Here is a 72089-nt window from a genome sequence, read left to right on the forward strand (position 1 = left end):
CTTCCATTCATGTCATGACCTTTTCTAGAACTTGAGTGGATTTGCATGGAATCTAATTACTAGACTTTTTGAGACTGAAGCTAAAGTGTGGGAACCTTTAATATAGGTTAGTTATATTTATTTTGATATCATGAAATGATTTTAAGAACAATTTAGTATATTTTATTGGTATTTTGTTGTAATAATAATACTGTTGACTATTATATTCCTATAGGCAAACCCAAATACTAAAAAATGGAATTAAAAAAAAAAACTTAAATTCAACATTATGAGAAGCTGTTTGGTTTGTTTTCTAATGACTGGGCAAATGGTGAAAGTTGTATAAATGCAAAAGAGAAAGTCTGTCGATGAGAAAGGAAAGAAAGGACAGTATAAATTTGGAAGAAAATGTTGATGGCTTTGATGGGTTTAGCATGACAAATGTTGAATCATATTCTCCAATGATCTTTCATTTCTACTCATGTGAAACATCATCCAAAAGGGTGAAGAAACACACAAATGGTTGAAATGCTTGAAAAGCAAAAGGACATTTTTCAATCTGGGGTTAATAATGTGGCAGCAAGAATAAGGCAATGAATTGAGATTGTTAAAGAGGGGATTGTTATTATGATGCAAGGACATGAGATTGCTAGGGAGAGACTTGCTATCAAGGAGAGAGGATGTCCCCATAGTTACTTTGAGGAGAAAATATTTTTAGAATTAGTGAATATAGGAATACTTTTGGACATACAACTTGATGCTATGCTATTCTTAATTAAGGATCCATCCAAAATGAGAGCATTATTTTGGTGTTCTAACTAGTGAGTTATGCCAACAAATATTATTGAAGATGATGTATGTTAAGGAACCTTAAAGGATGGATAATTGTAAATTGACTTTAGGTACAAGGCTAATAGATGAAGTGGCGTGTGAAGTGATGTTTGGTAGTAGCTAAGTTGCATTAACATTTTATGGACTTTTGATTTGCTGACTTTTAATGGATTAAATGTAGTATATTACGGAATTAGTAATATTTAATGACTTTGTATTTTGGTTAAGACAAGAGAAGATAATGTAATATTTTGACTTGCACAATGCTATAGATTAATATAATTAATATCATTTTATGTTCAACATGATTGCTTTGGCCACTTTTGGAAGAATGTATATATATAGTTTCTTTTCTCTAAGAAATAGGTGAGTAGTTTGTTGATACATATATTTTGATATTGGTTGTAACTGTGCTTTGTCCCATGTTTTTGAAATAGGGTGAAAAATGTATTTGTTGAATAGTGTGTTTTGTTGCCCAGGTTAAGAAAGTATTAAAATATAATTGAATAGTATTTTGTTGCCCACGTTTTTTTTGTCCAATTTTTTTCTTTTTCCTCCCAGCAATACACACACACACACATATATGGGTTGGGTTTAAGTTATACCTGGTGTAACTTTAATTAATATTACATCACATAATAACTTGTTATTGAATTCATATTTTGAAAATCTAACTATTGAATTACATTTTCTATATGTTCTTAAAATGCATGCCAATCGGATATAATTTACCATTCGATCCATAAACTTATCTTTTATGTATTATTTAAACTACAAAAACTTGAATTTAAACAATTGATTGATGACATGACTATTAATCCTTAATCATCTTTAAATTTTATAAGCATGGAGAATATACAAAGATAATATAATCTAACGGTGGATTTATTAAAATTCACATCTAATTAAAAAATATTGGGTAGTATAATATTATTTTAAGTTACATTAGGTCTAACTTGAACCCAACCCTATATATATATATAATAACTAAAAAAAAAATATCTCTCTCTCTCTCTCTATATATATATATATATATATATTTATGTAAGTATACTTTGTATTTATAACTTAACATCATCTCTGAAGATTATAAGTTTGTCTTCCCTACTTAAAGCATTTTTAATTATCCTCGAGTCAAAGGCATTCTCTTCCCATCTAGGTAAAACTTATGTAAATCACATGTCAAAATCACATGCTACCAATACATTTTAAGTTGTGTACTCTTTCCTCCCTCGATATCTAGATACATATTTTGATGACACTTTTACACGAATATGTGTCCCGTCAATTGCCCTTACATAATCCTGTAATTAAAGCAATCTATTAAATCAATAATATTTTACTCATATTGGAAAAAAATTCCCATATAATTACTTGAAATTATGTTTACCTTAAAGTATGGGTAAGATTTATGACTATTTCAAATCTATGAGGGAACCTTTGCCCCATTAGGTTGTAGAAAAAATTGATCTTCAAAGCAGGGGCAGCTCTAGAATTTTTTTTTTTCAAAATGGTCATTAAAAGACTTAAATTAAACAATATTTAATAAAAATAAAACTTAAATATTTTGTCTTCACAAAAAAGGAAAAAAAAAAAAACATAAATACATATAGTTCAGGATTAAATTGATGTAATACTCCGTTAATATCTTTTTTAGGGAAATTATGGCCTAAAGGTTTAAAAAAACCTCTTTGTAAATATACTATTTTTATTTCATCTTGATCATTAAGATGAAAAGACGAGACATTTTTTCATAGTTTAGGATCTAAAAGAAGATTATTCAAGTCAATAACAATTTGCTTAGAAGATGAATCTTGCAATATAAATGATTTCCTTATAAGAAATTTGTTCATAGTGCTAGCAAAGGAATAAATGATCAACTATTAGTCAAAATTAAACATTTGATATGGGCTTTTAGGCTAATTTGTTTGTTTAGGCAATTTTTGGTAAGTGCTATGTCCATAACATTTTTGCAACATTTTTACAACAAAGTCAAAATAGCAAGTTGTTTGGTTCTAATTTGACCCTACTACTGATTTTTTTTTTTTTTTTCCATTAGTAACAATCTACCACTTAGAATTTGTTGTGAAATTGATGTGAAAAAGTTATTAAAGTATTGTGAAAATGTTGTAACTATAGGATTTCTTGCAATGTTTTGGTTCAACCTTCCATGGAACAAAATTTTGGACAAGCCAAATTTTTCTTTAGGGTGTTCATGTTTTTTTTTTTTTTTTTTTTTTTAGGGTGGTCAACACCCATTTTAATTTTAAATTCAATTTTTTAAACGTGTATATATAATTCATCTGAGGGTGGTCACTTTGACCACCCTCAATAACACATAGCACCAGCTTTACTTCCAAGTAGATGACTACTCTCAACACATTGTGAAAATGATGGCTTACAGTCTCATTGAAATGATAGAAGAAAAAGGAAATTATATGAATTCTCTCATTATGTGTTAAAATGTAAAGAAGTTTGGTTACTTGCTCTTCAATAGAAGAATTCCTAATGTCTTGAAGAGGACCAATTCCTTGAAGAATTTCACACAACTTAGCAAAGGCATAAGACCCCATTCGAATTATGTCCTGACATTTCTCACTACATCTAAGTTGACTCATTAGTTCTTCCCAAATGTTTTCTCTTTCCCACTATTTTGGGTAATTACCCTATCCACATAACGTTGATTATAGTATATACCCATCATTCATATTACATGCACCATATGTGCAAGAAGTTGCAAAATTGTTACATCGCTTGTCTTCTCTGCGAACCAGTCAAAAGCCTCAAACCAAATTGGTTCATTTCATGAATAGTTCTTAATTGATCTTAACAATTTTCCTCTCAACTCTGACTTAAATCTTCCGGTAGACTACTATCTCAATTAGTTGGTTTATCCATCTACTAAAGGAAGGAGAATGATGAGTGATGAGAGCTTTGTGGGAAGTAGTGGGAAGCAGCTAGAGGTAGGTGAGAGCATTAAAAAGCTGGGGACACTTTTGTCTTTCCCTAGCAACATGCATTTTCACCCTTGTTTTCTCTCCAATTTAGAGAGATGGTTTTTTTTGTGGGCCTGGGTGGAAAATGCTAGGCCCACCAAAATTTTCTTCTCCTTCTCTCCTTACCAAACAACACCCATTTTTTTTTTCATCCACCCTATTTCACTTCTAACCAAACATACCCTTAATGAGTTTAATTCTCTTAAAGAATGCATACTACAATTCAAGATGAAATACTTATATTTTGTATTATTATTGATTTTATACTTATCTAGTAAGAGATAGGTTGAAGATGTCATTTGACACAAATTTGTCGAGTATACTAGATATAGTCTTCGTAACCCAAATATTAGACTATAAATATTTCATTTGCATTGTGAATTGTATTTATAGTATTTATTTTTATTCTAAAATATCTAATAGGAAGATGATATAAAATAAAAATAAAAACTTAATCATCACATTATCTATTTAGCTCCTCCAACCGCATATTCTTGGCTCTACCACTTGTGCTGATTGTTTTGACTAAACAAGAATGTGCTAAAGATGAATGTGTACCGTGTACGGTTTTCTTTAGGTTACTCTAATATGAGCTATTTTCATTTGGAACATGATCTTCCCTGTTTCTTTTTTATTTTTTGTTAGATAATGAAAATTTTATTGAAATAGAAGAACATAGTGTTCACTATGATGAATACTCTAAATTTGAACCAAATCCATATAACTCAAGAACTAAAGCTAACATATTGTAGAAAATCAGAAATGGAGATACACAACGTAAATCCCCGTACACTAGCCCATTGAAACAAAGTCTCAAATAGAAAAGACTTTAAGAGACCTAAAGACTAAAGGACTCTTATTATCTTTAAAGGTTTGGGTATTGTGTTCCTCCCCAATTCATTGAAATTGAGTTCATTGTATAGTTAAAATTTATTTCTTAGATCTAATTGTGTATATAATATTACACCATTTAAAAGTTTAGATGATTTGACAATAGATATACTTTTAGATTTATACTAATATTTATTTAAAATCATTAATGTAGCTTCTAATTAAAAGAAAAAAAAGGAAAAAAAAACTTTTTTTTAATGGAATTCAAAAAAAAAAAAAAAAAAAAACTACGAAAAACGAACTCTGAATCCGTTGCCAATATTACATTTGGTGTCATTCCATGGACTTATTCCAATTTCCAATGCTCGTGTGGTTTTTATGAGTATCGAAATAAGTTCGATACCCAATTGGTTTAAAAAAAGCCAAGCCTATATGAAAGATGGGCGATTCTGGGCCTATCTAACCCAATTCAGTTAGACAAAGGAGTAATGACCTGGGCTTTGCTATACACATGGGCTTTTGAGTTTTGGTCTGATGATCCACCATATTGAACAAAGGGGTCTACTCACGGTCTCAATAACATGACATGAAATATTAGACCATTTGCATTAAAAAATAGATTAAAAAAAGTGTTCAATTTTACAAGTTAAGTCCCAAAATCACCCTCATCAATCAAGCTAAATATGAGTAAATTTGCAAAATTTCTACAATAACAGTGTAAATATACACAGTTACTGTAACTTCATATATTATTATTTTAACATTTTTTCTCTCTCCTCTTGTCTCACCAAATTCTCTCGCTCTCTCTCTCTTTATATGAAGACAGTAATAAATAAAGAATGAGACCTGAAGTGATCGAATCAGTTCTAAACTTCTGGGTTGGGCACAAACCTGACCAGCATCTACTCATGGACAGCCCTAGTTGCCAGGTCGGTTCAACTCAACTGGTGGGTCAGGCTATGCGGTCTATGGACAGCCCTAAGTCATGGGCAGCACTAGCCATAGCCTAGAGGGTTCAAATGAACCCCCTGACTTGGCATATATATAATATAAATTTTTATTTGTTTTGATCCTCTAAAATAAAATTTTGAACACTCTGATCCTAATTTTTTAAAGCACAACTAAAATAACCTTAAATATAATCCTCTTACCAATATCTTGGCATTAAAAAAAAAAAAAAAAAAAAAAAAGCCCAACAACAAGCCAATTTAATCTAAAATCTTGAAAATGAAAATTAGTTGTTGAATTTGAAGTGATTTTAATTTGTTATTTGTTGAGTGAGAACCAGGCGCATGGACAAGCCAAGTATTATTGAGTGAAGACAAAAGCAAATGTAAACACAACAAAAATTTTCTTAGTATCTATTTGGGAATAATTTATTTAACTTTTTGCTAAAAGAATAAAATAAGTAGGAACTCATATGAGACCCACAAATAGTAGGAAAAGTTAGCTTACAATCAAGACCTAAACACACTTAATACAATTACAAAGAACAATAGTTGTCAAAGTGGAGTTGAATTGTTAAATACAAGGATTGTAAAGAGTTAAAACAAACTAATAAATAAAAGAATTTTGAGCAATAATAATTAAGTTCACTTAGCGATAATAATTAATATGTTTATTGCATTTGAAAATAATAGATGATTTCCAAGATTTCATCTTAGCAATAATGATTAGTATGTTCATTGTATTATGAAACTATATGCCAAATGAACATATAGTTTATATTTTATATTCTTGCTAATATTATGAACAAATTTGTAATAAAGAAACATCATAAACCACAAGATTTTTTTTTTTTTTTATCTAAGATTTATCTTCTTATTAACCCCTTTAGAAAAAAAAATCCTAGAGTCGCCACTGCCCTAAGTCTCACATTCTTTTCAGCCAACAAAATCATTCATAATTGATGCAGGAAATTGGAAATTAAACTTCCAGAACAGCTTATTAGAATAATATAATTCTTCGTTGTCTCTTTGGATGACATTGATATAAACATTGCTGCATCTCGCCTGCAAAAGTGTACATTCTCTTGCAATATATATGTTTAGGCGTCTCTGAGTTCTGTACAGGTACAACCGACTTGGTGCTGGCAGCTCTAGCAGAAACCTTTACGTAACAAATTCGCAAGTGGGGTCATGTAAAAAATAGCTTGGGGATAGTTGATGTTAATGTTAATTTATTCTCTTTTGTATTATTGCAGGTCGCTTTGCGAGCCAGCCAACTAGCATTGATACTAAATGAGTGTGTTTGACATAATTAATTTTGTCAACTTATTTTACTATTTAGTTTATTTTTGTTATTATTTATAAGTTTTATTGCACTTTTTATAGGTTCTACTGCACTTTTTAGTGCTATTTATGAGTCCCACTATACTATTTCACCTAATTTTTATAATATTTTCACAACAAATTATAAGTAGTTAATTATTATTAGTTCAAATTTGAACATAACACTAAGATTACTTTTTTGTCATAACAATAACAACCAGTAATAACCTGCCATTTATAATTTATTGTGAAAATATTGTAGACATATCATTTCTCTTAATTACAATATTTTTAGCAAAATAAGCGGATTCTAAACAAATCTTACAAATACTTCTATCACATTTTCTCATTGCTCATTAGGAACAATGTTATTGTGACGAATTCGGAAGATGTAGAGACGACCGTTAATTAAACAGCCTTAACAAGTTTAAAGTTTTCTTCAGCACTTCATTCCCTGAGTGAGACTGAGAGGGAATATATGGGCATTTCCATGTACTAGCTATCGGTGCTACACCATAGTTTTATTCACAACTAAGAATTTTAAGAAATTTCCTAACATTATTTAACTTAGTAAAAGTTACATAACTAATTATAAAATGATAAATATAAAGAGCTCTCTTCAAAAAAAAAAAAAAAAATGATAAATATAAAGAGCTCACTTCAAATATTAAAAGTGGTTTTCGGTTCATTTAATGATAAAGTTTTTTGTCGGTTGAATTAGAGTTTTAAAATTCAAACGCGGTTTACACACAAAAAAACCAACTAATGTTTGACTTTTTGTAAATTTTACAAAATCTATTTATGACTGGTCGTCCAGCGAGATCCTCTGAAGTGTCAAACTACTCACCTAGTTTTGGGTTTCTCACTGGTGGATAAAGTATTGCCACCTCAGGTTTGGATGACTTTCCCACTCTTTTCTTTAAAGATTTTAGGAGTAATCGAAACTCAGCATGTCAACCTAAAAAAGTTTGCATGCCATGACCTTAAAGAAGTAGATTTTATGTTCAGTTCAGTTAACTTGACCCATCAATAGTTTCTAAGTTACTTTGTCAAAGGCTATAGTCTATGCTGTGATAGGCTCATAGGCTTACAGATTTACCTTGACTGTATAAACAAAACAGTTTACCTAATTTCAGCTGAGAGAGCCTTTTTTATTTTGGAGGTAGTGCTTTTCTTAAACTATTTTTTTTTTCTTATTATTTAAATTAAAATAAAAAACTCATACACACACTCTTGATCAAATCGGGTCGAATGAATCATGAAGTACTAAAGTGTAATCAACTTTTCAGTTGAGCTTGGTGTTCACTTCTCAAAAGTAATCATTTAAAAAAAAAAAGTGCTTGGTGTATGAATTTCTTTAATACTACATACATGCATATTAGAAGATCTCCTGTTTATCAAAAAAGCATATTAGAAGATCTCCTTTATATTTTTTTTTTGCTGTAGTGAGGGTATAAATTAAGATTGGTGACCAGCTAACAATCTCTTTTCTTTCCACTTCAGAAGCTTGATGATGAACCCACTGTACTAGGGTCCTTGAACTTGCCCATATAATTCACTTGTCCTGTTCACCAGCTCCACCTAATATGTGACTCTCAATCTAAATTGGAAATATGACACTATCCATTTAGTTACTATGGGACCCTTTTGAGTCCTCTTCCCCTTACTTGTTCATGCATACTCCAAGAGAGAAGCAAAGACTTAGTCAAAAGGGGGTCAAAGAAATAAGATTGAGTGGGGAGGAGAAACAAAAGTGGCTTGAAAGGTTCACAAATCTCTTATCATTTAGTGAAGTTGAAGAACCCACACTGCCCATTCTCTTCGGGGCATGCTATGGCCCATTCAGTCTGTTCTCCTCTCCCTCCCAATTTCATGGATGCAATGCATCTACCTATTCTCTTTCAATTTATATATAAAATTAAATAAATAAATAAAAAAAACCAACCTAATTTCTTCCCTCCAATCATTCAGTTCATGAATTGGCAACATCCATGAGATTTTATGTATTCATCTATTTTGTGGGATCCATATGCTTTTTGTTCACTTGGATTCGCCAAAGTGACTTGTCATAGTATAAAAACTTGTTGCCCCTTGATGTGAGTCTTTAAGAGTATCCCTATCTAGTCTCATGGGTCATGCACATTTTATGATATTAGTGCCAAAATGGATTAGCATTTGCCGACAAAGTGTTATTTTATACAAAGTTGTGGCAATAATTTTGCATAGCCATAGGCCCTAACCTACACGACATGGGATACTAAACAACTAGTGATGGCAGCAGCTTGTTGTGGTATCAATGGTAGGTAGCAATTGGAATCTACGCCCATTCTAATTACACTTTGAAAGATTGTCTTCTAGATTTGCCTCAAGTGAAGTGAAAATTCTTGTTCCTTAAATGGATAAGAATGAATAAATGATGTATGGTATTGAATCAATCCCCATCAAGATTCATGACATAAATAATCATTTTATGAACTTGCCCCTTGTCCAAGTTATATCAATAACAGAATCTTTTACATAAACAAGTGTATATTTGAAGTTTAAAGACTCAAAATACAAAAATGACAAATAAATTTTTCTTGTATTCATTTGATATTGACAGAATTTATTTTACTATTAATATTTTATTTCTTATATCTAATGGTATACAATGTGTCACGTTATTTAATAATTTAAATGAGATGAAATGAATATACGTATAGATTTGTAATATTTAGATGAAACATATTCATTTCAAAGTTAAAATTTTCTAAAAAGTTAAAATTTTGAACCATGAAGAATTCATGAATAATAACTAAGGTAGTGGGAAACAGCCTATGCAATGTTTTGGTTTTAGGTTTGTTACTCGTAAGTTGTAAGTGAGGCATCTTGTTCTTTTTTTTTTTTTATTGGATGCAAGTGAGGCATCTTCTAAATTAGTCTTATCAGGCTCAAATACAAGTTGTGCTCAAAGCTCTTGTCAGCAATATAAATAAAGCATCCTCAATTTTTTAAAGTCAATTCACTTTGGTTCTCTTGCAATCAATGTGTAAATATGAGCACAAACACAACACACCACACCACATTCAAGTCCAATCAAGTTGATTAATGACTAATAGTGCTTTGGATCATATGGCACTACAGACATAATTATTTTTGGATTGGCAATGATGCTCAACATACTTTCAAACTGAAGGAATTCAACAATAGTTTAGGATAAAAATAAAAATTATAAGCCTTATATTAATCTGAGTTGAATTTCCCAATGTGTGAGGACTTGTACAAGTATGAATATAAACTTCTGCTTGTATAGCATGAAGTGGGAACAAATATATTTTCATATAGAGGAAACAATTGGGAAATGGAGCATCTTAATGTTGCATGACAAGGGGTAACATCCAATTCTGAAGTCAAAGCGGTGACCAATTTGAGTGAAATGAATCTAGTCCTCCATAGCCTTCTCTCATCAATCTCTCCGACTCTTTTGCTTCATTTGCCTTGGTCCTCTGTAACAAAAAAAAAATCATTCATATCACTCATCAATCACATACCCAATTCTAACATACAAACTACAATTAAAAATAGTACACAAACTACATGCAGTTAAGCATTTGGGCATGTCAAATATAGCTAGATTTTATGCGTATGTCACTTAATATTCTTCACCAGATAGTTTATTTTAACCATACAAAGTAAACAAAGGCTAGATGAAGCAGTCAATTTGCCATTTAGAAATTGAAAGCAGAAAATGAGCTATACAATTTTAGAGGAAGCACCTGCATTGTTTCTAAAGCATCTGTCTCTGAGTTGAAGTCGTAAAATAAGCTCGCTGCTGTAAGCTTCATAGAAAGGAACTGCACTCAAATCCAAAGAAATGTAAATGTTAGTGTTTAAAAAATTATTTTGTTACTCAAAAAAATAAAAGGTGGCGTAGTATAAATTTGGCTCATCACCTCGACTTGGTTTTGTAAGGACTGAACATAATTAATTATCTCGTCCAGCATTACTGCCATTCCCATGCTCTGTAATTTCATAATCCATTTTAGAATATAGATAGTCCAATTTTATTTTTAACCCAAAGAGAAATTTTAATTATTCTTTTTTTTTTTTAATAACAAAAAAAAAAAAAAAGTCTTTTAAAAGAAAATTTTCTTACCTTATAGCATCCGGGGACAATGTCTTGCAAGCATTTGAGTCTTTCATTGATCTTTCCTCTTCTAACCTGATTGAAATAACATATACATCAACCTCATAATACCAGTAATATATAGTTTAGAAAAAATACAGTTTAACTAAATTGGTTTTGTAGAGAACATCTTTGTGATCAAGAGCTTAATTATTTTGGGTTGAAGTAGGTTTTTGGAATTACCCTTTCTGCTAGACTGTGACTATCAGTAGCTTGGCCTCTTCTGGCTCTAACATGGACCACTTCCTTTGGATTCTCTAGTTCCTTCTCATTGCTTTTCACTCTCTTCCCTCTTCCTGAATTCTACAAACATACAAAAACAAATAATTCATGAAGCCAAAGACCAATTCAAAACTTATTAACATAAATATATCTTCTTCCAAGTCTAAGAATATAACAAGGAAGCATTATTCTTACTTTCTTCTTCTTAATCACATCCTCTGAAACTAGGGGACTTGAGGTTCCAGAGCTGCTCTCAGACATGTCCATTGCTTTTCTCTTCTGACTTTCATGGGATTCATTTCCAGCAGCTGTAACATTTATGTGCTGAGCAGCAGGCATCACATTCTGATTAAACTCATGGAAAGTTGCTGGAATAGTTTCTGCTAAGTTTGCTGTGAATTCTGGCGCTTGGTGGCTAAAGACATTACCATTGGAGAAAGGATTGTAGCATTGGAAATCCAAGTTTGAAGTCTCCAGGACACTTGGGTTTAGCCCTGCATATTGGTTTATTATATCCATGTTTTGATCAATGTCTAAGACAGGAAATGAGGGTCTAAAGCCTTGCATATCTGCTGTGAATTCGGCCATGGAATTTTGAAAGACAGGGTTTCTTTTTTTTTTTTTTTTTCTCAAGACAGGGTTTCTTAAGAGGCTTAACTTGGTTTTTAGATAATGAAGCTCGTGTGAGACAGCTACTTATAGTGTGGGATTAAGATTCAGGTATGTGTGAAACCTCAATTTTTTGCTTTCACATAAAAGAATGAAAAAGAGATGCATTTTAGGGAGAACATGCGGCAATTTAGAGTCTATTTGGTACGTGTGTTTAAATATATGTTTTCAGTTTTTTTTTTTTTTTTTTATAAAATACGTGTGAGTAAAAAAGNTTTTTTTTTTTTTTAAATTTTTATTGCATCAATTCTTTAGGTTGATGAATTTTTGTGTTAAATAGAATTCTACTTTTGGGTTGATGCAATTTAGTTTTGTGTTTTAAGTTGTTATCTTTTATATTTTCTTTGATTAAATATTATTCTACTGCATTATACATATAGTATATAATAATATAATGTTATTATATTATATAGAATGACTAGGATAATTTGATGTTTATTGTTATATATTTTATTTTTACTCTTTTTTCTTCTTATCTTATTTTATTCAACATTTAAATCCAGTCTCATCCTCCATATTATTAAATTATGTAGCACAAATCAAGAAAATTGCTAGACACAAACCTGCCTTCCTTTACCACACATTGGGGGAATCAAAATAGTTGTGTAATAAAGGATCATATAATTTATAATTTAGATAGTATTCTTTGAATGTGTTTAGGCCTATAGATTGAGCAATTTGTAGACTTAAAGGCTATTGAGAATGAACTTTTTGAATCAAGACTAAAAAAATATGAACTACCATATATCATTTAGATAAAAACTTTTATATTATGCAAACTTAATTATTTTATATTATGTGTTAGTATCGTCTCTGCTTCTTCTTCTTCTTCTCAAAAATATTATGTATCATCTTTAAAGGATGCCAACAAAATTGATCTTAAGGGAAAAGTTACATAAAATATTGAGAAAAAAACGTTTTATATTACAATCTACTAAAAATGCTTTTTAAATATTTAAAATTTTCTATTTTTCATATCATTGAAGTGTTCTACAACTACCATATGTGTTAACTTAAGTCTTAATATTCTTAAGTTGTTTCAACAAAAAGATAAAAAAAATAATAAAAAAAGTTGTCACAAAAGAGGAGTACATGTAAAGTTTTTTGCAAAATGAAATATCTATTTTGTAAGACCACCAGATTTGATAATTTGCAAATGATGAAACCACTCACAACAATATTTACATAGTTATATAGTTCCAGCTAAATCAATCGAGTGTACTTTTAGTCTTCAAAAAACACATATCTACCAGTGGTTAAACGTTCATCTTGAGTAGTTTTAACTTTTCATATAATTTTACCTATACATATTCATCTATTTTAATTTATATTTTTTTTTTCAGGAAAAAAAAAACTTTAGTTTAGATATTTATAAGTAAACAATGAAATAATGATTCATAAAAAATAATAAAAAATATATTATTTATGCATATTTATCTTGTGCGATTGTAACTTTACATATAATTTTGCATTTATATATTCATCTACTTTAATTTAGATGTTTATAATTTAATAATGAAATCTATAAATAAGTTAATTAAAAAAAAATCATATTTCTACAATTCAAAAAGTCACAATTTATTTTTTTCCAAAAAAAGGCCTTTTACATTTCCTTGGAATTATTTAAAAAATTTCTCTTATAAAGACTTTGACATACCACTAACCTAACCACTTAATACAGTAAAAAAAATTAAGGCTCATTATTACTTCCGTAAATATATAATGGATATCTTAATTGATTGAGATCAAACTAGAAAAATGCCTTTCATATTTATTTGAAAATTCAAAAGAAAAAAAAAAAACTTTGACATGCCACCAACGTAACTACATCTATACCTATTGAAGCCATCCATGATATCTATTTCTTATTGATAACCATAAAATTTACAGTTGGCAAGGGAACATACAAAGTAATAAAGAATAAATGAAGAAAGAAAAAAAGAAATAAAATCAAACATCAATTAATAACCATTATTTGGAAAATAAAAAGGTGGTCAAAGGAGTAAGAAATAAAATAGAGATTGCTATACAATAAACATTGAAAACTTTATAGTGTAATAAAATCAACCATTACATTGACTTAATTAAATCAATAATCAACAATTAAATAATAATACAAAATTTAAACTTAAAACTTATCAAACCCTAACTAGGAAAATTATATTTCCTATCATAACTAAAAATGAGATGTTCTTCAGTAATTTAGAAAGTATATTAGAAATAAAGTTGGAAAATTTTATAATCTCATTTTTTAACATTTCATTTAACCTTATATATATAATCATAATATTCATACACCATGACTTAAAAAAATCTAATGAATAGTTCTTCCTCTTATTTAATGTCTATTTTATGCATATCATCAACCAATAAGTATATAATAATGGTAAAAAACATTATAGACAAGATTATGAAAAATATGATAAAACTATTTTATATATATATATAATAAATAAATAAAACTCTTTATAAAATTTAGAAATTAAAATAGTATTTTACCTAAAAAATTATCACGCGCAATACGTGAGTCTCATAAATCTAGCTCCCTCTCCCACTATTTTCTTCCAACATTTTCTATTTCCTACTTTTTCCTTCCTAACAACCACTAGGAGCCACAAGCTTATCTTTATTTTATTTTAGTTTGGTCAAGTGCCAGCAGCTTACCAGTTAGCATGGTCCATTTTATTATTGGACATATTTAAGGTGGTACCCACAGAAAAACACAACCATAGGAGCTAAGGGGTTGTTGGTATATAATTTTAAACATATATTTTCAGTTTTTAAATAATATTACACACATTTTTATACACTTTTTTACTCACACGTATTTTATAAAAAAAAAAAAAAAAAACTGAAAACATATATTTAAACACACGTACCAAATAGACTCTAAATTGCCGCATGTTCTCCCTAAAGAGAGAGAGAGAGAGAGGGAGAAAGAGAGAGAGAGAAGTAACTTTTTTTGTGTGAGAAAACTAGGCATAGAATGAAAAAGAAAATGTCAAATTTATAGTAAGATGTTGAAAATAAGAAGAATCAAAGTAAAGGAAGATAAAAAGGTAGAAAAAGAATGATATTAAGGTAGAAAGTAATGGGGAGATGAAAAGGTAAAATAGAGGGAGAGTTTTGGAAAATTAATAATAAAAATAATGGTTAAAAGATATTTTAATTTTTAAATAATGGAGTTTTTAAGTCACCTTAAATGAGAAAATGTTTTAAAAAAATTATATAAGAAAAATTGGAAACAAAAAATGATGACGTGGCTGTTGATGTGGCTCAACGTGAGCATAGTAACATTAAATACTACGCTTCAGTTTTTAGTAATGATAATTCCTTAGAAATTAGTGGGCTGAAAGTCTCGGGCGCTAACGATCAAGAGGCTGTTACGAATACTGAAAAACAAACAAAAAAATCAGAGGAGATTGGTGGAGGCCGACCAAAAAACCTCCGATGGCAAAGTCAGTATTTTGTGTAATTCCAAGTACGTTGGAAGAAAGAACTGAATGCCTTTACCTTCTCGTAGAATGCTTATATAGTGTGTATAAGCGGTTATTTCTTTTATGTAACTTCCCTCGTTGTTGCGGAGTCCAGAAAGCTTGGAGATAACTTCCATAATTGCCATTAAAGTTATATTGCTTGGCTCTGTTTTCTTTAACCGTTATTGGCAACGGTTCGTAGTGAAGAGTCATGATCTTACCCAGGACGAGATTGTCCAAGACGTGCTTTCCAAGACGAGATTGACCAGGACTGACGAGCTTCATGGACGAACCTGGAGAGTTGTTGTCCCATGGAGAGTTGTTGTCCCATCAAGTAATATATAGATTTGGCAATAAAATGTATCTTATATGTGTTATATTATGTTAAAATTTATTTGAAAATTACAACACTTATTGATGTATAAATGTACATATACATATAGGTTGTAATATGTGAGTAATTCTGCTTTCATGTAGAAGAACAAAGAATGAATTAAGATTAGAAAAATGAATTTTGGTGGCTCGATCAAGGGAGCTTTAGGTCCACTAGAGTGAAGTCACAATGCTTTGAAAGTGTTGGTTGAGAAATAATGTTCCCTATTGAGTTTAGATTTTAGGTTGGTAAATCGTGAACAAAATATGTATTGTATTAGTTTTTAAAAAGTGTATTTTTAAAGTCAAGATAGCTACCCAGTTTTCTCAATTCAAATTCAAGATTCTATAATTTCAACAACTTTTCAATAGCTAGTCGATTGATCAATTGAACGTCACATTTCAGATTGCAAAATTCAAGTTTTGCCCATCTTCCAAGCTTCTAGGGTTTTGTGCCATAGTCTATAAAGGAGAGCTTATAGGGCGTGATTACAATGGGAGAATAGTTGCTTATCTTGTATTTATGGTTTGTGTACCTCAAGCTCTCTCAAAGCTTTAACTAGTGATATTTCTTGAAGAAACTCAAGATCCAACGGTGTGGAAGTTACTGTTTATTCCAAAAGATCAAGTGTTGGATCAGAATCTTCAAGTGCATACTTGAAGTTGTGGATAGAGGTTTGCGTGGAACAAACTCCATAATTAGAGTATCCGTGGATTTAGAGCTGCGTTGGGTAACATCGGTAAGTACTACTAAGCTGTAGCAATTTAGGATTGGGTAATTCTATATTGTATAAACTTTGATTCAATTGATGAATTTATTTTTGCCTTGGGGTTAATTTGTAAGATCAAGCCCTCCCAATGGTTTTTACATTGGAATGGTTGTTTCATTAGTGTCTCTTAGATTACCATAAGGTGAATTGTTTATTTCCGTTGCACATACTGTTGATTACATAATATTGGTATTGATTGCATAGCCAAAAGTTGTCTATAATTTGATAAATAAATTAAATTGGTTAACTAGTAATTTTGGGGTCTAAAAATACATACATTCCCAAAATATCATACAAAGGGCTTAAAATGGCATTCAACTTGAGCTTGCTCGAGAGAGATATAGGGGGAGTATGGGCAAGTACAAGTGTGTGTAGATGGGCTTGAGTAAAGACTCCTTGCGCACGAGGGTTGCTCGAGTGAGATTCTAAAGCTCACTCGAGTAAAGGTTAAACTAGCTTGAGCAAAATAATTGGTTTTTCACAAAATTTTGCGCACACACACACACACCAAAAAAAAAAACCAGTGGAAAATAGATTGATTTAGTATCTAATAGCTAGTAACAGCCAACACAACATTTTAGTGGGCTTGTATCACCAAGAATGACCTTATAAGTGTGCTTTTATAAGGCAACTTATCATTGTTTATTAATAGTAATCCATATTGAGTTATTTATCTATTTTGAAAGACTTTAAAAGCTTTTTTTAGTTTTTGCAGAGAGAAATTTAAAGTATTCTCCAAAATTGTTACTAGTAGAATTTAGGTTTAATTGGGATTGTTTCAGAAACTTAATCAAATGGGGGCAAATAGCATCTTAAGGTAAACAACTGGTTCGTGCCTCTAAGACTACTTCAAATATCCTACTTTCCATTGATTTCTCCTAAAATTACCACAACTTCAACTCACATTTAAGATTGAAATCATTTTAGAATTGTGAGTCTAGGATGAAATCATGGAAGAATTCATGATTTTAAATTCTGTTAGCCTAAAATCGTGAATTAAACTCATGATTTAAGTAAAATCATAAGTTGAATCTATGAGTTTATTATATTTAGACACTTTTTTTTTAAAATACCATAGCTTTCAATTAAATTAAACTACTACAGCTTTCAAAATACAATTTTTAGTTAAATCACTCGTGGATGGATATATACACACACGTTTCTTTTAATTTGATAAAGTTAAAAAGTGAAAGGAGGAAGAATGAGGGTATAGATATTCTCCCTATGACTTAAACTATTTTAATTCTTCCAAAATGGGTGGAAAATTATGTGAGAGAATGTCATGCATATATTATTTAATAATTTTATTCCTTTATGAAAAAAAAAATTGAAGAAAAATATATATAAAAAAGGTGAAATGTTATCAGATCCTCTAATGACATTGGTTTAGTAAGTAATTTTAGAAACATTTTATGAGAAAATGAAAAAGTAATTAATTTTTTAAACAAATTTTTATATTTTCTATAAAAGTGATATTAATTTTTTTTTAAATAGTCCATTACAAATGTCCTAAAAATACATATTAACCCGACCTAAAAAAAAAAAAAAAAAAGCATTTTCATTTCTCCACTTTTCTTTTCCAATACGGTTCACTTCTAGTAATAGAAAATGTCAATAATTTATTTCATCTCTGTTTTTTCAACCCTTCTTATCTTTTTCTGTCTTTTCGGCCACCCTCTTTTTCCGTCTTTCCAAACAAATAAATGGTCAGAGCTTTTAGAAATTGCTCCTACTTGGGAGCTCATTTGAAACCTTGTAAAAGGCTATGAATTGACATTGGCTTTGAGAGCATTAGCCGATTGCTTATTCTCTATCTAGTATTTGTATAAATTTCTGTCAATAGTAAAGGGTAGTTTTCATACAATCTTTCTGTATCTGTGGGACAATCTTAGCCATACTAATGATTATCATTTAACCACGTATTCCTTAAAGACAAAGCCCCTATTATCATTGATTGAAATTACAACTGCATTTGGACTGACATTAATTGGGCATACCATTCCATTGAGTAAGAGCATTTGATCTGAGTGGTTATGTGCAGATCTTCTGTTGATGAATCAGAAAATGTTCCCCACAAGTTACATTCTAAAATGACTTGCGCTATATTAAGTAGTTTCTTCGTTGTATGATACAGTTATAGCTTTGCACTACAACATTTTACCCTTACAATTGAAGTTAATTATTCCAACTTGCAGTCACTTCGTCCCTACTGTTCTGAAATATAGTTGTCTTGTAACCTAGTGGATGTATAGAGTTTTTATCAATACCTGTACTATTACAAAAGGCAAATTTGCCATAAATTTTATATTTATAGCTTAACTAGTTGAAATCCTGTTTCCAACTTAGACGTCCATCTTTTAAAAATAAAAATAAATAAATAAAACTAGACATTCATACTCAAATTCATCAACCCCAGTTATTGAATTAAAAAAAAAAAATCTAACATTTTTGGTTTCCTTTTTAAACTTCCAACAATAAATCTATACTACTAATAGTTAATTTTTTTATAAAATAAAATAATAAGAACGACATATTAGTAAATTGAATTATTTAAACTTTTTTGGAGATAATAATAGATAATTAAATATTAAATAGATAATACTGTAATAGATTTATCTAATTTTTTAAAGAATACTAAATTTATAATAATAGAGTTTATGCAAAGTAATAACTAATAACATCAAGTCTTCGAATAAATTTTTTGTGCATTAAAATATTAAGTATATGAGAAAAGATCAATGCCCATATAATTTTAAGATATTAACTTGGAAGAAGTAATTTGTTTTGAAAACCTTACTACCTTAGTTTAATAAACTATCTTAATAGAGATAGCTAGATAGGCAAGTAACTTGAAAGTCGATTCTCAATTAAATGAATCAGAATAAACTATATTTTAAATCCAATAATGTAAGGATAATTTCAAATTAAATCATGCGCTTTTAAAAGTTTAAAATTAGTCCCTACCCTACACTTTAAAGAATTGTTTCAAAAGATTGTATGTGAACAGTATTGAGTTACATTCAAGGGATTCAGCCCTCCAATGGCACTGCGCTGCTTAGAATATCATTTTATTTTGTATATTACTCGCATTTTAGGTGCATTTTTAACAAAAAAGAAATATTTGAATATTTTTAAATAAAAAGTTAATGGATGCTTTTCCTCAAAAAAAAAAAAAAAAAAAAAAAGGAGGTTAATGAATGCTTTAAGAGTATTGATTTAAGAACCATTTTTAAAAACTTCTTCTAAGGAAAAAAAATTCTCATGAAAATAATATTAAAACTTCTTGAAATAGTTTATTAACAAATACTTAACGAGACCTTATTTTTAATAAGGTTCATTGTCGGTTTGTGTTTGAATAATTCATTCCATTCAATTTAGGTAATGGCCTATTTTAATAGGGTTTCGAAGTCCGAAGTCCAAACAGAATATATAGGCATTGAAAACAAAGAGTTCCAATCTTAAATGAAGCCCTAAAGCAACATGGGTATGGTTTGACATTTTCTTTATAAGACTTGGATGCTCATTTATTAATCTTAATCACTGATTCTGACATGAACTCTTCCTTTATAGCAACTAGCTTGTAGGTCAGTAACTTGCACGGATTTATCACTTTATCTATTATTTGAAAATAATTATTTACGACATGCACCTCTTGTGGCATTATTATTATTATTGTGGGGTATAGGAATTTAAATAAGGTAATTGCACCACGTGTCATACCCATAGCTTAGGGGGTAATTATCATGCTGAAGAGGTCGCACCATCGAATAGTAAGGCCCCGTCAGTGGCTCATTATTAGAGGAGATCATACTATAGAGAAAAAGTTTCGAAGAAGATGTTAGCCCTGACATAATTGAAGAAATGGTGGTTGCCACTACATTTAATGCAACCCATCAAACCTCCTGACTGCATTTATGTGGAGAAGACTCCTAAACAGTACTACATTGGCTGCCGCAACTCACAAAGGGTTTGAGAAGTTGTCTGATTGGCTAAACACTCAAGTAGTGGCCTAGACGATCAATAAATGGAGGACCAAAATAATCTAAATTGAGCTATATAATATAAGAGACCCTTCAGGGAGAGGGGATTAGAAAATATGTAGAGAAAACACTGTAGCAACAAAAACTGAAATTGTATCCAAGTCTAAGAGATCTATATTCAAGAACCACTCTCCTCGGACTTCGCCGAGGAAAGGTTTCTTTGCATAGAGCTTGTCTTTCTTTGCTTTCTTATTATCTTTAATTCACTGTGTGTGTTGCTTGATCCATTGAAACTTAGTTTTTAAGTACACTCTCTACAAATTTATTATGTTAGGCTCTTTGAGCTTGAACCCTTCTACCTTTTGGGCTCAGGAAGCAAAACTCTGCCCTTACAATTATTATTTATTTCGTAAATATAATAAAACCATTTTTTTCTGCCATTGACAATTGTAAACTAAATAGAGAAAATAATCAAAGATCATATATATTATATAAAATAAGCTAAGAAAAAAAAATTCTTGCATTAAACCTATTTTGTTTAATATTAATAAACCTATCTTAACATTTGCTCAAAAATGCAATTCTCAAACACTCAACCTTAACTACTTGCTTGACAAAATTGAAGAAGTTCAAATCATCCTAAAAATCCTAATAAAGTCACCATCAAACCCATATGCCAGGTACAGCTCAGTGGATAGGATCTCTCCCTTCATCTACACTTCCTTTCCTCTTTATACTAAATGGTTATTTATTTTTGTCTCCTTTGAGTTCCAACTCTGATGGAATCTAATCAGGGGTTAACATCACCAAAGTTCTGTGAGTTTATGGATAAAGTCTTTAAATTGTGGAGATTAATTTGTTTTATCTTAAAAGGCCAACTTAATTTTACCGTGAGTTTATATATAATTTTTAAAATTTTCTACTTTTTTGAGTAAAATTGTAATATATTTTACCTTAATTTTTTAAACAAACTAAACCAATAAAAATTTAGGTAAATGACTCCATGAATAATTTGTTAATCTTGATGGAACCATGAATAAAACCCAAGAAATACAATCCCTCTCACCTTCACTCCCTTTCCCTACCCCTGGTATTCTCTATTGCTCAGATCTTTTTCTTGTCTACCCCTCCTCTCAAACCTGTTAAACCTTCTCTTTCTTTCCTTGGAGGATTCCTTTCTTGGGATGAAGAAAGGGAAGGTTGGGTGACTAGTCTAGAAGGGATCATGGGCCTAGATTAGCCTTACCTATTGTTCAGAAGAGTCATTCAGCATTTAATGTTGGGTGACTAGTCTAGAAGGTAGGTAACTAATATCTTCTCATTTTGTAACCTAACTTCCAAATTTAGGTCAAAGGTTCCTAACTTTTCAATTTAGAAAATGTAATTAGAAATAAAACCATGTACTTTTCTTAGATTGTATCTAGTACTAACACCATGGAATTTCTAATTATCTTTTAGCAAATAAAAATCAAACCCAATTATATATATATATATATATATATATGAGTGTGTCAAATAGTGAATGACAATCAATTTTCCTAACAACTTATAAATAGATGTTAATAAGCCTAAATGCAAAAACTTAATTAGTAATTTTACATATAAAATTACAAGAACAGTTTTAAAACCAATATATAATATTTAAAACAAATATATAAAGTTAAAAATATATTTAAATAATATTTAAATATTAAAATAGTCAATTTTTTTTTTTGTCCTAGGCCTTAAATGTGTTGAGCTGACTACATTTTTACTACTAAGTATGATATAATGAAGTATAAATAGTATATTAAGCCCCAGACTAACCCACGGTTCATTAACCTATTTATAATGCGATGAAAATTACATTATTTACACTACAATGAACCTCCACTATAGGATACAGTCTTGGATCTTTAACTAGAATTGGTTAGAGCTTAATATCTTTTACACATGGAGGAGAAATTTTCGTTGATGGTTTTCTAATCGGGCCTAATCATCAGTCCATAATTTGAATCGGTCAAATAGAACCCTTTTTCCAAATAGGCTAAAGCGTTAGACTTGATTTATGGGCCAAACTAATTCGCTACATGCCCATATCCATTTCCAGCATGCATTGACAATGGAAAACAACGGCATAAAATTGTTCCAATTTTTTTTTTTTCCCCATCAATTACATACATGTTTAATCACAAGAAAATTAATAACCAGGTCAAAATCAGCTACATCAGGCAGTCTAAAAATGCCAAATCCATCAACTATAAGTTTTTGCATGACATTCGCTTCTCGACGTTTTCCTGGTGTTGGTTATTTTCTTAGATAATTATCAAAAAATAAAAATAATGCTTAATTTGAGTGTCTTTTTACCAAAAATATTAAGTTTGTCCATTTAGAAAAATGAATTATTATTACTGATATTACAATTTTTTTCTTAAAAGGCTTATAAACAATATAAACCATATAAAGTATTGGTAGAAACTAGAAAGCCCAACGCACAGCCATCAACTTTGTGTCTGTGGCTCAACAAGCCTTCAAATTTCTTAGAATAGTGAGGGGTGCTTGAGATTTTGTTGATTTGGACAAGTAGGAAAATAGTTATTTGGACAACTAGGGAAAAAGCCATATTATGTTAAAAGAAATTTACATTGTACAAGCTATTGAGGGTCCGTTTTGATATATCTTATTTTGCTAAAAATTGAAAATTGAAAACTGAAAACATTGTAGCAAAATAATTTTTAAATGGATAAATAGTGCCGTGGGACTCATTTTTAATATATTTTTTTCTGAATAAAGTGGTTGTGAGTCCCATGAACAGTGTATGAACAGTAACTTTGTCCCCTGAAATGCGTGTAGCAAAAGATATATATAAAAAAAAAATGCAAACGCAAATGCAAAACGTAAAAATGTCGAATCCAAACACATAGCATTCTGTGTTTGTGTGTGTGTGTGTGTGTTTTTTTTTATTCACGCATTTTCTGCTTTTTGGAGATAAATAGCATTGTTCACAGGACCTATAACCACTTTACTAAAAAAATATATTAAAAATGGATCTCACGGTACTATTTACACATTTAAAAATTATTTTGTTACAGTATTTTTAGTTTTTAGTTTTCAATTTTTAATAAAATAAGTTGTATCCAAATGTACCCTAATTATTAGTAGTATTTTATTACTTATAAAAAAAAGCATGTAAACATTTAATAATCTTTCAAAGTGTTATTAGAAAGCCCAACCCAAGGCACAAACTTGTGGTTGGGCCCAACATAAGGTTTCGAATTGCTAAGAATAGGGAAGGGTGCTTTAGATTATTATCAAGTTTGTTTCGTTTTGTTTTGGTTTTTTAAATAGATAGGAGTAAGCACTTCAATCTATGACATTTTTTTCATGATTATTATCAACTTTTCAAGATTTTTGCTCTTTATTAGCAAGTTAAGAAATGAAAAACATGTACACCATAATTATTGCTTTTTACTATTATACCAAGATACATGTGTTTTATTAGACCAATGGCTATCATTAGAAATGAATTCTACCTTTTTTTGAAAAAGAAAAAAAGAAAAAAGGTAGGATTCATTTCTAATGATGGCCTTTGGCCTATTTTGGTTCTTTCATGGACCGAAATGTAGATTTTGTTAAATGGATAAGGTTCACTTGCAAAATTTGAGTATCTATAAATGAAATCACCTGCTAGCTACTTTCACAAAAATTTAACCATGTCTACTCTATTCTACATGGTTGAAATCACGACTTAACCCATTTTAGCCCACAAAAGCATGCTGAATCATTTATTGATTTCTGAGATTTGTCACATTTTGCAGCTTCCTTTTGTGCCGATTTAGCTTAGAAGGCTTAGCTAATTAGATTTAATTAACAAATTTCTTCAATCGTGACTAAATCACCTTATTTCTTTACCTAAACTAAAACAAACCCAAAACTTACCTCTTGTTTAACATCATAGCAATTAATAGCTTCGACCTTAAGGAAAATCATTCCTTAGGGATGTCTTGAATATGCTATAAAGGGCCTGTTTGAATACCGCTTATTGCTGAAAACTGAAAACTAAAAATACTGTAGCAAAATAATTTTAAATGTGTGAATAGTATTGTGGGACCCATTTTTAATGAAAATTTTGCTGAAAAAAGAATTTGTGGGTTCCGTGAACAGTGCACAGGACTCACTGATGCACGCATTTTTCAGTCTTGGGCGTGATAGTTTAGCTATTGTAGTCGTGGGTCCCACAGACTACAAATGCCAACTGCTGTTAGGAATATGAAATAATTGTTGTAATCCCTTTAGTTAGTTAGTTAGTTGAGATTATGATGAGTTAGTTAGGATTTAAGCACATGTAGCTTATTTAACACATGGTTTAATTCATAGGGCATATGTTGCTCATGAACGTTGGTGCGGGAGACTTCAGAAGTGCTAGTAAGGCTTTTGATCGTCAGGCTGGGTTGACGAGGTAAGCGATAATGCTAAGTTGGGTCATATGAGGGTGCCGGTCAAGGTGCTAAGGCAAGAAGGCAAAGGGCACGAGAGCGCCGGGCGCCGGAGTGCTAGCTAGCTAGAAAGATAAGGCAGTGAGACTGGGCCGCGGGTATGATGGCACTGTGAGCCGGGCAGGCTAAAGTCACAAGCTTGGTGGAAAGGCGTTATGACAAGTGGCTGGGGCACTTGCAGGGCTCTCTCTGATCGAAATGTGGAATGCTGCTTGAAGTTTTTAGTTTTATGTGTAGCGAGTCAGCCAATTATCTTAAGCCATGTGGGCCAATGAGATTAGAGCTAGTCTCCTATAAATACACTATTGTAATTCAATATTAGATATCAATGAAGAATAAACCATTTTGTTAGTGCATTAGTGCATTTCTCTTGTGCATCTCTCTCTCTCTCTCTTAATCTCTCTCTTTCTCTATAGAGGGTGACTACCTTGAATTAAGTCAATTTCCCTACAATCCCCATCCATTCCCCTCTAATTCCTATCAATTCCCTTATAATTCATACCCATCCCCAGTAGGAACCTCTAGGTTCCTAATAGCCGCAGACGTTGATTTAAAACACAGTATCCAAATGAGTGCAAAACCTTAAACCTCACCATCGAGTCTTGCGTTAACAGCTTTCGTTACTAGCTCAACCTAGTTACTTACTTCACTCAAAGTTTTTGAGTCACATAAGAGCAATTGAATATTAAAGGTGTTGTATGTACGTGGCAACACAATAGAGTCCTCTCTCTCTCTCACTCTCTCCCTTACTACCTCTCTTAAATTCTTCATCTTTGTGTATGTATGGAATGATTCAGGTTTAAAACATCATTTACACTTTCTTATCCTTTTGTTGTCTAGCACATTTTTGGCTTTTATTTGTGATGTACTACTAGCCTTTACTCAAGAGTATTGAAATTTTGAGCTTGACTTTACTTATTTCTTTAAATTTAAATTTAAATTTATTAAACTTGAGGGGTGTTTGTGCCAACTTTCCTTCTATTTGGCCCTTCCACAAATTTACCACAAAAGATTCCATTCCAAGTCCTTTATTTCACAATAAGAAACTTTTATCACTTGAAGTGATTGAAACTACAAGATTATCACCAAGCCGATAAAATATAAAAGGGCAAGACTTAAATACAGTATTTAGATGTTGTTCTTTAAGTTCATCTTTTAAGATTCTGCCATGTAAATTTTTTCTTATGGAATAAAAGTGTTTTTTTAATTAAGTAACCACATGGTTAAATCTTAAAATGAGAACTTAAGGAATTGTACCTAAGTTTTGTCCAGTATATAAAGAAGGGGGGAGGGGGGAAGTTATCAAGGCTCATACGAGGATTATCTCTCAAACTGTTATCCAAATAAACCACTCATTATAAAAGCAATCAGCTTTGACACCCGTCGTGTCACAGCACAACCATGGTAAAGATGACATAATCAAATTCATGATTGTAATCGACTTCACTTATTGAAACCCATGGAATCAAATTTCACATCCAGTGGTAATCACCATGTACGATTCAATTTTGTCATGATTTGGGTGTCTCAAAAAAATTGAAGATTGACAAACCATGTAATCATGGTCAATAGATCTAACACAAAATAGCAATTTTATGCAGACAATAGTCAAGTGGGTAGTATAATCAATTAGTATATTCTTGAAGTCAATTTTAAACAAATCTGGAATCGCATACATATTACCAAAATTTGACTACAAGATGTAAACTTGGAACATGCGTGAATGAGATATTGCTGAATTCATGTCCAATATGCAAATAGTATAGCAGACCCTATCGAAAATTCTTCTTGTATATTCGATGATGTTGATATTTTTCTTGTTTGTTATTATTATGGTACTCGCCGTTAATCACGGTTAATCGTTTTCTTCATCATTGTTATCGTTATCCCCAGTTGTCAATTGAAGCTTCAAAGTATATCTCTGTCATTGTTATCTTTGAGCCCATGTCTTCTTCGTTATCTAGTTACTATTCTCATCTCTGTCTCTTTCTCTCTATACAAAGTTTCGTTTTGACAATTTGGCAAACATATTATAATCACAATTGTGGTAGTAATTTATGATGACGAACGCAAATACCTAAGGCTTGAACTTCTTATAGCGGACAACCGACAAGTCTGAGTTGAAACGAAATCTTTAGAGAGACCAAATTGGCTTTTGAGTTAACACAAAAGCTTAAACTAAACATAACATTACTTGATGGAGCGTGACTGCCATAAGAAATTGTATACTCAGCAGAAAAAAAAAAAACAATAATAGTAATAGCAGAACACGTATATTTCAATCATAAACGCTAAAATCTTTGAGGTGACTTAGTGACTACTTGAATCTACAAGCAAAGGTTCTTTGAAATCTACTCAGGGTAGGAACTACCTTAGGACTGAGGGGGGCCATCCCCCATTATCAAATCATCCATTGTTTTGTTGTCACAAGAATATCAAGAAAAACATTTAGCTAAACATTTGGACAATTTACAAATCCAGACAAGAAGGAAAATTTAAAAAACAATTCACATATTCAGATAATAAAAAAAATCTTCGGACACGGTCTAAGTAAAAAAAAATTATAACAAATCAATTATAAATCCTAACAAAACAAATCACAAAAACCCAATAATCTTTACTCAATTTCTACCTCTCATTTTAGAGCTCTTTGTCCCTCTCAAATAACTCCACTTCATAGTCACAGAGACAATTTCTATTTTGTTAATCATTCCATCCACACACTAATTAGTGTCACCAACAACTTGGATCAGTTGGTGTCTTTAACTCAATCCATGAAAAATTTTATTTTTTTAAAAAGCTGCTATTCTTTAATACAACCCACGGAAATTTTTTTTTTTTTTTAATGATAGAATTTCATTAATTTTTAATGTTTTATTAATTTTGGGACACAATTGGCATGCATGCATAAATGTAATACATATGTGAAACAATAACAATCTACCATTTTGTGCCTTACCTAAACTGCCACGAAAGCATGTGTACAATTAGTCTATTAGTAATAAACTTTGTGCATTAGCTAAATTAATGTAGTGATGGGAAAACTTTATTATTTACATAGTTGAAGACTCAAAGCTATCGTTCATTATCATGTAATTGTTTAACAAAGCCACTGTTCTCTATTTTGTGCCTTACCTAAACTGCCACCAGAGTATGTGTGCAATTAGTCTATTGGTAATAAACTTTGTGCATTAGCTAAATTAATGTAGTGATGGGAAAAACTTTAATATTTACCTAGTTGAAGACTCAAAACTACCATTCATTATCATGTGATTGTTTAACAAATCTCTTTTTCTCTTCTTTTTTTACTACTTTTTTAAAATGTCAATTTTTTAAAGGAAAAGATCTCACATCTTTATGCTACTTCAAACTTAACCAAGTAATTATAAAAAAAATAAAAAAAAAATCCTTAACCAAGACACCGATAATTGTCTCACCCTTTTTTTTGCTAAATATTAGTGCATGATGTTGATCAACCATTATTTTAGTTGTTTTATTAATGTAATACTAGACATGGATTTGAACTTTTAACTATAGTTTTTGTTTTTTTTTGTTTTTTTTTTGTTTTGTTTTGAAAAAAAAAAAAAAAAAAAGAATCTTTTATATATAGCATTATGAAGATATTAGGTATATAATTAGGTGAAAAGAATAAATAGACTTAAAAAAAAAAATTATAATGTGGATAGAATAAAGAATTGGTCTAACTTTAGTTAGCTTGAAAATATTAAGACGTACTAATTGACTTACAGAACTCTTGATTATAAATATCTATTATTGATTTTTAAAAAAAGAAAAAATTAAAAAATTAATGCTAATAATGTATCGTTGTCAACTTCCGGTATTAATATTCCAACTTTTTTAAAATTCTTGAACAAAGGACTTTGACCCCTCCTAAGTTTGAATCTTGATTCTATCCCTAAATCTACGAGAAGAATAAGAGGACATTTTCTAAAATTGTTATTATTGAATAGTCTAAATGGCCAAGGGACTATAAGTTTATAATCACTAATTTCTAATAAAGAAGTCCTAGACCAGCTAGGAAATTCTTAGGAAACCTTAACTTGTGGTAGGTAAGAAATTTGACTAAAAATAAATAAATGAATGATAGTTTGAGAAAATTACATAAATTAATACTTCAGATTATAGAAAACATACTAAAACTAACGGGACCTACTTATTTTTAATTTCAATTTGAAAATTATAACAAAAGATAAAATTAAAAGTAAACAAAATTCTAAATGAAGGAATTTGACCAAAAAGTGGCATAGATCACGAGCATAGGCAATGTTGTTTTTTATCCTCATGTCGATTCCCTTTAGGTCACCAAATTTCACATGATTTCATCGTTATCTCGTTGATTTCTCCCAGTACCTTTTACTTTATGAACTTCTTGCAATTGTTCATTGTCACTCTGTTCAAGGAAAGTTTGAATTGCTGATTTTACATTAGTTCTTACTTGGAAAGAACTCAACCCCAGGTTCACATTTACTGGCTCGTCTGAATAGTAATACTCATGTCAATTCCCTTTAGGTCACCAAAGTTCACATGATTCCATCATTATCTCGTTGATTTCTTCCTGTACCTTTTACTTTATGAACTTCATGCAATTGTTCACTATCACTCTGTTCAAGGAAAGTTTGAATTGTTGATTTTACATTAGTCCTTACTTGGAAAGAACTCAACCCCAGGTTCACATTTACTGGCTCATCTGAAGGGTAATACTAATAGGTTAGTGACATTAAAGGTAGAGGAATAGCCAATTTTGGCTAGAGTACAACAATGTATGCATTAATTACTATGGACTTTCTTGATAATATGAAACAACTAAGAGCATTCGTAGCAGCTGTCTTATAAAAAATGCTATTTTGACATATCAAAAGCCTACTTTATTATTTTACCATATCATTTTACAATATCTCATTTATCAGATGTTTTATTCTTCAATTCTATACATTAAAATAATATACTAAATTCCTCCCCCATCATCATCATCATCAACAACAACAACAACTACAATAACAACCAGAAAAATTGTTGCGGCCATAATCACTAGAAAAACCATAAAAATTGTTGCGGCCACAATCACCAAAAAAAAAAAAAAAAAAAAATAATCCACCATCAAATCACAACCACCAAAACAGAAAAACAAAAACAAAAACAAATCAGAACAAAGATCAACACCACCATCGATTCACCATCACTAATTCGCCCACCTCCGATTTGCCCATCACCAGCCGACCCACCCACCACCACTGATCGGCCCATCACCATCTCAACCCACCCACTGCCATAACCCACAACCCGAACCCACCCACCACTGATCTACCCATCCGAACCCACCCATCAAACCGTAGCCAAAAAACGTGAACGAAACCAAAAAAAAAAAAAAAAAGAAAAGAAAAAAGGAACCCAAAGCAAAATAGAGAAGACAGATGGTCAGCGGCGTCGAGTGGTGGTCTTTGGTGAGATCGGCAGCGTCGAGTGGTGGCCTTTGGTGATCGGCGTGCTGTGGAAGATGAATAGAGAAGATAGAGATGAGAGAGAAGATAGAGATAAGAAGACGAAGAGAGATATTTGTGATGAGGAGAGAAAATGGGAATAAAATAACAATATATATTTTGCCATTGTTCTCCGTACCGTCTCATATTTGAGACGGTACTGTAGCAATGTGGCATAATTTTTGAGATTTAGAATATCTGATAATGCTCTGTTTTTGTGTTTGGTGTGCCAAATGTGCCAAATATTTGGCATATTTGGCACATCTGCTGTGGATGCTACTTGTCTTTTAATTATAGGTACCAGTAGGATAATATGAAACAACTAATACTTGTCTTTTAACTTGTTATAGGTACTAGTAGGAATTTTTCATTTAGTAGGTAGACGATCACCATTAATTCCCCTCCTTGAAGATATTTTTGCGCATTTTCTTGTCATTATCTTGCTTGTACTTGGAATTGGTCATCTCAAACCATTGTTGAATGATGTCGCAGAAGCCTAAAGAAAGTACACATAATACTCTTGATGGAATAGAAACTAAACTATTAGTTTCTAGTAGTAAACTTTGAATTCACATGGGGTTTTCCTAAATCCACAAAGAAATAAAAACTAAAATCCACTAGAAGAAAATTTAACAAAACATCTGTGTTTATTGATAATAGTCTGATTTGTCTCTGATGGCTACAAAACATATAAATACTAAGAAAAACATCTAAAACCCTAATTCGCATTAATTACGCGATTAGGTGACAAAATACTGAAATTTACCAAAAATGGCAAAATTGAGTTAAATGCAAAATCATAAACTATTGATCTTAAGGATCATTCCAAAACAAGTTAGACTTTATTTTGACTTTTGGACAAAAAGTTATTAAGGAAACTAAAATTATTATAAACAGCAAAATCACAATTTCAGGGCTTAAATGGAGGAATTCACCATTTTAGAGGGTACCTTGTGACATAGTGAAAAATATTGCTCAAAAAGCCGTTTCGCTTCAGCTTGCTAAATTTAATGCAATTCCAACTCCGAGACCTATGATTTCTACTAGTGCCTATTTGCGTTGCTCGATGATTTCAGGACCGCGTGAGAGTCCAAGAAGGCCATGATGATTTGATCTACATCATCAAACCTCTTCCTTTATTCCCTTAATATAGTCTACCATATTTTTGCTACAATGCTAATCTCGAGTTTTGAGTTTGTCACGTAACGATATTGATCTAATGCATGTTTTGGGTGCATGCAATAGCTTATGGCAAAAGAGGATTTTTTTTTTTTTTTGGTGTGTGCTTTGATTGATGGTACTATTGAAAGTAGATTCTCTCCTAAAATACATCAAATGAGATTACTTTGGGTTCGGTTTATAACTTTGGTCTACTCCTTAACCTAGGATTCTTCCTAAACTCCTTCCATAGCCACCTACTCTTCTAAATCATTTCATCCATTAAACCAACAAAAATAGAATGGAAAAACTACACTTTTTCACCATAAACCATCAAATTTTACATTTTGCCTCCTAAACTATCAAAATGCACTATCAACCCTTAAATAAAAAACTTTGTAACACTTAAGCTCTTATCGTCTGTTTTGCTAGTAAGTCTAACAAAATTTAGCATTAAAATACCAATTTACCATCTATCTTCTATTTTGGAGAGGGGTAAATTGATCTTTCAATGCTTAATTCTGTCTTACTTAACACCAAAAAACAGATGGAAGGGGTGGGTGGACATTGAATAGAGTTAATAACTTTGGAGGGTCAATTGTGCATTCCGATAGTTCAGGGGGGATAAAGTGTAAAATTAAGTATGGTTTAGGGTGGGAAAATGTCATTTTTCCAAATAAATCCTTCTTATTTTTGGGTATAAGAGGTGTTAAAATCTATGGAGTGTCTACCTTACAAATTTGTGTAGATTTGCAAAGCATGGTTTTTAAACCCAAACTAGACCGACTAGTTCGACCAGGTTAGCCCTAAATCAATCATAAAACCATTTCTTATATGCAAGAACCAAGCTTTTAATGGATTTGAGAGAACCGTGTGAACTAGAGTTCAACCTGAAAAACTGGCCAAATCATAGGCAGGTTCAACAAGGTCAATTGATTGTATTTAATTTGAATGGCATTGCTGGGTGTTGAACCTGGACCTAGGGGTGTCCAAGCTAACTCAGGAACCGACCCACCCGTCCAAACCGCCCGAACCAACCCGTAAATCAGCCGACCTGATGCCAGTGACGGTTGGAGACAGGTCTTCGCCACCAAAAACCGATTTAGGCGGGTCGGATGGCAGGTTTTCTTCTTCAAAACCTGATATACCTAATCCGACTGACGAAACCCATGAAAGAAGGCCGGAGTTCCTAGTTTCGTTCAAATTCTTCAGTATTCCGGTGAAGGTTTGGTAGTTTTTGGTTAGATCCAGTGAAGATCTAGGTTTTCTTGCTTAGATCCGGCAGTGAGATGAAGATTTTGCTCGAATTTGCGCATGCTTTTGCTTCGATTTTTCTTAGATTCGGCGATGAGAAGAAATTTTCGCTCAAATCTGAACTTGATGTGTGGGTTTTTGCTTCGATTTTTGCTTAGATCTGGTGATTGTCACTCATATCTAAGCTTGATGTTATGGTTTTTCTTTGATTTTTGCTTAGATCCGGTGATTTTTGCTCAAATCTGGGCTTGATGTGGTGATTTCAAGCTTGATCCGGTGAAGATCCGGTGATTCAAACTTAGACCGAGGCCGACCGACTCGACCGTTGTCCACTGGAGACCAATTCGACTCGAGCTAAGGTCGTCTACGGTCGGCGGCAGGTCGTTAAACTGTTCACCCAATTCCAGCGAGTCGGTTCCGGGTTGGGCATAAACTCAATCCGTGGACAGCCTTACCTAGACCTTCCCCTTTTGAGCACTATGGCTGCCACTGTGACCAACAAACCAGGTAAGCTCCTTGTGAGCTAATTTGAAGTATTATTAAATTTATATTAGATTTACATGATTTATAGTTTCCAAACTTCCATATCACCTCTATCTCAATGTATTAAATATTACTAAATTTGTTTTCATTGATAAATTAACTTGTGATTTAAGAATAATACCTTTGCATAGGAATTTACTATTTATGAATTTATTTTAAAAGTGATTTTTATTTAATAAATAATTTATACTTAAAGGATTATTATACAATATTTATTCATGCTTATTTATGCTATATTATTTTCTATTAACCTTATAATGTACTATTTTATGTTAACCTTATAATATCATGAAAATTTATTTGAAAGTTTGGTTCATTTTTTAGATATTTTAGTCAATTTTGCTAATATTTACAAATTTAATACCTTTATTTAAATTAATTATGATATCATCACAATTCGACCTCAGTTGAACCTCGGTGTAACCTTAAAAATCTTGAGCCTCTTCCTTTATCGGTTTTTTGAACGGTCCAGGTCTGAAAACTATGTTGTAAAGTGTAAAGTGAGTTGTTGAGTTTGTTTATTTGTTCATTGTTGTATCTTGTGGACAATATGTCAAATTACCTATTTGTATCGGTAATACTACCGAGTAGGCATAAATCATTTCAAGAAAATGACCTAATCCGCGCCTCAGTTTCTATCACCCAGCTCTCTGCAACTTAGTTTATACCATTATTTGCGGTATAACTTCTCATTTTCTCCAACAGAATGTCAAGTCCTCCTAGACGTTTTCTCTATCATCCTATCATTGGTCACCACCGTATACTCTTCTTCTTCTATTAGGAAAATCTTTTCCACAAGTCTTGCATTTTAATTCGTTCACTTTCATAGTAGACGTCAATCCTAACGAAGAACAAAAACCTCATCACATCTTTTTATTTATTTATTTATTTTTTTTGGAGGGGGCTCTAATTTTATTGATTGCATACCAAATATATGCCTTACCATAATGTGTACTATTTTATTTTTTGGATGTTCAAAATTATATATTGTCGCTTTTAAATGACAATCGGCAATATTTTAATTTTTTTTTACTTTTTTAAAAAATTTGATTTTCCATTCTCGTTTTCTAACTCAGGATAGCCCCTTTCACCATTTAGTCAAAATTGAGTTAGTTCTTCCCAAATTTTGCTTGAATATATTAACTACGTACGTAGTAGCTAAATTTTCTAATCACTACTGTAAGTTAATGTTGTAATTTTCTAATCGCTAAATTTTCACATCTAGCAAGTTACTTACTGGTCTCACACCAATCTTGGGGTTTAATGGCCGATCTTGCCTTTGAGTGGCCAAGCATGGCCATTGGATTGCTAAGCCAAGGGGTGGCCAATCTTGCAAAAGAAAAGGCGGCCAATCTCGGCTGCTGGATTTAAAGTGTCTCTGTAAATAAAAAGAGTAAAAAATAGTATTTAAATAGAAAAGAGAGAAAAAGAAATAAAGAGTTTCGTGAATATATATGTAAAAACTAAAAGGTAAGTTAGCTAAAAAATAAAAAAAATAAAAAAACTGAAATTTTAAACTAAAATTTAATTAAACATTTGTTTAGTGCTTTTCAAGCACCTAAGAATTCCTCTGAGTGTGTAATGTATAGTTCTCTCATCCCACATACATCAATTTATTATATAGAGAAATCTCTTAAAAATGACCTCAAAAAATTAACAAAAAGATTTAAATCAATAATCTCATGGATGCACATAATTATTCTCTCGGAGTGTGTGTTTTATCTTTTGAGGGTTACTCAAGATGTGGATATAATTAATTTTATGTGGATATTCTTTTTGATAGATAGATAGATAATAAGGATGAGAGAGATGAGATTTTTTTTTTTTTTTTAGGAGAATCGAGAGAGATGAGATTTGAACTATAGATATAGAACACAACAAAATGTGTCATTAACAATAAAAAACTTATAACCTACAACGGGTATAAAAAACTTATAACCTACAACGAGTATACGTAACATCTCTCTTATAATAGGTTAGTTTTAACACGTATATGTCGTGTCTCTCTCATAGCGGGTTGATTCCGGGACCACCTGCTATGATAGTGATACTGCATGTACTCGCTGCAGCGTATTCTGACTCTTAACCATCACTTGGACAGTTGAACCCTTCAATGTGAATCCTCAAAGAGGATGCGACATGGACGGAACAGTAAAGCACCGTTAAGCGTCAAAGTTAGCTGCACTGACAAATTTAGCAGACTTTTCAATGATCTCTTTTCTATCTTTGTCGTTGAACAGTGATGGGGGGGTTGGAGAAACCGGAACCACATAGGGAAGCTGCACTGTCGTAGTGCGAAGCAGACATCATATGCATATATATGACAACCACGCAAAAGTTAAAGAAATTTAAATACATAAAAAAGGGTCACGTTCTGAGAATCCAGGCAAGCTTCAAATGCCGCCCTTCACCAGGCAAAACACCAATAACTTCACGTTTTTTAAAATAGTCTATTGTATAATATTTTATTCAGTCAAGCACGTTTCATCTTTAGCATATTTAGAAAATCTAGAAAGAAGAAAGTCTTGGAGAACCGAAAGAACCCAATTACCCACGAACATGCCATATAGTTTCATTTTCAAGAAATTAACTTTTTCCCTTTATTTCTTTCACTTTTCTTGGTATTATTGGGTCCCTAGCTCGATTGCACAAGATCATCTTTGAGTAGAAGAATAGAACTCTAATCAACAAGTCATATTCTCTTTTTTAATGCTTGGTCAATCATATGGCTATACATGCCTTTAAATTTTCGATCTATATACTATACACCTGTGATATTCAGGACCACTGTGCCTGACCAGACATTACTAAAATAATAGTACCATTTTGCTGGATTATTTGTTTTCTTCTTATTTTGGCCCTTAAATATTAGCTCAAGCAATAAAGCGCAAATAATATTTATATATATATATAGATATATAAGCAATGAGAATATTAAAAAAAAAGAAAAAGAAAAATATACTGTAACAATAAGTTGGAAGGAACCAGAACTTTACCTATGATGGGGGTTCAAGTATGAACTTAAATAAAAGACTAAAATGTATTTACTATTTAGTGTTAATAAAAAATAAACAAAAAAATAAGATACAAAATAATTATTTCTGAATATATTAATCATTTATAAATGGAATTTGATGTTCTTTTAAATTCTAAAAATCTTATAAGATTGATTATGTATTAATTTTCTTGCAATTTTCTTAAAATGTACAAAATCAAAGAGCTCATTAATATATATATAAATAAATATATATTGTTCTAAAGTCTAATTTTATCAATATTATATTCAGGAATAAAAATACTCATACTATGGTTATGATAGAAACATTAGAAAAGTAAGCACAAATACACTATTTAAAAATTCTCGTACCATTGTATTTGATCCAAGTCAAGAAGAAAAATAATAAAAATGAATAAAAAAATCTATATGCTTTGTATTTGATCCAATTCAAGAACAAAAATAATAATGACTAAAAAAATCTATGTGCTTTGAATCTACTATCATTTCGGTCAAAATTTGGAGGGCTGGGGGAATTAAATATGACACATATTAATAAATAAATTAAAGGAAATGTATATTTGAATATACAAAGCTAAAGAACTGCCTTAACATTGCTTGAAAATTATTGGATTTTATTTCTTAGTTGTTCCATAATTTATCTTGATTAAGAAACACTTTTTTTGTTTACAATAGGATATTAGCTGCATAAAACACCAAAAAAAAAAAATAATCTTAAAAAAATTTTTATGTTGACAAGTAGTTTTTTTTTTTTAATGGACCAGCTGACTATTCCATTTTTCATTCTTTTTGATCTATGTGCTTTGAATATACCATCATTTCGGTCAAAATCTGGAGGGCTGGGGGAATTAAATATGGCATATATTAATAAATAAATAAAAAAGGAACTGTACATTTGAATATACAAAGCTAAAGAACTGCCTTAACATTGCTTGAAAATTATTGGATTTATTTCTTAGTTTTTCCTTAATTTATCTTGATTAAGAAACGCTTTTTTGTTTACAATAGGATACTAGCTGCATGAAACACCAAATAATAATAATAATAATAATAATAATCTTAAAAAGTTTTATATGTTGACAAGTAGTTTTTTTTTTTAATGGACCAGCTAACTATTCCATTTTTCTTCCTTTTTGATCTTTTTTTTTTTTTTGGAGAAGCTAAAAATGGGAGTCTTTATGATCATATTACACCCCCGGGTAGGGAGCCAGTGGCCTCGGTCAAGGAGTTCGTAGTCGATACCCGTTCTGTACCCTCTGTGTGGGAGTCACCTCACATTTTGTGAGGACACCTCACCACTAAGTTTACCCACCAACGAAAGCCTGCGGGCAGCGGGACTCGAACCTAGGTGTGTTGCACGAAACTTCCGAGCCTTACCCACTCAGCCAAGCCCTCATTGGCTCCTTTTTGATCTATTTGAGTCAATTGAATTTTTGGGATTTAGAAAATTTTGGGACCAAATTTTAAATATTTATAGAATATTTTTTATAAAAAAAAATAACTTGGGATGGTAGGGGTAAATATATTCTAAAATTATAAATAAATAAATAAAAAATGGTGTTTAATGGGAGGGGTTTAATTATGGTTCCCTCGGTCATTAACTTAGTTCTATCTCTGAGTTGATAATAATTTATAAAAGGAAAAAGTTTGGTTACAAAATTGATTGTAGACTAAGATTATAACCTTACTCGATAAAATAAATATTACTATATATTTTGAAAATCTAACCATTAGATTGCATGTTCTTTACACTCTTAATATACTTATCAAATTTTATGTCAATCAGACGTTATTTACTATATGATCTATAAGATTACATTTTATGCATAATTTTAAACTATAAAAACTTGCAATTTAAACAATTTATTGATGACATAGCCATTAACTTCAATTTTCTAGAAAATTTGCAAGTATGAAATATATAAAAGAAGATATAATCTAATGGTAAATTTTTAAAATTCACTTTCAATAAAAAGATATTGAGTAAGATTTAGTCTTATATTATAATCAATTTTGTAGCTAAACTTTGTCCTTTATAAAATTATATTAGCAATGAAAAGGTACATAAAATAAATACCTATTACTGTTATTTTCCTGTAAATGATTCCTTTTGATTAATACTGTGTGATGGTAAGAAGCAAAAAGTATTTCGGTCTGTTGTTTGACTGAGAATCAATTAAGGACTTCTGAGTTGTATCTTTTTAAATTCCTAGGATGGTGATTATGGAAAAAAGTTCATTCCAATTGAAAACAGGCTACGAGACCAAAGAGCCGACAAATCCAAAAAAAAATTATTATTATTATTATTTCCTATTTTCTGTTTTAGGCTTCATGGAAGGTAAATGGAAACTGCATGATCAAAATTATATTTTTCATCTTAAGGTTTAAAATTATTTTTAATATGGCTTTTTAAGTGAACATAATGACCCTTTTTTATCTTTTTGCTGAATAAACATAATGACCCTTTGAAAAACAGGATCAAATTTTGATGATTAACTAAAAAAAATCTCAAATTTTAGAAGTTAAAAGAGTAATTTAGACTACTGTGTACCCTTGGCTTGATAATTGCTCCACAAAAAAAAAAAAAAAAAAAAAAAATCTTGTGAGGTGTGGGGCAAAGGTGTTAGGGTTCAAGTATTTATAAAGGAGTATTACACACGTACACTTAGATTATGCTAGAGTATGATTTCTATCTTTGATCCAAAGATAATTTAGATTAAAATATTAATTTGGAAACTGTTTTAAAAAGACGTTGAATTGTTGATTAAAAGTACAATATGCCATTTTGACAGCCCCCTCCAAAGAAAAAGAAAAGAAATATATATATATATATATATGTACACACACAGATAAACACCTTGTCAGTTGTAACATATAAAGGTTGTGTTGGTTGTGATTTGCTTCACTTAAGCTTCAAGACCCAAGTAACCCTCCTCTTATATGCATATACATGGTTTTCGGGGTCTTTATCAGTAAGAATCGCCATGTCTACGTGTAGTAAGAGCATAAGTAGTTCAAGTGAAGATGACAGTGAACTTCGGAGAGGACCATGGACTCTTGAAGAAGACACTCTGCTCATTCACTACATTGCACATAACGGTGAGGGCCGTTGGAATTTGCTAGCAAAACGTTCAGGTAATCTTAGAGAATTCTATGCAAGCTTGTGATTAGTAACATTTAGCTATTTGAACTTCAATCTTTATACTAATTATATTCTTTGCTGTTTTAGGATTGAGGAGAACTGGCAAGAGCTGCAGATTGAGATGGTTAAATTATCTAAAACCAGATGTAAAGCGTGGAAATCTTAGCCCACAAGAACAGCTTTTGATTCTTGAACTCCACTGCAAATGGGGTAATAGGTAATTGTCCAATCTTATGTTCATGTCGTTTGGACCCTGTGAACTTGACCAATATTAATGCGTATTTTTTTGGATGTTAGAAAAAAAATGAACTAATCTCTCTGTCCAATTTTCTCATCACTCTTAATACTTTAGAATCCTCAATTAAAGTCAAAAACATAACCGCGTTGAATTTAGTTGTCTTCAGAAAAGATAACAATGTTTTTACCATGTGTTTGAATTACTGTCATGGTTTTGCCTACTGTGAAATAGAATTTGTAGAAATAGTTATAGTCTGATTTGAATGCAATTTTCGATTCTTGAATCTTGACCCCAATAGACATCTTTTATAAGGTATATAATGGTAAGTTGTTTTCCTTCTTATAGTTGTTCTTGTTCATATGGTATTTTAGGTGGTCAAAGATCGCACAACATCTACCAGGAAGAACGGACAATGAAATCAAGAATTATTGGAGAACTCGGGTGCAGAAACAAGCTCGGCATCTTAAGATTGATACCAATAGCGTAGCATTTCAAGATATTATTCGGAACTATTGGATGCCGAGGTTGCTTCAAAGGATAGAAGAGTCATCTTCTTCAGGGGTGTTATTTCAGAACTCAGCAATCCCTCAGCCTCTTGATAGTGCCTATCAACATTCAGTAACAACAGCACCTGCACAAGTTGTGATGCAGGGACCTCTTCGTTTGAGTGAAACAATACAAAGTTTGGGTCACCATGAGCAGAATCCAGAGTCAGAATCAATGAATGTATTACAAATCCCTCAACTTTCAGAATGTCCAACAAGTCATTTCCATGCTAAAGTTAACAATGACGATGGCACATTTGTAAAGGATTATTACTATGCTGACAACAATAGCTATGATATGGAAGCCTTCAACTTGGAAAGTATTTCACCACTGGAGAATTTTGAAGATTCAAGTAGCAAATCCCATGTTGTAGAAAATAACTGGGCTGATAATGATTTTTCAGGTAGCATGTGGAACATGGATGGGCTATGGCAAATAAGGAACTAGAAAGGGAAATATAGGTTCTTGTTTTGGGGAGAATCCACAAACAAGTGGATGAAGTTTGTGACATAGATTAGTTTCTAGGAAAATTATGTCATTTGTTGTTTTTTATTGAAAAAAAATTATGTCATTAAGTTATCAGTAATGATGAATATTTGTATCAAAAAAAAAAAAAGCAACGTCATTGATTCCAATTTTTTTCTTTTTTTTCTTTTCTATTGATAGTTTTTAAGAGAGCTATAGCTTCTGGATTTTGAACCCACACCCTTCTCATGGGGGAGGCAGAAAAGTACCAATGGAGCCAAGAGGCTCATGGTATTGATTCAAACCTTTGACTGAACTATTCTTTGGCCCTTTCAGCAGCTACCACGTGGGGGTGCCTATGTTTCCATGTGTTTGATATGAAAAATCCTATAACATACCTTTTGTGTCCCGATATTGCCACATGCCACAAATTTAATGTGGCAAACTATAAGTAGTGGATTTATGTGAGAGTAATATGTAGTCCATCATAGTTTACCGTGTAAAATAATTATTAAAAAGGGTATCGTCTTAGAATTACTCGTTTGACCTTAATACTTCCTCCGTCGGGAAATTATTGTATACTCCCAGAGTACTATATATGTGTACTCCTTCCTCTCACATGAATGGTGAGTCTTACTATTCATGGTGAGACTCACCATTCATGTGAGAGGAGGGAATATACATTTATGGTACTATAAGAGTACTTAATAATTTTCTCTTTTGTCTCACTTTTTTTGTCATATTTAAAAAGTCAAATTTTTTAAGGGAACATTATTTATTGTCTTGTCTATCTTTTAAAAATGTATAAGTTTTCAAAACTACCCTTAAAAAAATTTATCAAAAAATTGAATTAGTAAATTAATAGTGGTATAATAAGAATATTAGTAAATTAATGACTTTTATTTTTAGAAACAGAACAATATTTTGGGATATCTCAAAATGGAATAGAGGAGTAGCAAACCTGTCTGTCCCGAACCTACAGATGGACTAAACAGCTTCACATTCGGACTATGTGTGCTATAGTTGTAGAACAATTTTATTGGCATGACACGTAGATAAGAGGATTGGATAGGGGATGTAATTCTAACCATTGAGGAGTTAACTTTCATAATATTAATCTCTCTTTTCATCTTCCCATTTTCTATTTTCTCTAATTGGTGGGATAGTGGAAAAGTTGTATAGTTGAATAATTTTCTAGTTGAAAATTGCTTTGTCCTACTGAGAAGTTGTATAGTTGAATAATTTTCTAGTTGAAAATTGCTTAAATGTGGAAATTTTATACAGAAATGAGAAAAAGAAAGGGCTGCTCCAACTAGTTGGACTTTTGGATTTCTCAATTTAATTTCAAAGAAGCTAGATTTGAGAGAATTTAATTTAAATTGAATAATGCTATAGTCATAAACTATTTTATAATATTTTTGCAAACTGATAATGTGATAAATTCTTACTAATTCTCGTTTGAGCCCACCATTGACATTACTTTTTTACTTACTAGTATTAACCACTCACTATATTAGTAATTTGTCAAAAAGATTATAACTTTAGCATTTTTTTATTTATTTAAATTTACTTTCATTTTCCAATCCACTAAATTCCCACCAATCAAATGAGCCAATTCGAGGAAACAAGATCTTCTAACAAATGCCTCTTAGACTTTCTCTAATGGATAGACCCACCAGCAATAAAAGCATTAAATTGATTTGAAGAAATCGTTTTAATTTTACAGTAGCATCCAAGATAGCTAACGACTTAACGTCCAAATTTATTTGGAGGGAAAGGAAAGGAGGACAAAGGGTGAGAAAAGAAACGAGGAGCAATAGTCAAAGTTTTGAAAACAATTTTGCGCTGGCCAATACAAATAAAATCAATATTTTAGTATGGAGAGGAAAATTGGTATAGGTGAACTTTAGTTTAGACACTCAATTTGGCATGTTAAGTCGTCAAGTTGTGAGTAGAACATAATAAAAGTAGTGTTGGTAATGGACCCAAGTCACAACTTGACAACTTAATTTACTATGAAATTGAGAGTATTTATAGAGTTATTAAAATTTCATAGCAAATTTTTTTAGTTGCATAGCATACCAGTTAAAATACCAAGTTGTATCAATTATCATCAAGACATCAACCAATTTCATATGTTCCCCAAAATTTCACAGATGTCAGCCTTTATGTTGTTTCGAACAATTTGACTATATGTCATTTGGTGTAGTATGAAAATCGTTATTTGCCTCGTAAGATGGTCCAAATGGAAAGAGCTTCCACAGTTGGTTTTTGTCAATTTTGTATGAGCGATATCTCACAATCTAAACATAGTCTGAGACGTTGTTTTCTCCAAGATATAGATAGTCACTTCTAGTTCTAGAAAGTAGCAAATTTTAAGACCAAATTTGCGTGAGAGTTGAGAAATTCAAGTGCAAAGAGGGCACTGCTAACTTGATTTTTGTGGGATTCACATTATTTTTCTCATCTTTGCAACTTTACTTTCTTGCCTTTTCGACCTCCATTTGGTCCAATAGAGGTGTCGTTGGAAAGATCATGATATCCACCTTTTTTCCCCAACTTTCAAATTTGGTAAAACCTAGGTTAACCATGGTCAAACTTGAGAAAAGTGTTTGGAAATATGGATGTTGATGTAAAATGATGGAATGGGTGGGGTGAAATTTTAAGTTCATCAATTCAGTAAAAGTTTGGTCCACAAATGACATTTTGGTTATTTTAAATTTGGACCTGCTAAGTTATTTTTAGAGAAAATTACACTTTACCATTTTAAACTATATCCCAAGTTACACTTTGCACCCTAAACTTTCGGAATACTTAGTATCTTGGACAGTATTAAGTAAAAAGACCAAATTGGCCATCTAATCAATCCCTTAAAAACAAATAAGAAATTATACTTTACCACTCTAAACGATATGTACTCACAATTACACTATGCACCCCAAAGTTTAATTTCTCATCCAAAATAACAGCGAAATTGGTGGCTGGATGCAAAGTGTAACATGAGTTATAGTTTATAGTGCTAACCATACATTCTGAAAATTTAGGGTGAAAAGTATAATTTAATGTATAGTTTATCGTAGTAAAGTTTAATTATCCTTATTTTTTACATTACTATGATCCCAAAGTGAAAATATGATTTTTTTTTTCCCCTCTTTAGAGTCTTTAAAATTAAATTAGAATTTTGCACGCGGTAAAGACATATGAAAAAACTATGCTAAAATTTTCACATAATAATTCTAGAGTGGAATATACTTTAGTGGAAAATTTCAAAAAAAAAAATTTTTTCTCCTCAAAAAAGAAAATTAAAAAATTAAAAAAAAAAAAACTTTTAAAGTTTTTAACATTGTAGTAACTATATTCTAAGCTGAATTTTGACTCAAACTGGTATCCATTAGTCTTTGATTCTTTTCTAGGGGAGCGGATCATAATGGGTTGTTGTTGAACCTAACGGACCAAGGAATGAGCCACACTCTTCCCCAACGACGTGACTTGCGAGTGGACTTTGTCAAGAACCTTCATTTTTCATAATTTTCTTTCTATAACTCATTTTCATGAATCAAATAAATTTCCTACTTACTTTTTCAACTAGCAACCAAATGTGTAGTTATTTTTATGAAAGTTATGTCTTAAGATCATGTTTAGACTAATTTACTTACTAAAATCCTCCCAAAAATCAAGTTATTAATATCCTAGAGTCACAACCTATCCATCAAACCCAAAATTCATCAAAGTATGAGGTAATTCACACCCAATTGGCTTAAATCCATCTAATAATGAAAAACCCCCAAATTCTAAAACCCTAAACTATAAAATTTTTAAAAGATTAAAAATATATATTAGGGAAGATTTCTTACCTTAAAGGTGTTTTAATTCATTTTAGCTCCAAAATTTCGACTTGAATCTCCTTGCCTTTTTAAATTTTGGTTTGTGTTGAACATTTAACTCCAACGGTGGCTGATCTTAAGACTTAATTATCTTTATATGTTGTTCTTAAATAAATTTTAAAAAAAAAAAACAAAAAAAAACAAAGCAAAACAAACAAAAAAGGGTTTCTTGAAGTGTAAAATTTCAATCCTTGACCCTAAGTCCTAGGTTAAATAGTTAATTAAATTTTTAATCCAATTTTTTCTTGGGTATTACACACACACACACATATAGTTTTTTTCTTTATTTTTTAGTTTCACCTCTCAACAGCCTGACACTAGTCAAGTTTGTGTCAAGTATATGCCTGAAGTGATGTGGAACTCAAAGCAGACCTACAAAACACACACTTAATCAATATTCAATTAATCTTGGACATCATACTTAATATTATTATTTTTAAAATAATTTGGGATTCAAAATTTCTGCCACCTATAATAATTAGTAATATTTCAGAGAGGCAGTCTTGGTCATCCTCTTGTGAAGTCGTCGATCAAGCTCAGTCATGAGTTTCGCGATTCAAGAATTGTATTCATCCCTCTACATTAACCATCGCTATTTTTCTATGCTATTAGTTGTCAATTTCTATTCTCTTGACGAGCATAATGTCACTTGACATTTGAAGGTATCTTGTGTGCGGCACGGGATCCACGTATCAGTGAGAGAGCTTATATGAAAGTTTCTCCACGTGATACACAGACTCATCTTACTGCTGAATAGACAAAATGTGTTCAACACGACTTATTCAGTGGTCACTGCTTGTGCTAGCTTATCATCACATGTTCAGTTCTGGCTCAATGAATGTAGAATTTAGTAGGTTAACTGAAATTGACCCAAAAGAAAGATCATTGGAATATAAGATTATGTGCTCTTTGTGCCAGTGATGGACTTGACAAATCCTTGCTCTCGTAAATGTATACAAGCTGGAAGAATCTGGTTTTTCCAACAGAGAAAAGTTTCACTGATTGGAAAACAGGCAGGCATGATCATGACCGAAGAGAAAGTTAGTTTGAAATTAAATTAAAGTAGACTGATCAGCCAATCTCCATCACAGAAAAGGAACTCCACATTGTGTTTAGAAAAAATTTACTTTAGAAATGATTTGACTATTCTATCTGTATCCTTTGAAAAAAAATATCCATTTCTCATTATAGAATCCAGTTCCCAACCAGTACATATTTAATGATCTTTTGAAATCAAGTTCGGTCATAGAATATGTGGCAACTTGAAAAAGACACCCAAATGACTTTTCTTAATTTTTAAGATAGTGCTTGATTGGGCTGGCAAAATTTATGAGCTGGCAAAATTTGACCAGCAAACCTGACACAAAATTAATAGGTTATAAGTTAAAATTAAATAAGTTCATGGCATATTTAGGTTGACACAGGGCCGGCTCAAGGCCTAGGCAAGTTAGGCCTAGGCCTAAGGCCCCACCAAAAAAACAAAATTTTCCTTAGAAAAAAAGGCTCCACTTTTCATAATTAAAGGCCCAAATTTTTATAAAATTATATATATTTTCTAAAGATTGTACATTTCTTTTTATTAGTGATGTTAAGAATATTACAAAGTTTACTATTGGCTTACAAATTGCCATGTTATTAATCATAAAAAAGTGATATAAACATTCATTAGTTAAATTAATGAAGTTCATCAATGAGAGACAATGTCACATTATATTTTGAACATTTTATAGTGCTTTTAATTGGCGCATTTTTCTTTTTCATTTTTATTAAGACTCTCAAAGTACAAGATCAATAGAACCTTAACTCAATTAAAACCCTAAAACATTTCAAAAAGATGTTGCAAATGTGTTAAATCATCAATTATAGATTAATCTCCCCTAATAGTTTGAGACTGATTTTTGTAAACTAATATCCTACAAAACCACACACCAAATAATATCTATCTCTCTCTCTCTCTCTCTCTCTCTCTCAAAATCAAAATATAAAATTAAAAATTAGATTACAACGTTATTTAACTATGCATCGTCTTATATTCAAAATAAAGTATCTTTTTCAATCGCAATATATTTTTATTTCTTTTTATTAATATTTATAGTTCAACTATGATATTCAATTCTCTATATGAAATTAACATTAGTCTTGTTGGTATTATTTATGTATTTAATGTATCAAATTAACCTTAATTTGATTAATATTAAATAATTTTGTTTAATTAATATTTACGTATTAAAGGCCCCGCATAAATTTTTCTCCTTAGGCCCAAAACTATGTTGGGCCGCCCCTGTAGCCTTTGCTGGCTCAAGTCTTGACCTCTAAAGCTTGGTACATTTTTGTAATCCTATTTGGCTCAAGTCAAGCTATTTATAGATTACGAAAATTACAAAAAAGATTGCTTAGAGTTTTGGGTCTTACGGAATTACTAATTTTCTGCCCCAATTTTGTTTTAGGCACTGTTGTTCTGCTAGGGTTTTTCAGCGATTCCCTTTTGTTCTGTTAGGGTTTTTCAGCAATTTAATTTTGATTTTTTCTTTGCTCTGTGATGAATATGTGTTTTTCATTCTGCTATGCATGTTAATTTTCATTTTGTTTTTTTTCTTTTTTCTTTTTTGGTTGGTTCGGTTATGGTTTTATGGTGAGATTTAAGTTTTGTTGTAATTGGTTTTGTTATGGTTTGATGTGTTGTTGAATCCATAAATCAGACTCATCAGACTTTGGTTCTCTGACATTTGATTTGCAAATTTTAGGTTTGGTTAGAAAATTTGCATTCAACATTTGGCAAAAGGGTATATTTCCTCTGTTTTACTGCTTAGGTATTACTTTTTGGGTTTAACCATCTTTATTTTGCTTTATTCATATTACCTCTGTTTCTGTTACGTATTTCCTCTGTTTGGATGATTAATAGGCAAAACATATTACCTCTATTTGGACAAAATACAGTTAAGTGAAAACTTTCATATTACCTCTGTTTCTTAAACTTTCAAATTACAAAAAAAAGATGATTAATAGGCAAAACATATTACCTCTGTTTCTGTTAAATATTGTCTCTGAAACTTTCATTTTCAAATAGAGGCACGTTTCTGTTTTGCTTGGGCTATTGGGGAAACACTACTTTTGGAACTTAAAAAGCTTTAACCAATGGGTTTAATTTTAGCCCCAAAAAGTAGTGGTTATTTTTGCATATTCACTATAAATAGGATTAAGCTTCAACTTGGGTTGGTGATTTCCCTTTACCTTTTTTAAACTTAAAATTTTCTATCTTAAATGGGGTACAAGTTTTCTTATAAAAAAAAATGGTGTTGGGTAGGAAATAAAAGTCATAGCTTCCACCATTGTGGTGGTTTTGGTACAGGTATGCTTGCTTTTCATTGCAAGATATTTTGGCCTTCCTCAATGATACAAGGTTGCTTATTTTGTTCTCTTAATGCTTTTGTCTCTCTTTAACTTCTGTTTACATATGGTATATTTTATTAACTCGTTTGATTTATATATGATTAATGTTACTAATGTTGCAGATAGTTACTATTTAAATTAAAAAAAGGTTTGGGAGAGGTGGGTTAGGCTGATTTCAAGACTTAAACTTGGAACACATTGCTTAAGGTAGACATAACTTGCCATCGCAATGTCTTTTATTTTAATTTTCTTTATAATTTGTAGGATTGGCCTTTGATTCTATAGGTTCCTTGAACAAATTGAATTTGAGGAATTGTTACCCTTAAAACATATATTCTAATGCTTTCAATTGATCATTTTTGACAACCTACATAGTTATTAACCTTTTTGTCTCCTTCAACTTATAACTTATAAGTTTTTGTGTCCACATTGATGCCAAATGGTGAAGTTTTAAAAAGAAAAGAAGGTATATTCTTGATGATGTGTTATTCTATTTAATGGTATTTTGTTATATATTTGCTTCTCATTGGATATTGCATGATAGTGGTAATGTTTTTTAGAGACTTTTAATTATTGATTTCGTCCTTTTCAATGTTGGGCTTTTCTGGGTTTTGCATATAATGCTATTCTTAAAATTTTAGTTGATAATCTATTTGAGTGATGAGGGGAAAAATCAAACATCTTGATTTGAATTATATGGAGTAGCAAGTAATAGGTAAATGATTCCAAATTTTTGTAGCATACCCTATTATAATGTTTTGAAGATAAAATGCTAAAGATAGTCTTTTTCTTTCTTTTTTTTAAGAAAATATTATGCAGAGGGTTGTAATTTAGTGCTAGAGTTTTTTAATCACATTTATGATGAGTATTTTTGCTATATGTTATGTATCTTAAGCAAGTTTAGGGGTGGTATTGTCAAATTTAAATCTTGAAATCTTTGTGAACAAGTAATTTTTTTGTTCTGCCTCCAATCTATGGCTGTGGCATGTTCTTTTTTATTTCAGGGTAAGGATTCTACAGATTTCTTAGAGCAATGCAGGATTGAGGTTGTTTAATCTTGGCTTTTGAGTAAAATTTGGTTGTCAAAATTGCATCATATTTGTTTCAAATAAAAAAGATATATGTTGCAACTAACAATGGCAAAATTGCTGATTTATATGCAATCATTAAATTGTTGAATTTTGGTTAAAAGGTTGATATAAACCTAATTTTTAGCATCTTTCATAAGAGGAAGAGCAAAAAACTTTAGGTGGGTTTATTTTCTCATTTTCCTTTACTTTTATCCTCCCAAATGTGCATACTCTAAATGTGGTACATCTATTTTGTTATGGGTCAATTACATATCCAAAAAAATGTACAAGGTAGATTCTTCTTAAGAGATGCAAATACTTTACTTTTATCCTCCCAAATGTGCATACTCTAAATGTGGTACATCTATTTTGTTATGGGTCAATTACATATCCAAAAAAATGTACAAGGTAGATTCCTCTTAAGAGATGCAAATATTCAATTTCAAAAAATATTCAGGTTCTTAAGAGATGCAACACAACAACCACCTCTCTCTCTCTCTCTCTCTCAATAGTGGAAAGTGATGATTTTAGCAATTGTGTAAATTGACATTATGTTGCCTTTTCAATCCCATTGAGGTCTAGCATCTTTGTACTAGCAATGTTAGAATTTAGATGCATCTTGGACATCAAGAATGATTAATGTAATTAATGAAAGATATTTGATTGAACAAGTATGGAATTAACTATATTTGTGTAATTAATTGTATTGAATTAGTTATATATTTTCTAAATATGATCTCAAGCACTTGGTTATCACGATATCTCATTGTATGTGATAGATTTTATTACTTTGTATATGATAAGTTTTATTAGTTGGGTATATAATTTATACCAAGATATTGATTTTTTTTTTTAATTAAGAAATTTATCAATAGTTTTCATGTGTATCGTACGGGTTAGCGACTAGTTAGAAGGTGTCATGGAACTCTTATTCTCAAATCTGTGTTTACCACAACAAAAAGAAAGTTCTCAAACCTATCATTTCTTTGGTAATTTTAGGTAAGATTTATTTGGTTTTTTTATCCAACCAATTCCAATTGTTTTTTTTTTTTTTTTTGCTGATTTATTTCTAATACATTGAATGCATAATATGTTTGGATTGACTTTTTTCCTCCCTTAAATTTTGGTATAAATTTGATTTTGCCCCCTAAAGTTTCAAAAATTTGATTTATACCCCTAATGTTATATGTTTTTTAGATTTAAGTTGTCTATCAATCCATTGTGATGAAGTGTTTGTCAAGTGCCAACTAAGCTTGAAAGACATCGTTTTTTATTCAAAATATGTCATTTTGAATCTTATTAAAGCCATGTCATATATTACTGGGAATTTATTGTGATTTACATCCTTAATGTATAGGGTAATTTTGATTCTATCCCATAAATTTTCAAATTTTGGTTCATAAAACTATGTTGTTTTGAGTTGAGATGGCATTTAACGAACACCTTATTATAGCACATGGTCGAAGGGCTTAAATTCAAACAATATGTAACATTAAAGGTACATTCCAAAATTTGAAACTTTGTGGGGTAAAATTAAAACTACTCCACACTTTATGTTTGTAAATTGCAACTTGATTGAAATTTTATTTTAAATAACGGTTATATACAACATCTCTCTCACATGGGAGATAGGCCCCACAAGAATGAAACTCAACTCCGTGTAAGGTAGATGTTATATATTCTTGTTACACCAAATTGTAACTCCTTTGTAGTAGGGAATATTCTCTAAAATTATTGTACGAGATTACCACCACTTTCATAATAATTATGAAGATCACCATTATCAATATCTATTAAAAGTTGGTATAGAGAAAAAATAGTCATATACTTTTTTAAATAATGAGCAAATAAAAATAAAAATGAATTTTAGACAGTTAAGAGTTTTTTTTTTAATTGTTTTAGATAGGATAATATTCAACTTATGGGGTCTACTCATATGATTCCTATCTATCATCAAGTCAAAAAACCAATTAGTTTTTTGTGTAAGCAGAATGATTTGCATAACACTCAAATGGTTAAAAGAGAAAATAAGCTTAGGCGAATTAGGAGAATCATGACAACTTGAGTCTAAATAATCCTCAAATTGTTTTACCGCAGAAGCTTGAAGTTATTTATGTTCAAAATTTTGTTAATAAAGCAAAAATTTGAGACAATATAAGTTGGACAGTATTGCAATTTAGTGTATCAATGCCACTTAGTGATAACAAAAATGATTTTTATCAACCCTTTGGCCTGATCTGGATCCCTTCAACAATAAGGCCAAACTTCTTGGTACCAGCATCCACCCCTAAAGTATAACCCAGTTCACCCTCTTCTCCTCCCTCATTGTAAAACTCACCCAGCTTAATCTCTAAAGTCTAACCATCCATCGTTTCTGCACTTTGGACACAAAACATGCTACAGGTGGCCAATTTAAAAAATGATAAATTCTCCTAAAAAATTATCTCTTGAATATAATGTCAAAGTTGATATTTTTGTATATATATATTATAAACTATGACCTACTGCAATATTAAAATATTAATGTTTATATATGTGTGTTTATGCATGTATGTGATTGTCTCTCTTGACTATCTCTAATATTTGGGTACCACAATTTGGCCCCCCAAACAAAAATCCTGTCTCTACCACCACTAATTGAATGTTTTACGTGTCAAGTCAAATTCATAAATAGTATCCCAATGGTATGTATGATACGAAGATAGTGCAGATAGTTTTTCGCGTTTTTGAGAATAAAAAAATTAGTCAATGGAAAACTCACGATATATTTTTAAAGGTTGTTTTCCTCTAATTTTTTTTTTTTTTTGAAAAACAACTTTATTTCATACATCCTGAAACAAAGGAGTAAAGATTCAACATTTTTAAACTCATTTTAAAGGTCGCTACCAAACACACAAAAAATCAGATAATTTTTTAGAAATACCTTTTAAAAAATAACTCATTTTAAAATTAAAAAAATAATATAAAAAAACTGAGAATAGAAAATAATTTTAAACAATATAAACAATTTCACTATAACTATAAATAAGACATTAAAATTATAGTGAAAACAAATGAGAATAAACTCATCTAAGTGAGTTTTAGTTAATTTAATTGGTAAAATTTCTTGTAATAACAATCATCATAACAAATACCATAGGTTAAAACTATCTCTGAAAAAAAATTGATATTGCAAAAGACATCATAGGACAGGACAAGTCCAAAGAATGGGAGGGCTAGTCGGTTAAAAAATGTGTAATTCTAAAATCCACCAAACCTGATGGATGTGTGATGTGTCCCACGACAACAATTGTGGGACTACAGTGCAGTGGCTGGAAGGCCTCTGTCTCTAGCTTCCTTTCAAATTTCAATGGACCGGCCATTCCCCTTCATGTCAATTTGTATTTGATGGTTGAAAATGTAAAATTGAACCGCAATTATTGCACTTCAAAATCAAAACAAAAATCCTTTGGGCCTCATTGAAATCCTAGCACTTGTAGGCTTGCTTTTGTGAGAAGAAAACAAAGTGTTAAGACAAGTCCGTGATCTTGGTGGTACTACTTCAAAGCTCTTGGAATATTTTTATAAAATGCAATATTTTTTTTTTAGGGTAAACTATATATTTAGTCTCCAACATTTATGTCAAATTTCAATTTGATCCCTAACCATTTATATTGTCAATTTGGTCATTAACCTTTTGATTTTGTGTTAAAACGGTCTCTGCGTAAAGTGATGGATGGAAAATACTACTACTAATAGACAAAATAAAATATAAATTTATTGCCACTTGGACTACCATGTGTCCTAAACTAAATAATACTAATAAATAAATATATAAAACTTTAATCTCATTAATTTTTTCCTTTTTGCACTTTCTCATCTTCTCGGTTAACTTTTCTTGGAAACAACAATAAAAAAAAAAAAAAAAATCAAAACTCAAACCTAAACCCAAACCTAGACTCTCAAGCCTTTGCAACCCAAATCCCAAACCCATACTATCTACTCCCCATAATTGCACCCATAGACCCACACTCCTTCGTGAACTCAACCCAACCCACCCACATCTCCCTCTCTCTCTACCTGGACTTCCCATCCTCCACCATCTACCATCCACGACCGTCAATCCCATACACCCATCCCCTTCACTCTCTCCCCCAAAAAAGGCACAATCAAAGGCCACCACATCACCTCTCTCTCCAACCACTCCTTCCCCATCACCTACTGAAAAGAGATTTTATTGAGACTAAAATCAAGGAAGAAACATTTTTTACCAACATCGAGGTAAAATGAATGGATTTTGAAAGATTTATAGCTTGCCCTGACCAACTGGTATACTTTTCAAGGCTAGTAATGATGGATTCAACATTATTTAGTGGTTTTACAGAAGATGAAAGATCAACTTGCATGTGAGAGTGAGACTCAATTGGGATTAGGACCTCCTCTACCTACTTGATGCTTTAAGGTTGCATCTATGACTATTACTATGAGAGTTTTCTGTTTGGATGCCAATAAAATGAGATTTTCTCTTAGTGGTTGGGTTTAATCTTTGGTTTTGATTTTTATAGTAAGTGTTTGTTTCCAAGGAAAGTTTACAAGAAAGATGAGAAAGTGCAAAAAGAAAAAAAAATGATATTTAAGATGTGTTTACACATGCACTTGCTCTCTTTCTTCTTCTTCTTCTTTTTTTTTTTTTTTAGATCACATGTCAATCCAAGTGGCAATTTATGTGTTAATAAATTTATATTTTATTTTAGTCATTAGCCATGTCAGCTCTTTTCATCCATCACTTAATGACAATGACCATTATAAATTTATAACACAAGACTAAAATGTTAGGGACTAAACTGACACATTTAAAATGTTAGTGACTAAATTGATATTCAGCGTAAAAGTTAGGGACCAAATAAATTAGTTTCTTTCTCAAATGCTATAAATTATATGTTGGTCTTTCCTTATTAAACATTTTGTATTTATGTTTTTGTAAAGGAAAAGATTTTGGCTGTAAAACATAACTGGCATATGAAAGGGTATATGACCGTTGGTTTCATTTTAACAAAGCTTTATATGTAAGATACTAGCATAGAATAATTTCTTTAACTAATTTGCAATAATAGGCAAAGTAAATTAGCCTTTTATACTAATAGTTAATTTTCATCAAAATAATTTAATGGTTTTTTTTACCATAAGCGTTGTAGATACAGACCACAATTTATCTATAATATAATCTAATACAATATATAAAAGTAGGTGTCTTTCCTTGCAATTAAGGAGGTGTCATGTTAGGAATAGAGACCACTTTAAAAACAACCATGTATAGAGTTTAAACTTTAAAAAAACCATACGGTGTACTATTTGGAAAGTCTTCTTTTCATCAAACGTATTTATAAAAACACAAACCAACTTAAAAAAAAAAAAAAAAAAAAAAAAAAAAAAAAAAAAAAAAAAAAAACACACACACACACACACACACACACATGCACACGCGCACACGCACACAAACCCAAACGCCGTATTCCCAATCAAAAGTTCAAACTCACTCTAAATTTCATTTCTTCTCTGCAACTCCATATACATGTAGGTCAAAATAGCGTGTTCCAAACCAACAAATAGGCGACAAAAGAAAATCCAAAAAAAAAAATGTGAAAACTTAAAACTTTGTTCGTTTTTTGCAACAACAGATGATTCAGAAGGTAGGCATGGTTTTTTTTTTTCCCCTCTTATTTCCTATTCAATTACTGTTTCAAATTGTATAAAATTATTCACAGATCCTTTTTCCCTCTGCTAAATGTAATTTTCTAGGGTTCTTCTTTTATCCCTATTGAAAAATATATGGGTTTAGTAGTTTATATGCCATATTCCATCTTCTCAACTAGTTCCCTCTTTCTCTTCCACCTTTTTCTCTAATTGTAGATTACTGATTCCCTACCCATTGGGTCTTCCACAAAAAGAATCTCTCAATATAGGTTTAAGGTTTGGCTACCTGTTACCCTAATTTCCCATTTATTTTGCTCAATTTATTGAGTCCTGTTTTCATTGATTGTTGTATTGGTTAGATTTTAGTTTTGGTTGGCAGATTTTTGTTAGGTTTGAATTTTCTTTTTTTGTTTACCTTCATGGTTTGTCAATTACTGTAGAATGTAGATTTATTGATGATTTCTCTCAAAGTGAAATCATGGTTTTCCTAAAATTATTTACTGCATTTCTTTCATAAAACAAATAGATAGATAACAAAGATTTTGTTAAATACTGTTTTGTTGCATTACTCAATCAAGGTTTAAGGTTTGGCTACCTTTTTCCCTAATCTCCCATTTATTTTTACAATTTCTTGAGTTCTGTTTTGTTCAATTGTTGTATTGATTAAATTTTGTTTTTGTTTGGTAGATTTTTGTTAGTTCGTTCTTTTTTTTGGTTTGCCCCTAAAATTTGAATTGATTTATGCTTTGTGTAGATCTATGTTTTGTTTAATTGTTCTCAAAAGAAAAAAAAAATTGAACTGTTAATTACTTTTCAAATGGAAACAACCCTTGATTTTAATATTCATGTTTGTAACATGGATGGTTTAAAATTTGAATGTTCAGAGAGTACAATCGCCTTTGTTGTTTTTCTTCTTGATATTTAATTTTATTATTATTTCTCTATTGATATATTTCTCTATAGATATATATATTTTCATTGTTTTGCACCTTCTGGTTTAATTTATGTTGTATCATTTTACACACACACACACACACAAATACAACACAACATTTTCTGTTTTTTTTTTTTTTTTTACACACACACACACACACACAAATACAACACAACATTTTCTTTTTCTTTCTTTTTTTTTTTTTTTTTAAATATTTTGTAGAAGGCGCTCATCATCTGTGGTATTTTGCATATAAACAGTTTGTGTAAATATCACATACAAAACAATTTCAAAAGAAAATGCTAAAAAACTTTAAAGATTTTATGGTTTTTGGTTTTTGGTTTTTATTTGGAGAATCAATTAGGGGTTAATTATTGAATCGTTCTTGTTTGTTCGTTTAGATCCCTTAAACTAGATTGTTTAACCTAATATATTAACCAAGTGATTACTTAGATTAATTATTCAAATCTAGTTTAAATACAAATAAATCATATCATGCAAAGATGCGAAAAAGTAAATAACACACAATATAATGACCTAGGAAAACCAATGAAACAAATCGTTTCAAGGTAAAAACCTAGAGAGGATTTAACCTAGCTATCCTCAAGGTAAACCAAATCTACAAAAAGAGAATTGAAGTTTTTACAATCAGATTTAACCCTGAATCTATTACTACCTCTAGTAGTAACTTACTGACACAACCACATGCAAGCTCTAAATCCAGAGGCTCCTTCTCTTCTGGGATTTACAGCAACACAAGTTGCCTTGCTTATGACTTTGAGATCCCACTCAAATGTTTCAGATCATCAATAGATGTTGATCTTGTATGCAACAACTTCTACAACACCGGATCTTTTGAAATTCTTCAAGGAATATTACCGGTAGAAGACTAAAGAATTTTGGGTACAAAAACCCTAGATCTACAATTGGAGGCACAAGATGCACTCCTTTCTCTCTCTCAAAGCTCTAAAAACATAGTTAGGGTTTTCCTTTATATACTAGAAGTGTTTCACTTGAAACCCAACACATTTAAGCAAAGTTTGGGCTGAAATAGAATTTTGCAGAAATTTCATGTCTGCGATTTTCAATTAGTCGGATATAACTTTCGATCAGCTGGATTTCACTGAATTTGAATTCTTTAAATTTCAATTGGTCAGATCTAATTTTCTATCGATTGGATTTCATTGAATTTTAACTCTTCTTTCTACGACTTGTATTTTTCTTGTGTTTTGACTTGTAATACATCGAGCATTATCTAATTAAACCTATAGATCTAGGAATCTATTTCTAGACAAGTTTGTACTCACGGTTTTCCAATTGTTCTAAACTTTAGAACCTAACAATTGATGAAAAAACACATGGAAAATATAGTTTTGTATCTCATACAAAAACACGTAATGGAATATGAACAGATATACTTCATTCATGTGAGATAGCATGTAACATCTGAGTTTTGTATACAAAGAATGAGAGAGCGTACCTTGATGTAGTGAAATTCAAAACAAATGAAGATTGATCTTGAGATGCCTTTCAATCTTCACTCTAATTCCATAGTGTGCCCAAGATGTGTGGTCTCTCAATCAGTTCTATATGTGATCTTTCAACAGAATAATCAAGTGTCTCCTTTGAGAAGAACTCTTATTCTTTCTTCTTTTTAATCACACATATATTGCTGCACTTAGGCTGTTACATTTATTTAATAACTCTTATTAAATAAATAACTGAATATCTAATTGGGTTAGCCTTTTGGGCTAGCCCAATTGGGCTTTAGTGTGTGGCTTGGAGTGGGACCAAAAGGGACAAATAAAACTCTAACTCCAATGGGCTTTAGATTTATCTATCAACTCTTAACAAGCCCAAAGTTACCATTAATTATATTTAATATTACTATATAAATATAATTGCACTCTAGGCCTTATTAATAAATTAAATCCCAAGACTTTATTAAACATTTAACCATTTCATGAAAATATTCGTAGTAATACAAAGTCATAATATTTAACTGTCATTTTGTAAATTACTACCTCTTGATCCTTGAGCACTCAGTTTAATCCTTTAAGTTATTCATGTATATTTTATGAAATATAATTTCATAAAATATAAACTTTAGTAACTCTTTACTAAAGTGGTTTGGCCTAACACTCTGAATAACCAATCCTATTAAACTTATCTCAAAGGAATATTTTATATCTCTATAAAGAGTCTATGAATTCCATCTTGAGAATATGTGTTCCTTCAACATTACGTGTGGTTGCACAACATACTGAGGTTTTGACTGTAGATCTCACTCCTGAAATATTAAAGTAACCTACATTTCATGATTGGGTTTACTATTCTCTCAGAATTGAGAGTTTATGTAAATGAAAAGTCGTGAGATTTATTATCGTTTGACAGTTGTTGATAGAATAATAAATCTCACAATGGTCTATTTCAATATGTTTTGTATACTTAAAACATATTAACATATCAACTAGAAGTCTCCACTTTCATGATCAAGACAAATCATCTTAATTGATATGTTATAGTCTTCGCATATGAAATGCCCAATTTCATCACCGACTACGAACTAAGATTTTGAGTTTACAAAGAACTTGTAATTTATATCTTCTATGACTAAATCACATATTATGCATCTCAAGGACTATATGATAATGTCCAAACATTCATGCTACCATTATTTTACATAATAATAAAACAAGTTTATTACTTAGAACATAATGTCATACATAATGTCATACATAGCATACAATAGAATTTTAGGACACTAATCCTAACAATCTCTCACTTACCCTTAAAGACTATTGCACACTAATCTAACTCCCATTCCCTCCAAGTGTGACTCAAAAGTCTTCTGGGGCAAAGGTATGGTAAAGGGATCTGCCAGATTATTTGCACTATCAATCTTTGCTGCTATCACATCTCCTCTAGCCACAATGTCTTGAATGATATGATACTTTCTTTCTATGTACTTTCTTTTCTTGTGATTCCTTGGATCTTTGGATTATGCAATTGCTCCACTATTGTCACAGAATAAAGTGATTGGAACTTACTCCATTCTCATGACACCAAGATCAAAAAGGAATTTCTTAAGCCAAACAGCTTATTTTGTTGCTTCACAAGCAACAACATATTCAACCTCCATGGTGGAGTCAACAATACAAGATTGCTTAACACTCCTTCAACTTATGGCTCCACCTCCCAAGGTGAACACACAAACTAAAGTGGACTGTCTGAAATCACGATTTGATTGAAAATCAGAATCTGTGTAACCAATAGGTATCAAATCTTCACATCGATAAACTAGTCCCTTGTTCTCCTTAGATACTTGAGAATATGCTTTACAGCCTCTCAATATTTTGGTCTTGGATTTGATTGATATCGGATGACTATGCCAACTGAATAGCAGATATCTGGCCTAGTACATAACATGGTACACATGAGACTTCCCACTGTTGAAGCATAAGGAACTTGTCTCGTTGTCTTTTCCTCTTCAAAAGTCTCAGGCCTTTGGTCATCGGACAGAGGAAATCCATGTCTGAAAGGAAGCAATCCTTTCTTGGAGTTTTGCATGCTAAACCTTGCTAGAATCTTATCTATATATCCAACTTGTAACAAGCCTAGCATTCTATTCTTTCGATCTCGCCAAAGCTTGATCCCCAGAATATAGTTAGCTTCTCCTAAGTCCTTCATATCAAATTAACTTGACAACTATATCTTTACTAATGACATTACCCTTACATCATTTCCAATGAGTAGAATATCATCAACATAAAGTACTAGGAACATTACTACTTTATCTTGATGTCTTTTGTACACACATGGTTCATCTAGATTTTGTTCAAAACCAAATGACTTGACTGCTTGATTAAATTTGATGCTCCATGATCTAGATGCTTGCTTAAGTCCATAAATGGAACTTTTCAACTTGCATACCATATGCTCTTGGTTCTTTGCTATGAAATCTTCTGGTTGCATCATATGGATTTCTTCATCAAGATTTCCATTTAGAAATGCAGTCTTGACATCCATTTGCCAAATCTCATAATCATAATGAGCAGCAATGGATAAAAGAATTCTTATAGATTTAAGCATGGCTACTGGCAAAAACATTTCCTCATAGTCAACACATTTTTTTTGTGTATACCCTTTCACCACTAGTCTTGCCTTAAAGGTTTCAACCTTTCCATCTATCCCTCCATTCCTCTTGTAAACCCATTTGCAACCAACAGATTTAATGCCATTAGGCACCTTTACAATATCCCAAACTTGATTGCAATACATAGAATCCAATTCAGATTTCATAGCTTTGACCTAATGATGTGCATCTATATCTTTTATTGCCTCTTTATAAGTGTAAGGATTAAATTCAATCTCTTCTAAGATAGCTTCATAAGTTTCTCCCAGACCTATAAATCTTACAAGTGGCCTTATAATCCTCCCACTATGACGAGGGTCTTGTGTACTAGTCATCTTGTGAGTAATATGTTGTGGTGTATCTGATACAACCACATCATTCCTAGTTTCAGCCATTGATTGTTCAATTACAGGTTCATTCATTTTAGCTAGGACAACTCTACTCTTAGGAGTATAATTATTCATATAGTCATTTTCCAAATATTTGGCATTTGTACTAACAAACACTTTGTTACCATTATGACTATAGAATAAATAACCTCTAGTTTCTTTTAGATAACCCACAAGCAAACATACTTTTGACTTTGGTTCCAATTTATCAGACTTCCCTTTTAGCACGTGTGCTGGAAAACCCTAAATGTGGAGGTATCTCATACTAGGCTTGCGCCCACTCCACAATTTCGTGGGTGTTTTGGGAACAGATTTTGATGGAACTAGATTCAAAAGATGCATTGCTGTACCTAAGGCATACCCTCAAAAAGAAATTGATAGAGTTGAATAACTCAACATGGATCTAACCATATCTAAAAGAGTCATATTCCTTCTTTCTGCTACACCATTTTGTTATGGTGTTCCAGGTGCAGTCAACTGGGATATTATCCCATTTTCAGTTAAGTAATCCTTGAAATCCCCAAGAATGCATTTGCCACCACAATCAAATCGAATTGCCTTTATGCATTTACCTAATTGATTCTCACCTTTAGCCCTAAACTCTTTGAATTTTCAAAAGTTTTAGACTTCCATTTCATTAGGTACACAACCAAATCTAGAGTAATCATCAGTGAAAGTAATGAAATACTCATAGCCACCTTTTGCTTGGATAGACATAGGACTATATACATCTAAATGTACTAGTTCTAGCAAGTCTTTGGCTCTATATCCTTTTGCATTAAAAGGACTTTTCGTCATTTTACCTTCCAAGTAGGATTCGCAGACCGGGAATTCATTAAAATCTAATGGTTCTAAAAGCCCATATTTCACCAATCTTTGGATCCTATTTGAATTAATATGACCCAAACGTAAATGCCAAAGATGTGTATCACAAGTAGAAGGAAACTTTCTCTTTAATGATCTTACATGTGAATTATTATCTAATTCAGAATTGTATAATTTATGCTTATCAAGATTTATAATATAAAGACCATCAACAATATTGCTAGAACAGATAAATATTTTATCCTTCTTTATTACAACATTGTCTTTCAAGATAACACAATATATGTTTACCTAAATAAGTTGCAGAAATTAAAATTTTACAAAGATTAGGTACATATAAACAGTCTTCCAATATTAAAATCCTAGAATCAAAGAATAAATTAAACACTCCAACAGTCACAACTGGAATATTGCTCCCATCAGCCAAAGTAAGAAATAGTTCCCCTTCATTCATTAATTCGGACAAGGTATAAATCTTTTTGTTCATATTATAATTAAGTCTGAATTCTTTGAATGATTCTGAAAAGGATTGGAGTATCATATCTGCTTGAGATTCTCCATCAATGTCGGCACCTAAAACCTCCAATGTATTCAAATAAGAGATCATTTTAAGACAATGCTCTCTTATTGAAGTTCCTTGAGCCATTTTGGTATTCAAGATAAGCCTCATGGTATCTTGGCTAGCTGAACGGCCTTGCTCACCAAACATCTCCTTCAAACTTAACATAATGTCTGAAGCTAGTTTCACATCCTGCATTTGATGTTGTAGAACATTTGAAATAGATGCTAGGATATAGCACTTAGCCATCTCATTAGATTTTTGCCAACGATCATATCACTATTTTTCCTCGAAAGGAGCATCTAATGAAGGAAAGTTTGGACATGGTTGACTAAGCACAAATTGGTGCTCTTCAGCAATAAGAACAATGTCTAAGTTTCTTTTCCAGTCAACATAGTTGGATCTAGTTAGTTTGTTTTGATTAAGAATAGTAACAAGTGGGCTAAAAGATGCCATAATTAAATCAAAAAACAATAAACATGAATATAATAAGTAAACTAGACATTAACAATTTAGTATATAAACATATAGTATGAAACCTTAATAAAACCATAATATAAAATATGCAACGACAACCCAATCCCATGTTTTAAATTCCTTGGCAGCAAGTCAATTATAAACACTAGGATTGATTGAGAACTATTCTCACTATTAGTATTGTCATGATAACACTTATCAAACACTAATAATATGCCGTTTTCCCTTTAGCCTTTAAGTATTATTGACATAGCTCCGCAAGGAGGTTAGCATTAAACTCAGTCTAGTGTGCACCATTGCCTAAAATCTGTGAGTCATCAAGTAACTCCATAGTAGCATGGTCGTTCTTAATGTAAAAACACATATCATCCATCATTAAGAGGTTCAACTTGTAGTACCATGAATTAAAGACCCTCTGTTGGGAGCAAGCCATGTACGCCAAGGCGAGGTGCTTAATCACACTACTATAAACCGGCAATGGAGGTTGTGAGATTCAACCTTTGAATCTCTCTTCCAATAGAAATTTAAAAAGAAAGGTTTTTATTTGGAAAACATGTGTAATCTCATCAAACACAGCTTTGTACTTCATCTATGTTTTAACACTTAGTGAAATTTCAAAAAACAGCTCACTCAATCGATCGAAGGTAGTTCTTGATCGATTGAAATATTCAATAAATCCATTTCAAAGTTTCTGGATGACTTGATTAACTCTCGATTCATGTTCAATTGATCGAAAGGTAAATCTGATTAGTCGAAAGGAATTATCAATCGATCAAAAAACTGAAGAAATTCATCATAAAGTTTCTAGATGACTTAATCGATTCTTAATTCCTGTTCGATCGATCGAAAAGCAAATCTGATCGGTCAAAAATCTTGAAAATGAATTTCTTTCAGCTTTTCTGTTAACTTTTTTTGTTTTTTGTTTTTTGATAACGTTTTACTTGAACAAAACATAGTTTCTTGGTCATATAAGAATGATATTGAGATTAAAACTAAATTTCATTGATGCTATAGTCTTAAAGTTCAATATGGCATGGTTAAAATCAAACTTAAACAACATCATAACATCAATATCAGTTTTATTAAACCATAGTTATAAAACTAAAATGCAGAAAAATCTACCGCAGAGTTTTCAAAATCATGAAACCAGTTTTCTTTTATTCTAAAACTCACTCAACATGTTATGCAAACATGAGACCGCACTAAATCCATTTGATGAAAAACACATGGAAAATACAGTTTGTATCTCATAAAAAAACAGCAGCGGAATATGAACGAATCTACTTCATTCATGTGAGATAGCATGTAATTCAAAACAAATGAGAAAGCGTACCTTGATGTAGTGAAATTCAAAACAAATGAAGATTAATCTTGAAATGTCTTTCAATCTTTACTCCAATTCCACAGTGTGCCCAAGCTGTGTAGTCTCTCAATCAGTTCTATATGTGATCTTTCAAGAGAATAATCAAGTGTCTCCTTTAAGAAGAACTCTTATTCTTTCTTCTTTTTAATCACACATATATTTCTGCACTTAGGCTATTACATTTATTTAATAACTCTTATTAAATAAATAACTGATTATCTAATTAGGTTAGCCTTTTGAGCCAACCCAATTGGGCTTTAGTGTATGGCTTGGAGTGGGACCAAAAGGGATAAATAAAGCTTTAGCACCAATGAGTTTTGGACTTATCTGTCAACTCTTGACAAACCCAAAGTTACCATTAATTATATTTAATATCACTATGTAAATATAATTGCACTCTAGGTCTTATTAATAAATTATATCCCAAGACTTTATTAAACATTTAACCCCTTCATGAAAATATTCACAATAATACAAAGTCATAATGTTTAACTGTCACTTTATAAATTACTACCTCTTGATCCTTGAGTACTTAGTTTAATCCTTTAAGTTATTCATGTATATTTTATGAAATCTAATTTCATAAAATATAAACTTTAGTAACTCTTTACTAAAGTGATTAGGCCTAACAATCTGAATAACCAATCTCATTAAACTTATTTCAATGGAATATTTTATATCTCTATAAAGAGACTATGAATTCCATCTTGGGAATATGTGCTCCTTCAACATTATGTGTGGTTGCACAACATACTGAGGTTTTGACTTTTTGTCTAGATCTTACTCTTGATATATTAAAGCAAACTACATTTCATGATCGGATTCACTATTCCCTCAGAATTGAGAGTTTATGTAAATGAAAAGTCGTGAGATTTATTATTCGTTTGACAATTGTTGAAAGAATAATAAATCTCATAGCGGTCTAGTTCAATATGTTTTGTACATTTAAAATATATTAACATATCAACTAGAAGTCTCCACTTCCATGATCAAGTCAAATCATCTTAATTGATATGTTATAGTCTTTACAGATGAAATGCTCAATTTCATCACTGGCTACAAACTAAGATTTTGAGCTTACAATGAACTTGTGATTTATATCTTCTATGACTAAATCACATTCTATGCATCTCAAGGAGTATATGATAATTTCTGAACATTCATGCTACCATTATTTTAGATAATAATAAAACAAGTTTATTACTTAGAACATAATGTCATACATGGCATACAATAGAATTTTGGGACACTAATCCTAACAACAGTTCTTCAAAAAAAAAAAAAAACACACAACACACACACACACACACACATTGAATTGTTGAATTACCTTTCAAATGGAAACAACCCTTGATTTTAATAGTCATATTTGTAACATGGATTTATTTTGTATCATTTTATTTTTATAGATTAATTAGTAAAATTGTTGGAAATTTGGAATTGCTGTAATTTTTTTTACCCTATTTCCAACAGCCTTATGGATGGTTGGAATTCTCCTCAAATTTTTGTTCACTATGCTTTGTAATCAATTTGACTTATTTGTGTTTGTGAGGTTTTACTATTTAGGCTATCTCATTGAGAACATTTTGCTGGTTTTTGAGATGAGTAATGGAATTCTTAGGGATGTGCTTTACCAATACGACATTTTGAATCAAAAGGAGGGGTCATATAGCCTTAGCTGCTGCGTGCCTTGGCCTTGGTTGCCTACCTATGGGGGTTGCCTTGGCCTTGGCAGCATGCTCATGGGGGGCTTGCTCTATTAAGTCTGGCTAATTAATTCTTGCAATATTTAGAATACCTTGAACTGCTCAAAGGTATTTTTTTTATTGAGATCCATGTAGGAGTGTATCAATTATACGTTTTACAATACTGAACTCATGCTTAATATCAATAGTACAACAACTCAAATAACATTACTATGCATTATAAAGAGGAATTTCAATTTTGAGTTTAAAAAAAAAAAAAAAAACTAATTGCACAGGACATGATGCATGCATGTATATATATTTTTGTATGACTCTTTGTTTATACAGAATTTGAAATTGGATGACAATGTCCTACCAAGGGAGATTCAGAGGATAATTGGCAATGAATATTTCTTCCAACTGCATCTTGATGAATATAATTTGAAATATGGAGGAGAAAATTACACTGTTTTGAAGATTTTAGAAACAAAAATCTCACATAAAGTTGAAAGACATCAGGTAATAATAAAGTTGAAATCTATTTCCAGTATATTTATCACACAAAAGTACCATAGGATTCATAACTACTCTTTACATGGTATTTCCAATATGCTTTATATATTGTTCTTTGAAATTGAAGCATACACAATCCACCTTGCTTATTATATGATTTTATATTTTGTATGACACCATCAAAGTCAATATAATACAATGAAGGCACTTTAAATTTTAAGCAACATGCATATATTCTTTCATTATTTCAAATAGCATTTAATAAAAGTGCAAATTATTGAAGGGCATAATAGAGGAAATTGTAAGGAAATCAAGGAAGGGCAAGTCCATTGCCAGTCAAAAAATAGAAATAGGACAAACATCTATTGAAAGACCTCAATTAACTAATGCTTTAACTACAGAAGTTGAAGAAACTGATGATCAAAGTATGTCGCTCCAAATGCTTCAAAAATGTCAAAAGGGTACTAAGCAGATTGCATCAAAGAAGAAAAAAATTTGAAGCCTAATGCATCTCAATGTATTTTATAAATAACATACTCTTACAAGCAAGATAAACAAATGGATGTACTAGATTACCTTATGAATTTTAATGTATTTCATTCTTTTTTTTTTTGGAAGAGTAAACTAAATATATTGTTAAGTTATTTAATGTCATTTTCTTTGTACATATTGCCATGAATTTTAGTGAAGGGTTATGAATTGGTTTAGTTGTAGAATTTGAGCTTCCCATCTACTATTGATAATGCATTTTATATGTGACAAGTGGAATTTTGTATTGATTATATATTGTGGGTTAAGGGTTGTTGTTTTGTTTTTAGATTTATGTGTATCATTACGGTTTTCTTTTTTTTTTTTTTTTTTGGAATTGTGGATTCGGGATGCATTACAGCTTTTTCTTTTTCTTTTACGATTAAAAAGTTGGATTCAATGTCCCTTTTAAGGGTTATGTATTGTTTTGGCTTAAGAATTTGAAATTTCCAAGTACTATTAATCATGCACTATTATTTGACTAATATTTTTCTAAGTTGCTATTTGAAATTGTTGTGTAAGTTTTAGTTGGTTAAAGTCAAATTCTTTTTTTTTTAGTCTCTCATAGTAAGGAAGTACACACAAGAAGTGATTTAACTTCAGTAAATTTGTCAATGGTTTCATGTCTCGCCGCAATTAGCATAGCGCTAAGTTACACACCTTTATTCTCCATTGGTGTTTCGAACTACTCCTTGCAAACAAGGCAAACAGAGTTGACACATGGTTGTCCCATACAGTAAATTCAAGCATACAAAGAATTCAACCTGAACTCTCAGGAACTAAACACTTTGCCTTGCCACAATTTATTCTTAGTTGAAAATCCATGAGTTTTCTCTTGGTCAAGACCAACAACAGCATTCTCAAATTACCCTCTACGTCATTAGCTGGCTGTGGCATCAATACTACTCTACAAAATTGAATGTTACAAAAATAAGCAAAATAAAGAGAATATCATAAGTTGGTTATGATATTGAAACTTCACTCCAAACATTAGTTTTGGAGAATGGCTTTCATAAACTGGTAGACATTATTTTCTTTTAAACATTTTGGTTGTAAAATTGAAATTGTCTTGCAAGTTTTAGTTTGGTGTGATTCATTGTGGTTCCTAGGAATAACAGATTTGCTATTTGAAATTGTCATGTAAGTTTTAATTGCTTAAAGTCAGATTTTTTTTTTTTTTTAGTCTCTCATAGCAGGAAAGTACACACAAGAAGTGATTTGAAGAAACTAATTTTTAAAATTTTTAGGGGATATTGGACACTATATGCTTAAATATACAACGTTATTAAAGTTTGATATATGTAGTAAAAGTATCATAACTAAGTTAATGTTAGGTGCAAAGTTCATTAATATGTAAAACGACCCCGTTCATTGCGCGGGTTAAACACTGGAATATTATAAAAGTTAGATCCCACAATTGGTGGATACACATAATTATGACAAGTGCCACAATATTCTATATATTTAGAGTGATAATGACAAATAGTGTCACATGAATAATTGCAATTTGTCCATAACTTACACATTCGACATTTGTCAATACATATGGCAATGACATGGCTAAAGAAATTACAACATAAAGAAATAAATGCACTGATTTAAATTATTATTTGTGAGCATTAATGCATTATTAATATGATACAAAATTTAATGGCATATGAAATTTCCTAACTTTTAACTTTTGAGCTTCTGCACCACATGGCTTTCCCTCTCAAAAAAGGATTACAATTTTTTTTTCCTTCTTTCTTGGGAAAAATGGTGATCATCCCCCTTTTTTTAATATAAAAAAAATGAAAATAATAATAACCTTAGCATTTGGTATTAACATTAGCATATTCTTAAATAATAATAATAATAATAATAAGCATTTAGCATAATTAATGGAGCTTTTATGATATATATTCAGGTCTGTCTGAGAATAACTTATTTAACTAAAATTGAAATTTTTTTTGTTGAAATTCTAAAAAAAATAGTTAAAAGCTAACTGAATAGTACAATGGGACCCATGAATAGTAACAAAAAGTGTAATGAGACATATGAATAGTACTAAAAAGAAATTAACAACTCAAATAAGCTGAAGCTTGCACCACATCCCAAATGGGCTCGAAAGGTCAATGAAATAGGAATGAAACTTTTCAGCTTTTAACATATAAATTAAAGGAAAATTAGTGGCATTATAATACATTAGAATTAATTTCCTACAATAATACCATTCAATTACTAACATTAAATGCATAATAACTAAGAATTACAAACAAAAAAAATAAATACTAAAATGTTCCTTTGACAATGGCCTACCCAATAATTATCAAAAACAAAAACAAAAACTTCCAAAAAAAAAAAAAAGTGGCTAATTAAACCAATAATTAAAAAAAAAAAAACTATAAAAAATACTTAGTGGCATAAAAAAAAAAAGTGGCTAATTAAACCAATAATTAAAAAAAAAAAAACTATAAAAAATACTTAGTGGCATCACAACGCTTTTGCATTACTTTCTTTAAATAATCCAACACTATAATTATTACTAAATTCAAAATGGCTAATAATAGGCACAACAGAGGAGTCGCCACCTAGTTTTTGCAATGGTTTAGGAACCGTATATATAGTGTCCTTTAGAAAAAGGACTTTTTGATCTTACTACTAGAGATATGGATTTGGAGTTTAGGTACGTTCTTGGGAAGATGTTTGGCATCCAAGATCACCCAACCCTAAGGTTGGCCTCCCATCATTTTGTCTTACATCTTAACCTCATTAAAAACATGTTCAACACTTGTATCTGTACTCATACACACACACTAGCATACATCTAAACATACAATCATGGCATCATTCATCCCAAAACACATACATATCTACCCTTAGACAAAAGAGAGCCAAGCCCATATGCACATAAGAGCCTTAGCATGTGAAACCTTATCATACCATTCATCTCAAACAAGGCAGCAAAACGTAAGCATTAACATCGCAACAAACAAATCATATCATGGATCAAAAACATGGCATCAACTTTATGCATGTATATCAAGGAAGGGTTAACAGATAACATGCATGTTCATGTGAATGCATGACTTACCTTACTCACCTTGCATTGTCTCAGCATCTATGGCATCAATGCATTGATATGGGAATGAATGGCATGACATTAAAACTAAAAGACAAATAGATAAACCCTAATCTAAACATGTTTAGGACAGACAAGCATGTGAACAAAGCAAATAGAAACTTATAAAGTATAAAACATGTGAAAAGAAATCCAAAACAGAAACATGTTATATGAAGCAAAGAATGAAACAGAAAAATTAGGGTTTCCAGGGCAACAGTCTACGTATGCGGACAGAGGCCTACATACGCAGGCCAAATCCCATGTACGTAGGATTTTATTTGCGCACGCATGCTTATGCACACACACGTAAGGTCGTTCAAAACCCTAACCCAAAAACAAACTAAGCGAAAAAAAGAGCATGAACTAAAACCCTAATTCTAACAACCAAACATGTTTACAAACATAAAGAGAGCAAAAAACTAAACTACACAAACATATATAGGCATAAACAAAGTAAGGAAACAAGATTAAAATAGTAAAAGAAAGGTTAAAGCTTGATACCTCAAAAAGGAGTTCCCAATCTTTGATTTTGACTGTTCCCCTTAATGAAATCTATCACAAATTAATAAAAATGTGATTAATAACTTTAAACTAAAAGAATTGGTGCCAGAAAATGTCCTAATCAGATAAAAAATGACTTAAGGGTGTTTTGTGAAAAATTATCTTTTGATTCACTATTTTCTAACAAATCTTAGGTTTTCCCTTAAGATTTTTTGTGTCTTTTGAAAATGTACCATGTAAAGCTTTATACAGTGGGAAAAATATGATGTGGGATTCATTCCAAACCTCAGTCATTATTGTAGAAAACTTGCCTTTATTATGTTTCTAAAACCCTAGCTACGTACGCAAGAATGTGCCTGCGTACGCATGCTTCGACCCGCATATGCAGGCTGTTGCCCACGTATGTGGGCCAAGGGCCACTTTGGTCATTTTATTTCCAAAAATAGATTTTTGATCATTTAAAAATTATATTTTCCATTTTAACACTCCTCAAGTCATATTGATATCTGATTGGGCTTTAAACTGGCCTTCGGACTTAAAGTTTAGGCATCATTGGGGAATGGGGGGCTCAAGTCGTAAAGGGTATAAAATGTAGTGTCTACAACAGACACTTGATATGCTTGAACAACATATTTCTTGATGTATTAAACACATCTTAGATCTACTTAATTACAAGTAAACTGCATTTTGTCAAAGGATTAACTAATTACATAAAATATGACCCTAATTTTCTCCCCCTTGGCAATCCGTGACAAAACCACAAGTATAATTATGAGAGGAGTATAAAGCAACAACTCCATAATTATTACAAAAACAAAACAAAAAAACAAAAGTACACACTACATAAGCCTAACAACTACAATGAGCTCTTGAAAAACTTTGCAAGAAAAAAGATCATGGCATGATAGACTTGCAACCTATATTATCTAAATAGATTAAACATAGAAAAATTGTATAACAAAAGAAACATGTATATAAAGAAAGAAAAGAACCAACACATGTAAGACAAAGGTGAAGAAACATTCATCATCATATATATATATATATATATATATCAAAAGAATACAATGTATGTAAAAGTGGTCACAAGACCATGGTACATGTAATGAGAAAGATAAATCAAAACCTCACTATATCTCTCAAAACACTCTTCCTCTAACTAGTCTATCCCTATGCTAGCTCTTCCCCTAACAACAAGACTACTCTCATATACAAAACTACTCTCCCTTTTTGTCACGAGTGACAAAGGGTGAATCAATAAGAGGAAGCCTTCTCATCATCAGTCTCGAAGCAAGAAGCATTACCATCATCACCATCTCCACCATCCAAAGAAGACTCCTCAGCAGGTTTCGGTGTGGGAGAAGGGGAAAAATCACCAAAGTGAGACTAGCGATGAGCGATGCGACCAATCTTGGTGTTCATCTAACACATCTCATCAGAAGGATGGTCAAGACAACTACCAAAATTAGCACTCATGAGCTGAAGCTGATCCATGATGGCAACAAGAAAGACCTCGGCTCTAGAAGAAGAAAAGGATAGGGCAGATGAGGAAGAGGGTGTAGAGCCAAGAGTAGCATCTGTCAAAATAGAGTCCACACGAGGCCGCTTTGCAACCAGCTATGCCTCACTCCTCCAAATAAATTCCTTGCTAATGGCACCCATGGCATAGAAAGGAGAAGAGAAAGGAATGGTGATGTGCACGTGTGATAGGATGTGTGTGATAGCCTAAGGAAAGATGAGCTTATCACGTGTAGCAGCGTCTCATTAGATATCTATCATAGATTCTATCATGTGTGAAGGAAAATCTATAAAAAGATCTTCCTAAAGAGAAAGAAGGAAATGAGCACGAGGCTCAGTGATAGTGTTATAATAAGACCGTGGTATGAGAACAAATGTCATCACCATATTAAGGATCCTTGGACTCTTAGCAAACTCAATGGTGGAGAAATTTAGAGTTTCTTCATACACCATGGCCTTCTCACAAAAGAGTGAGGTCATCTCGTCTCAAGAGACAAAACTGAGACGAGTATGACTAGGGTAATCATGACTATCAACCCCAGGAACATGTAGTACCTCACAAATGAACACCGGGGTGACTATGATACATGTACTTTAGAATACCATAGTAAACCTAGGCACAGAGGTATCGATGGCATGCATGTTG

The 72089-nt window shown here is 31.3% G+C and overlaps 2 protein-coding genes and 1 long non-coding RNA gene across 5 annotated transcripts; 2 read left to right on the plus strand and 1 right to left on the minus strand.

Moving 5' to 3' along the window:
- Window positions 1-10103: 10103 nt before the first annotated feature.
- LOC112008283 (transcription factor BEE 1) lies at window positions 10104-11988 on the minus strand. The gene is made up of 6 exons (XM_024040616.2): window positions 11490-11988; window positions 11256-11375; window positions 11043-11108; window positions 10840-10908; window positions 10663-10740; window positions 10104-10392 (listed from the first exon to the last, which is right to left on the minus strand). The coding sequence occupies exons 1-6, from the start codon at window positions 11880-11882 to the stop codon at window positions 10297-10299; spliced, it is 822 nt and encodes a 273-aa protein (XP_023896384.2). The 5' UTR covers window positions 11883-11988; the 3' UTR covers window positions 10104-10296.
- A 27359-nt stretch (window positions 11989-39347) lies between these two features.
- Window positions 39348-41074, plus strand: LOC112008278 (transcription factor MYB62). 2 transcript variants are annotated; one of them, XM_065778084.1, is made up of 4 exons: window positions 39348-39640; window positions 39735-39864; window positions 40257-40750; window positions 40839-41074. In XM_065778084.1, exons 1-4 carry the CDS (start codon window positions 39490-39492, stop codon window positions 40868-40870), a joined length of 807 nt encoding a protein of 268 aa, XP_065634156.1. In that variant the 5' UTR covers window positions 39348-39489; the 3' UTR covers window positions 40871-41074. The 2 variants fall into 2 exon arrangements, with proteins under 2 accessions (XP_065634156.1, XP_023896380.1); XM_024040612.2 differs by having other exon boundaries at window positions 40257-41074.
- Window positions 41075-47071: 5997 nt separating this feature from the next.
- LOC136069489 (uncharacterized) lies at window positions 47072-49982 on the plus strand. Of its 2 annotated transcripts, none has more exons than XR_010630698.1 (2): window positions 47072-48180; window positions 48293-49982. It is a non-coding gene; the product is annotated as an uncharacterized LOC136069489 (long non-coding RNA). The 2 variants fall into 2 exon arrangements; XR_010630699.1 differs by having other exon boundaries at window positions 47072-48129.
- The last annotated feature ends 22107 nt before the right edge of the window (window positions 49983-72089 follow it).

Source organism: Quercus suber, unplaced genomic scaffold (genome assembly GCF_002906115.3).
Source record: "Quercus suber isolate HL8 unplaced genomic scaffold, Cork oak 2.0 scaffold_173, whole genome shotgun sequence".
Lineage (NCBI taxonomy): Eukaryota > Viridiplantae > Streptophyta > Magnoliopsida > Fagales > Fagaceae > Quercus > Quercus suber.

Excerpts from the sequence above, each read along its gene's own strand:
- LOC112008278 (XM_024040612.2), top strand. The coding sequence starts at position 39,490 with ATGTCTACGTGTAGTAAGAGCATAAGTAGTTCAAGTGAAGATGACAGT. Across the intron at positions 39,641-39,734 it reads TTTGCTAGCAAAACGTTCAG|GATTGAGGAGAACTGGCAAG; the intron begins GTAATCTTAGAG and ends TTGCTGTTTTAG. Across the intron at positions 39,865-40,256 it reads CACTGCAAATGGGGTAATAG|GTGGTCAAAGATCGCACAAC; the intron begins GTAATTGTCCAA and ends ATGGTATTTTAG.
- LOC112008283 (XM_024040616.2), bottom strand. The coding sequence starts at position 11,882 with ATGGCCGAATTCACAGCAGATATGCAAGGCTTTAGACCCTCATTTCCT. Across the intron at positions 11,376-11,489 it reads ATGTGATTAAGAAGAAGAAA|AATTCAGGAAGAGGGAAGAG; the intron begins GTAAGAATAATG and ends GTATGTTTGTAG. Across the intron at positions 10,741-10,839 it reads CCTTACAAAACCAAGTCGAG|TTCCTTTCTATGAAGCTTAC; the intron begins GTGATGAGCCAA and ends ATTTGAGTGCAG.